Below are 62,575 nucleotides of genomic sequence, written 5' to 3'. Positions count from 1 at the left end.
ACTCTCAGCCTTTACCTCTCCCTCTGGGAGCCTCCCCGGGTCGGGGGTATCAGAGCCCCCACCCATCTTGGCAACCCAGAGGCCCAGGCCTTGGTGATAAGAGAGGAGGAGCCCTGGGGGCAGCAGCTGCTGGGGTTTTGTCCAAGAGGACACCCAGGCTTTGAAGCTGCTGTTTCCAGGGACAACTCCCCAGCAAATAGTGAGTTCCGAGAGATCGGGAGGAGGGCACGCATGGGTCAGGCCAGCACCCTGGAAGGAACAGACTCCATCTCAGAAAAGCCACATTCAGAAAAGTCCCTGTGTGTGACTTAGACCCCCATCTCCCATCCCAGGCAGGTTCTGGGGTGATGGAGGGCACAGATCACCTAAAACCTGTTCATACAGTCCCTTTACAGGGCAAGAAAACCTCCCAGAAAACAAATAGTTCTCCAGGAAATGGAACCAGGAAACCGAGGCCTCCATCCTTCTTCATACACAACTCCAGCCCCCAGTTCCCACCATGCTCCCTGCCTGGACCACACCCGAGGATCCTGCCTCCCCCCTTCTGTCCTTGAGAGTTTACAGAGCCCTCTCTGGGGGATAAGTAAGCCCAATGAGGCTAGTTTTTTTTTTTACAGGATTTTATTGGGGAACAGTGTGTACTTCCAGGATTTTTTCCAAGTCAAGTTGTTGTCCTTTCAATTTTAGTTGTGGAGGGTGCCGTTCAGCTTCAAGTTGTTATCCTTTCAATCTTGGTTGTGGAGGGTTCAGCTCAGCTCCAGGTCCAGTTGCCGTTCCTAGTTGTAGGGGGCGCAGCCCACCATCCCTTGTGGGAGTTGAACCGGCAACCTTGTGGTTGAGAGCCCACTGGCCCATGTGGGAATCGAACCGGCAGCCTTCGGAGTTAGGAGCACAGAGCTCCAACCGCCTGAGCCACAGGGCCGGCCCAATGAGGCTAGTTTTCATGTTCCCAGTTCCCAGCCAAGGCCCCAGGAGGTCTTTTTGGGCTGAGAGTGGAGGTACTGTGCCTCACTCCAAAGGTCTGGGTCAGGTGCTCAGATACCTGCCCATCCCAAACACCTGACCCCCCAACCCCCGCACACCCAGTGGTGCCTGGAAACAGGAGGTAGTTAGTTGGCTGGGGACCAGGGATCAGCTTATAGGAACTGGGGAGCAGCCAGGACCCGGATACGGGTCTTTTGCTATTGTTCCTGGCAGGAGCCAAAGGAAGAAGCTGCAGCAGGTTCTGGTCAACAAACAAGATCAAATGTCATTTTCCACCTCATTCCCCGGCCCCCCTCATCTACCCCCCCCCCAGGGACCCAGGACCTCAGCACCCTGCTACCCAGCTGTTTCCCTCAGGGACACCACCCTTGCAGGACCAAAGTTGCCATCAGGCTCCCAGGGCACAGCCACCATCTGTTCTCACACCCCTCAAGACCCAGACATCCAGGCTTGCCCTCCACCCTTCACAAGCCTTCACGGTCCCCATTCCACCTGGCCCTGGGATCAGCAACCTCCTCCAGGAAGTTGGAACCATCGGCTTGGCAGATGGCCCAGGGTGTGTCCTGAGGAGCCAAGAAACTCCACTATATATTCCAGCCCAGGGGATAGCCCTATAGCTCCAGGGACCTGCAGGTAAGAGAGCCGGACTGGAGTCCCCTTTGGCAGTGGGACATCAGGTTTCCTACTCTTGCCCCTGTCCTGCCCTCCCCACCCCACGTCCAGACCCACTGGACATCCAACTCCCCTATATACAGATACACCCACATACTGGCCCTTGGATGCGGCCCACCTCAGTTTTCCTGGTGCCCAGGTGACCATTGTCCTGAGATTGGGCCCTTCTGCCCTCTCTAGGACAGTCTCCTATGATCCCCTCTCTTTCCTCACTCCAGACATGGGTTTCCTGTGGAGCTGGTGGACACTCTGGGCCGGAGCAACTCTCCTGGGGGGTAAGTGAAACCAAGATCCCATCTCTGTCCTTGTTCCAGTCTGAGGAACTCTGCCTGCCTGGGGCAGCACCCTCCATGTGTGCCCCCTCCGCAAACCATATCCCAACACCACCCCAGGCCAGCTGCAGTGGGAGAGAGGCACCTTAGGCTCTGCAGAGAAATGTGGTGGAATCCACCCATTCTCTCTCTGTTCTGGAGGGAAGCAGGTGAATACCTTAGTCCCCAAACTCAAGTGTGCAAGAAATACCACCTCCTTGATTTTCTGCAACTCAACTAAAGTTTTGACTCTGAGCCTCATTCTGATGAGGTGATGGAAAATTTCACTAAAGTCATTCTTGAAGGGCTTCGTATCCAATTCTCCAGGGCTGTGGCCAGGACTAGAGTTTTAGGTAAAGCCAAAGGCCTGGGGGAGAACAGGACCTCAGGACCTTCTAGTCACCAGTCAACATTTTATTAGGTTACTTTTGAAATGTTCATTGTCCCTGGTCTCTTGGCCCTGTGGGATCCTGGGATACCCTTCACGGCTCCATTATTCAGCAGACAGCCCTTCTATAACTCTCACACTCTTCCCAAGGTGCTGTAGATCTCTCTCTATTTCTCTCTCTCTCTCTCTCTCTCTCTCTCTCTCTCTCTCTCTCTGCCTCCCTCCCTCCCTCCTTCTCCCTCTCCCTCTCCTTCTCCCTTTCTCTCTCTCTTTCCCTTTTCCTCCTCCTCCTCCCTCTGCCTCCTCCCTTTCTCCATCTCTCTTGTCTTCTGGAGAATCTCTTCCCAGTTGGGGTGTTGAAAAGCACCCACTCTATTTCTAGGAGACATTTTGTCCACACTCCTATAATCTCCTTCTTTCCTTTACCCACTTCAAACCACCCCCCCACACACCACCCCTGTCCTAATAAGACAGAAATCACAAACTGGCACCTGAATCCAGCCACTTTGGACTCCATAGTGCTTAAAACGATTTTGGGTTGGAGATTTCACGTGGAAATTCAGATAGCCAGTTTCTCTTGAAAAATGGTAAGATCTGGCATAAGAAAGAAAAAAAGAGCCCATAAGCCGTCATCATAACAACAGGCTAAAGCTAATAGCAACAACCTCCTTTCGATGGTGTGTGAATTCTCCATTTGCACATTGACATGACTTCCCTGGCCCTGTCAGCATTTGAGTTGGAGATCCCTGTCTAAAGCATTCAGGCTTTTGGAAAACAAAAGCCAGAAAAGCTGGTGGGTGAATGCCATGTGAATAAGGAGAAAGGAAAGAGAAAAGGTGTGGGAGGAAGCCCAAGTTGTATTTCAACATGTTATCTAGGCACAGAGCATGGGGTGGGTTCTCTGATGGATAAGTGGACACACAACTGCGTTATCTTGCCCCAGGGTTGACCCAGAAGGCCTCAGGGTACGCCAGCAACACCGGAGGGGAGGAATTCCTCACGGCCTTCCTGCAGAACTACGAGGCCGGGTACGGCAAGTCCTTCCTCCACCTCCTACTCACCACCCTGTCCAACAGCCTCACCTCAGTTACCATCCTCAGCCAGGCAGATGGCACCTCGCAGGAAGTCACGGTGAAGCCTGGGCAGTCGGCCATGGTCAACATCAACATCAACATTGAGTTGACTGGCAGCAAAACCTCGCCGCATGTGGTGCTGGTCCGCTGTGACCACCCCATCTCTGTGCAAGCCATAAACGCTAAGCCCAACACAGGGGAGCTGACACTGCTGCGGCCTACCAGTGCCCTGGGCTCCGAGTATTTTGTGTTCACACCCCCCAGCATCTCGTCCGAGAATGTTAAGGAGTTTGCTGTGGTGGCTTGTGAGAAGGGTGCCTCAGTCAGTGTGCAGCTGAAGGGGGAAGTGACATTCGAGGGCAAGCTCTATCCCGCAGGCAGTGTCTTGAGTGTGACTCTGGAACCCTATCAGGTGGTCCAGCTGCAGAGTACGGATGATCTCTCAGGGTCAAAGATCACAGCCAATGGCCCTGTGGCGGTCTTCTCTGGCCACAGCTGTGCCCAGAAACACACAGAGTGCAACCACGTGATGGAGCAGCTGTTACCCACCTCCACCTGGGGCACCCAGTATGTGGTACCCGTTCTAGGCTGCCAGACCCGCTTCGATCTGGTCTATGTCGTGGCCAGCCAGACCACAAAGCTGACCTACAGACTTGGGGACGTCTCTGGCTCCAAGACTCTCGAGGAAGGTGATGTGTCTGAGTTTGAGGTCCGGAGTTCCCAGCCACTCTACTTGTCTGCAGATGTGGGCATCCAAGTCCTGCTGTTTGGCACAGGTGCCACAAAGGGCAGAATTACCTATGACCCCTACCTGGTCCTGATCCCAGACGTGGAGGCATACTGCCCTGCCTATGCGGTCGATAGCATGCCGAACTCTAGCATTGTGGCCGTCATGATGGCACAGACGAAGGCTGTTGATGGGGTCACCATGGACGGGAAAAGCCTGGGGGACAATGTCGCCTGGAAAGATGTACCAGGCAGTGAGTTCTCGTATGCCGAAATAGACATCAGCCCGGATAACACGGTCCACCAGTTCAAGGCCACTACCAACTTTGGACTGCTCATCTTCGGGCTGGTCCAGTCTGGAGGTTATGGGACAGCAGCTGCCTGCCTGGATAGTGAGTGATGGGAAACGACCCCTGGCCCTGTCCACCTGGTGACCCCTTTGCGGGCTCTCTTGTCTTTCCCCCTTTCCCATCCACCTGCTCCTCTATGGTTTCCTGGCTCAGCTGGGCTGTTCCCCCCTCACCTCAATCCTCCCTGCCATCCTTCCTTTTCTAAAGGCTTCCCAGGCCCTTCCTACTCCCCACCCCTCCAGGAACAATACTCTAAATATTTGGCAACCGGTATGATCCAGGGTCCCAAGCAGTCAGGAGAGATGCACTAACACTGCAGCAGAATCCTCTGGCATCAGACCTCTGTCTGTTGCTTTGTGGTGTGGTGCTGTTGGGGAAGGGATACTATGGGGGAACCAAGGTGCTGAGAAGGAGGGATCTTGGGCAAAGGGTGGGGAGGCAGGGTCAGGTCAGCAGCTTCTTACCAACTAGTCTGGAAATATTTTGATATTGTAGCAACTGATACACAACTAGACCAGTTGCTGACTGCCACTCCCCCACACCTTCTATGGGAACGTTTCTGCCCAAACTGAGAAGGTCTAAAAGTATAATAATAATGAGGCCTACCATGCTGGGAGTGTCACCCCTCAGTATACTGGGGACCATTCTAGGTACCTCGCACTTGTTAACATAGTTCCCCTCTAGGATCTGGCCCTTTGTGTCACCTCAGGCTCAGCACATTGAGAAGCATTTGTGCAGCATTTGAGGGCACAAATGTGACAGCCAAACTTCTCAGGTTCAAATCCTACTTCCGCTTGTGTGACCTGGAGCATGTGACTTCACCTCTGTGGGTCTCAGTTTTCACATCTGTAAAACGGGGATAATAACCACCCCCCCACACAGGATTGTTTAAGTGCGGGTGTAATAAGTTAACATTTGTGAAGCACATAGGGAGTAACCTGGCAAGTGAGTAGGACTACATAAGGGTAAGCTGCTATTATGAGCAGACAGAGGGCAAGAGCTTCCGAAGACAGGAAGAGCTGTTTCTTCTTATTTAGACCTCCCTCCCCTTCATGCTACGACCCCAGACGCTAAGGTTCCCAGCACTGGCAAAAATACCCCTACCCATTCTCCACGACATGGAAGCCACTCAACTTCAAAGGGCCACTTGGCCTTTAGTAGGACGGGGAAGGGGTAGGTAATGAATTATAACAGGTAACACTCAATTAACACTTAGGGCAGTTCCAAACCCTCCTTATGTTTTAGCTTATTTAAACCTGGCAGCACTTCCCTCCCCATATGTCCCTGCAAAGAAGGTATTAGTATCATCCGCATGTTACAAATATGGCAACTGAGGCACAGAGAGTTTAAAATTCCTTGTCCAGTGTCACACAGCTAATTGCTTGAGCCAAGATTCTAGCCTAGCGGCCTGACTCCACTGTCATTTCCGTTCTGTTGAACAGTTTCTGCCTTCCATCTTCTGTCCTTAAAAAATGTGCCTTAGCCTTTTGACCTGGATGGGAAAGTAGGGGAGAGGAGGAAGCAGGGAGAGAAAATTAACAAATTAACATTTCCATGATTGTTCCTGCTGTCTTTCTTCACTGCCTTCCAGTCCTTCGGGTCTGAGCTGAGGAAGCAGACAATCTGGGCTGGGGTCAGGCCTGCGGAGCTCTCTCCCTGTGAGATTCCAGACCTGTTTCCTCACTTGTAAAATGGGTAGTTGTGAGCGAACTGCCCAAACTCCTCACAATGGTAGATGGTATTGCGCCAGGATTCCCAACTGCGAGGACACTCCTGACTCCTTCTCTGTCGCCACCGCCCCCTTCCCTCCTCAGACCCGGTGTCCATGAATATGAAGAAGCACCCCTGCCAAGATATGCAGTGCCATCCCTCGCAATCCTGCCAAGTGGAGAACGGGCAGGCCAGATGCGTACCGGTCTCCACGGCTACCTGCCGCGCCCAGGGTGACTCCCATTACACCACCTTTGATGGCCATCGCTACGACATGATGGGCACGTGCTCCTACACGATGGCGGAACTGAACAGCCAGGACCAGACTCTGCCCGCGTTCAGCGTGGAGGTCAAAAACGAGCACCGGAGCAGCCACCGCGTCTCTTGCGTGGGCTTCGTCGCCGTGCGCGCCTATAGCCACTCCGTGTCACTGTTCCGCGGGGAAGTTGGCTTCGCCCGGGTAAGTATCCAGAATCTTCAGGGTTTAATGCCCATCAGTCAGAAGGAGGAGGCAAGGCCTGGGTGTCAGGCCCCCAACCTGAGCCCTTTGCCGGGGGAGGAGGGTACAAGGAGTGGGCCCAGGGAGTGGGGGCTGGGCAGGTGGGATTTGAAAACCCGTGGCAGAACCTTAAATCCCTTTTGTCCAGCAATTGTACTTATAAAAAAAATTTAAGGATGCTCAGAGATATGGTTAGGGAAAAAAGTTTATGCCAATATGGTTTATAATAGCAAAAAAATAAAGAAGGAGAGAGAGAGCCCAAGGAAGGAGGAGGAGGAGGAGAGAAGGAAGGGAGGAAGGGAGGGAGAGAGGGAGGAAGGACGGAAGGAAGGAAACGGGGAAGAAAAGGAAAATGTCCAACAATGGGAAATTTCTTAAGTGATCAAACACTAAATTTAGTGAGCACCTACTATGTGCCAGACTTGTTTCTTGGCACTTTCCAGGTATTAATGCATTTAATTTTCACAGCAATCTGTGGGATAGGCTTTATTATCAACACTTTTAGATGAGGAAACTGAGGTCCAGAGAGATGAGTGGCAGGGACTTAGAGCTGTAAGAGATAGAGCTGGGAACAGGGGCAGGCCAGCTTCTGAGTCCCTATTCTTAACCTCTAGGCCAGGGGTGTCCAAACTTTTTTCAACGTTTTTCACCAAGGGCCATATGCGGTAAAATACACAAATAGCCGGGCCACTCACTCGAGGTGAAGTATGTATTGCCTCACCTGGTTTATTTAAGTAAACTAAATATATTTTTGGAATTTGCTGCGGGCCAATTAACAATGGATCGTGGGCAGCAGTTGGCCCGTGGGCCGCAGTTTGGACACTCCTGCTCTAGGCCCTTCTGCCCCTGGGAAACTCAGCCAATATAGATAACAGCCTAGAGCAATTATGTCCCTTTTTTCCACCATGTTATTATGAAAATGTTCAAACATCCTGAAAAGTTGAAATCACTGTGCAGTGAACACTCATGGGCCAGCCACCTAGATTCTAAACATTTTACTCTTTTTGATTTAGCATACATCTATCATCTGTCCACCCCTCTGTCCAGTCAACAATCCATCTTATTTTTTGTATACTTAAAAGTAAGTTCCAGACATCAGTACATTTCACCCCTAAAGACTTCAAATTCCATATCATTAACTGGAATACAATATTTTTACACTTCTTACTGCTCACCTTTGAGATAAAATTTATACCTAATACAATCCACAAATCTTCAGCGTACAATTCACTGTTTTTACAAATGAGCAACCCAAACCTTCATTGAGATATAGGATATTTTCATCACTCTGGAAAATTCCCCCATGTCCCTTCCCAAACAATCCCCAGCTCCCCTCACCCCAAAGGCAATCAGAGTTCTGATTTTTTTTCCACCATAGATTTGTCTGTTCAAGAACTTCATATTAAGGGGCTCATCCAGTGTAAGAAGCCTCTTGTGTAAGTCTTTGTTTGCTCAGCATAATACTATGGAAATTCTTCCATGTTGCTGAGATTTTTCTTTGTTTTGATAGGTAGAGCCTTCACATAGTTCAAAACAAAAAGGGCATTTTGTGAGAGGTCTTGCTGTCACTCCTGTCTTCATCTGCTCTTCCCCCACTCCCCACAGCTGATGACTTTTACTGATTTCTTGAGTATTCATCTAGGGTTTCTTGATGCCAATACAAGCAACCATAAACATCCATTCTTACCTCTTCCCTTTCTTCCCAAAGTGTACTGTACTGTATGCTCTGCTCTGCTCTGTACTTTGCTTTTTGCGCTGAACCGTATATTCTGGAGTTGTTTCCGTATTCGTGGATAGGGAGCCTCCCCTTCTTTCTTACAGCTGCGTCCTTCTCCATCGCATGGGTGCATGATAGCTCATTTAACTCAGTCATCTGTGAATGGACACTTTGTTCTTGATGGCAAACAGTACTGCAGTGAATATTCTGGTACCTCCCTCATTTTGTGAGTGTTCAGGTGGACCTGTGAGATTAATCGCCAAGTGGATTAAAGTCGGTGTTCTGAGACCTAGAGGGATTGAGCACAGGCTCAGGGGGACTTCAAATCCCTTGAAAGTATGTGCAGAATTTTGCACAGACCATGCAGTTTTTCAGGCAGAGGGTCCATTGCTTTTGTCAGATCCTTACTGAGATCAGTGAGTCGACAAAGGTTTAGAGCTCCTGGTAGAATCATGGTAGGCTGTCCACAAGACATTGTTGGGAGAAAAGAGGAGTTCGTGACATGGTAACTTCAGCACGGTCTCATTATTTTTTAAAAAAATATAAATGTATTTAAAGGTGGAAAAAATCTGGCAGGATTTATAAAGTGCGTGTGTGTTTCTACAGCAATATGAGTGATTTCTCTTTTCTCATTTTTGCTCATGCACATTTTATGTTTTCTGTAATGAACAAATGTGACTGTGTCATTTAAAAGTGGAGATCACGGATCTTAGGGGAGAGACGGCTTTGAACAGTGGTCCCTGAACAGAGCCTGTGAGTGTGGGGCCCTGAGCTGCCTCGGCACCTGCTGTGTGTGCACCACTGCCTGCTAGGCCTGGACACACAGGAGGACGCACACAGGCCTTCCTTCCTTCCTGACTGACTGACCTATCTTACCTTCAGACCATCGCTCGTCCTGTTCCCTCTGCCTGTTGCTCCATTTTCATACCCCATCCTCTTGGCTAAGACGAGAATGTGTGGGGTAAGAATGAGAAGATAATCAGGAAGGGGAAATGGGTCCAGGGGACAGAGAGGCACTCTCCTTATCTCCTGGCCAGACTCTCTCTCCACTTAGGACGTTTGCGAAGCAATACCCTTCCCCATCCTTGTTTTTGTAGCTATCCCTCACTGATCCTTTACAGCTCAGCTGAGCTGTCCCTTCCTCCAGGAAGCCTCGTCTGATATGCAAGTTTGGATCTGGCCCCTGTTCTAGGCTCCCACAGCGTCCTGTGCCTCCATTACCCCAGCCCTGTCCATTCTGATCTGTCACTGTCTAGTGACACTTCTGTCTCTCCCATTGCACTGGGAGCCCCATGAGAGCAGGGTCAAGGGCTTTCTCGGTCATCACTAGATCTCCATGATCTCCCAGCCCAGGCCGGCCACAGAGTGGGTGCCCAGTGAGTGTTTGTTTAACACAGCAGTGCCTTCGTTCACTCATTGAGTGCCCGCCGTTCTACCAGGCACTGTTCTAGGTACCGGAGATGAAACAGGGATCAAAGCAGACAAAAATCCCTGCCTTTGTGAAGCTGACAGTCTATGGAGCTAGACAGCTGATACATGCAAATTATATTCTAGAAGGTTAGAAGGTATAGGAACAAGTAGAACAGGAAACAGGAGAAGGGAATAGGGAGGGGTTGCCATATAAAGCAGGGTAGTGGGGCTGGCCTCACTGGGATGGTACCATTTGAGCAAAGCTTCTGTAAGAGGTGCGGAAGTAGTCACGTGTGCATCTAGGGGCAGAGCCTTTCAGGCCATGAGGAGCAAGGACAAAGATCCTGAGGCTTGGTTGGTGGCAGTAGCAGGAGGGAAGAATCCCACCGCAGCTAGCGCAGGGGAAGGCCTGGGAGGACATGAGGAGCTGAAGGCCAGACCACAGGGCATCTGACCACTCCCTTCCCTTCTCACCCCCGCTGCAGATTGACAACCAGCGCTCGAGGCTGCCTGTCTCCCTGGGCAAGGGTTGCCTCCGCGTGTACCACAGTGGGACACGGGCCATTGTGGAACTGGACTTCGGGCTGGTGGTCACCTATGACTGGAATTCCCAGCTGGCAGTGAGCCTGCCTGCGCGCTTCAGCGGCCAGGTGTACGGATTGTGTGGCAACTATAATGGCAACCCTGCTGATGACTTCCTCACCCCCAACGGGGAGCAGGCTCCTAGCATTGTGGAGTTTGCCAATAGCTGGAAGCTGGATGATGGAGACTCCCTGTGTGAGGACGGCTGCGAGAACGACTGTCCCTCCTGCACCAAAGACCAGGCTCAGCATTATGCGAGCAGCAATCTCTGCGGCACGCTGACCGAGACCAATGGCCCCTTTGCCGCCTGCCACAAGGATCTGGACCCCCAGCCCTTCCTGGAGGAGTGTGTATATGACCTATGCGTGGCCAAGGGGGACCGGTTCAGCCTGTGCCGGGGCCTCAGCTCCTATGCCCAAGCCTGTCTGGAGTATGGCATCTCTGTCAAGGACTGGAGGTCACCAGCCAACTGCCGTGAGTGAGGCCCTGGTGGAGGCTGGGAGCACATGGTGGGAGGCAGGGATCCCTGACATCTGCTCAATATCTGAGCTCTTATTGTGGTTCAGCCCAGAGCTGGGCCAGGCCAGAGACACGGAGATGGACAAGACAGCCAGGCTTTGCGACAGGGAGCCTCAGGTTCGGGCGGACGTATCACTAGATAGTGACAGCCCAGAGTAGTCATGGCCAGGTTGGAGGAGGCACAGGCAGAGTGGTCAGGGCTGGGTGGGCGAAGGCCCAGAAGGCAATGGGAGACCAAAGAAGCTTCCTAACTCAGCCTGGGTTGGGGGAAAGGAGGGTCAAGGAGATTTTCCTAGAGAAAAGGAGGCCCAATTAGCAACCTGTAGGAGGGCTTGGAACTAGACAGGAGAAAGGGAGCAGAAAGTGGGTTCCAGGCTGTAGGAAGAGCATGTGCAAAGCTTGGCATGAGAGGTTGTCTTCAGAGTCCCAAAGCAGAAATATCTCTTCCTTTACATCTCTGCCTTTACATCCCTTCCATGACTCCCCAATGACCTTTGCATAAAGGACAAACTCCTTAGCCAAGCGTCCATACATTTACTCATTCATTCCCTCATTTATTTATTCATTCAATAAGCATTCCTGGAACCACTGTCTGGCCCCTTCCCTGTGCTGGTGATGAACAGCCACCTGATGTCCCTCTCCTGTGAGACTCCCAGAGAAATGCTCTGGAGGCAGAGAGGCTAGAGGGAAGGAGAAAGAGGCATCCAGCCCAGGGCTTGCGACAGGGACTGCGGAGGGGGAGTAAGTCTGGGTGAGACACTGAGGCCATTTGAGGTTTGTCTTGGTCACTGCTGTGTCCTTACTGCCCAGTAAACACCCTCCTCCCCAGAGTCCCCAATGCCTGGTGCAGAAGAGGAAACAGTGAGTTTGTTCATCCACTCACTCATTTCCACAGTATTTGCTGATCATTTCCTACGGGCCAGGCCCTGTCCTTGGTGCTGATTCAGCTGTGTTTGAGGCAGACAAGGTCCCCACTCTCGCAGAACTTATATCCTGTCAGGAAGACAGAGTAGCAGTAAACTGGAGCATCTTCAGAGAACAGAAAGAAATGAAGTTCATGTAATGAGAGCAAATGGGAGACTCATGGAGAGGATGCTCAGGGAACACCTTTCTGAGCAGATGACATTGAGAGATGACAGAGATCAGGATAAGGCAACAGAGTCAGCGAAGTACAGTGGTACCTCGGTTTTCGAACGTCTCCGTTGACGAACATTTTGGTTTATGAACGCCGTCAATTTTATGGATCTATGGTATCATTGGATAGTAAAATTCACACTAAATTTGCAGTTTTAGGGGTTGATTTTAAAGGTCTGGAACGGATTAATCCATTTTGCATTACTTTCTGTGGGGAAACCGTGCCTCGGTTTTCGAACGTTTCAGAACTCGAACGGTCTTCCGGAACGAATTACATTAGAAAACCGAGGTAGCACTGTAATAACAGTGATGTCCATTGGGTGTCTCCACACAGATGAACTCATTTACTCCTCACAGCAAGCCTGTGAGGGCAGCACTGGTATTATCCCGTTTTACTAATGAGGCGTAGGGTGGTTGGAATCATTTGCTCATCATCACACAGCTAAGATGGGGAGAGCGGGGATTGGAACCCAGGACATCTGGGCTCTGGTAGCCTTGTCTTAGCCACATGCTGCACTGCCTTCTGAGGGAACAGCTAGAGCCAAGGCCCTGAGCTGGGAGTGTGAGGACCCATGAGGAGGCCACAGTGGCTGGGGCAGAGTGAGCCAGAAGGAGAGTGAGAGGAGACAGGGCTGAGAGGTGATGGGGCCCACTCGTGTGGGGCCTCAATGGCCACAGAGGTGGGGGAGACTCTGGCTTTTCCTTTGAGCAAGACCGAGCCACCAGAGGGCTCTGAGCAGAGAGAGACATCGTCTGACTCAGATGTTCACAGGGTCCCTCTGGCTTCCTGTGAGGAAGACTGTGGGGGCGCGGGGGGGGGGGGGGGTGGTACGGAGGGAGGCAGGATGGGGCCAAAGGTGATCAGGCAGGAGGCTACTGGGGTAGACAGCATCAGGGTGGGGACGGTGGTGAGAGGAGAAAGGGGTAGATTTTGAATATGGAGCTCACAGGATTTACTGACAGATTGGTTGTCCAGTGAATGAAGGGGGGAGGGTCGACTATGTCTCTGAAGTTTGGGGCCTGAGTGCCTTGAAGGATGGAAGTGCCATGAACTAGATGGGGAGCTCTGAGGGAGGAGCAGGATTCCGGGAGGGAAGTCCTGGCACGTTCCCAGCTGGGCGTCCCTCGAGGGTGCAGCGCTGGCCTGACTCGCGTCCCTGTGTCCCTGCAGCCCTGTCCTGCCCAGCCAACAGCCGCTATGATTCCTGCAGTCCCGCCTGCCCTGCCTCCTGCAACCCCGACGCACTGCCAGCCGACTGCTCCGAGCGCCGGTGCGTGGAGGGCTGCACATGCCTCCCGGACTTCGTGGCCAGCGGCGGTGCGTGCGTGCCGGCCTCGTCTTGCGGCTGCATCTATGAAGGCCGCCCGCTGGCGCCGGGCCAGCAGGTGTGGGCCGATGACCAGTGCCGGCGGTGCTGTACCTGCGACGGCGCTACCAGGAAGGTGCATTGCAAGGACACGCAGGGCTGCCCGGCCGGCGAGCGCTGCCTCGTGAAGAACAACCTCCTGGGTTGCCACTCTGAGCGCTTCGGGACCTGCCAGGCGTCCGGGGACCCGCACTATGTGAGCTTTGACGGCCGGCGATTCGACTTCATGGGCACCTGCACTTACCTGCTGTCTGGCTCGAGCGGCCAGAACACGATGCTGCCCGCCTTCCGGGTGCTGGTGGAAAACGAGCATCGGGGCAGCCAGACCGTGAGCTACACGCGCGCCGTGCGCGTGGAGGCCCTCGGAGTGAAGGTGGAGGTGCGCCGGCAGTATCCTGGACGAGTGCTGGTGAGCAACGCGGCACCCAGGGCCGGGTGGAAGGGCAGGACGTCCTTCCGGAGAGTGAGTGGGGCTGGGCATCTCTTAGCAGACCTGTGGTCAGTGGTTAAGGCCCTGGCCCCTGAGCCGGGGGTGCTGTCTCCCCTGGCCATGTGACTGTGTCTCTCTGGGCCTTCGTTTTGTCCTCTGTCAAAAGAGATAGTAACAGGGTGCCTCCAAGTAGAAGGTGCTTTTCAAGGTGGTTGTGGGAACTTGACTAGTTAATATTTGTAGGATGTTTGAAAGAGGCCTTGGCACCAAGCACATTTTCAGTAAATGTTGACTTAATATTTTATTGATATGTATCCTGCCAAGTTATACTTTTGTGCATTCCTCTGGAGGGTGATTGATTTTCAGAGAGTAAGGTGACCTATAAAAGGTCAGTAACTAGGGATCGTGGCTGGGGGAAAGGGACCAAACAGTGGTCCAGAAAGGGACCAAGTTTCTGGGCAGAGGGTTCTCGGAGGGTCCACCACCCGGCAGAAGTTAAGAACCCCTGATTTACTCTTTTAAAAAATAAAAGATAAAAATCGAGAGGTGAGGTAGTTGTAAGAGTCACAATAGCTAATAATTATTATTGAGCGGTTTGGGGCAGTGGCCCATGCTTTTGGGAGGAGGCTGATGGGAAATGGAAAACCGAGAGAACTTTCCACGTGCCAGGCACTATGCTAAACTCTTTACAGGCCTTAATTCTTAACCCTCAGCACGACCTTGGAGTAAAGGAAATTCTGCCCATAAAGCCTGGTTTGGCATAGAGAAGCTTCTAGACAAACAGAGAACCTAATTATGAGTATTTATTAATGTCACCTCTCTGAGATGACATTTAAACTGAAGCTTGAATAATAATAGCCAACATATATTAAATTACTTCTACGTGTTAAATGATTGACATATAGTAACTCATTTAATCTCTACAATCCTGTGAAATACTTAATCTTGTTAGATGAGAAAACTGAGGTACAGAAAGGTTAATTCACCTATTCAAGGACACACAGGTAATGAGTAGCAGAGCCAGGATTTGAAACCATGCTATCTGGCTCCAGGATCCATACTCTCAACCATTACCTTATATTGCTTCTCCTGAAGAAAGAGATGGAACAAGCAGAGAGAGAAATGCCTGGAAGGGTGTTCCAGACAGAGGGAACGGCAAGTACAAAGGCTCTGAGGCAGGAACAAACTGGGGCTAGGAATAGAGCACTACTAGAGAATTCAATTGGAGAGTAGTGGGCTTATTCCAATCTGGGACCTCTTAGGCCATTGTGAGGGATTCGGATCAAAGCTGACACCTAAAAGATGAAGTAGAAGTGGCCAAGTGCAGAGTGCTGGGTGGTATTCCAGGAAGCGAACACAGCAAGTGCAAAGGCCCTGAGGTGACAGTGCACTGATATGTTCAGGTGGACAGCAAGGAGGCTGGGTGAGTGATGTGGCAGGGGATGTAGGCACAAAGGTGGACGGAGCCAAAGTTAAGCAGTACCTTCTAGGGAAGGGGCTTGGATTTAAGCCAAGTCCTGAAGGATGAAGGGGAAACAGCCAGGAGAAAAGTGGTCGGTGGTGTTCTTAGCCAAGTGAAAAGGCCCTGAAGTGAGACTAAACTGGGGGAATTAGAGGAGTGTCAAGAAAGCCAGTGGCTGGAGCAGAATGAGTGAGGAGGAGGGTGAGAGGAGGTGAGGTCAGGGAGGTAATGGGGAGACAAGGCTTTGAAGGTCATGGGTTAGAAATTTGGATTTAATCTGATACTTTAAGGACAAAGAGAAGTGGGTGGTGGTCCAGGCAGAGGTAATAGCAAGTGCGAAGGCCCTGAGGTGGGACCAAACATAATGTGCTCAAGAGAACAGCAAAGAGCCCAGAATAGCTGGAGCTGAATGAAAGAGGGTTGGGCCACAGAGCCATGAACACCCTGACCCTCCTGCATCTCTCCTCAGGTGGACGACATCATTCGGTACCTGCCCTTCCAGGCAGCAGAGGGGCAGGTGCAAGTGTTCCGCCAGGGCCAATATGCTGTCGTGCGCACAGACTTTGGCCTGACCGTATCCTACAACTGGGATGCCCACGTGACAGTCAAGGTGCCCGGCAGCTATGCTGACGCCCTGCATGGGCTCTGTGGTAACTTCAACGGGGACCCAGGTGATGACCTGGCTCTGCGCAGTGAAGGCCAAGCTGCCAATGCACTGGCTTTCGGGATTAGCTGGCAGGAGGAGACCAGGCCCGGCTGTGGAGCCGCCGAGCCAGGTGACTGTCCCACGCTGGACTCCCTGATAGCCGAGCAGCTGCAGAGCAAGAACGAGTGTGGGATCCTCGCCGACCCTAAGGGCCCCTTCCGAGAGTGCCACGACACGCTGGATCCAAAGGGTGCTGTGCGCGACTGTGTTTACGACCGCTACATGCTCCCAGGCCAGTCTGGGCCACTGTGTGATGCATTGGCCAGCTATGCTAAGGCATGCCAGGCTGCGGAGGCCACTGTGTACCCCTGGAGGAGTGAGGAGCTTTGCCGTGAGTACCAATAGTAACAACTGGGGGGCTCAGCCTTGTGTATATTCATTAACGTATAAATATCATTAATTCACTTAATTCTTATAACAACCCATGAGATAGGGACTATGGTTTTACCCATTTAACAGATGAGGAAACTGAGGCTCAGAAAGGTTCGGTTACATGCTCAGGATCATGACAGCTAGGAAATCATAGATGCAGTAAATATCTGTAAGACAACCAAATACATCTGGTGGCCCAGGGTCTGATTCCCATATGGCACCTGTCATTCAGAAACAAGCAGTAATATTGTCTTTAAAAGAAGCTTCATTCCTTCTCCAGTTCTTGGTCCCCATCTGTCCTACTTCATTCATTTACAACAGCTGCCTGGCCCCTTGGGCAGTCAGTTTGAGACCCTTGCCTCAGATATGGGTGCAGGAATGGTCTTCAAATGTTTTGGCTTGCTATCAAAGAAGTTTGAAAGCCACGTACCCCTTCACTGGATCTTTACATTTTTTAATTTATTGTTGAAATACAATACACATGTTCAAAAATATGTACATATAATAAGTAAGCAACTTGACATTTTTTCAGCAAGAGAACAAATCTGCATAACCTGTCCCAAGAATCCTGAAAAAGAACATACGAGGCTTCTCACCCCTTCAGAAGTCCTTTCACACCCCATTCTCAGCACTGTGCCCCAAGAGATAACCACTATTCTGACTTCTAAAGTTTCTGAACTTAATAGAAGTTCAACCATACCTCTCCAGTTTTAATCCTAAATTTAAATAATTGCACAGCCCACAGAATCATGAGAAATAATAAATACCTGTGGTTTTAATTCTCTAAGCTTTGGGGATGTTTGTTACCCAGCAAAAACTGATGATGCAGTGATCAAAAAAGAGACTTCCACGTTGGAATTAAAAAGCATTCCAATGTCACTAATTCCTTAACATTATCTAAAACCCGATCTGGGTTCCAGTTTCCCTAGTTGTCTAAAAAATATGTTTTTTCAGTTTTTTGAATCTGGATCCAGACCAAATCCACACACATTGCGTTGAGTTGATTTTTCTTAAATCACGTTTTTCCTTTAATAGTTCCCTGTTTCCCCCAAACATATTATTATGAAATTCTTCAAATATACAGAAACGCTGAAAGAATTTACAGTGAATACTCAGATACTCACCATCTAGATTCTACAGTCCATATTTTATTACACTTGCTTTATCACATATCCACTTCTCTATCTACCCCTCCCTTTTGTTCATGCCATTTATTTATTGGGAAAAAAAACACGTCATTTGTCCTGCAGGATTGCCTACTTTCTGATTTTAGCTAGTTGCTTCTTTATAGTGTTATTTAACTTGTCCCACCAGATTCTCTCGTAAACTGGATATTACACCTAGAACAGTGCTGTCCAATAGAATCTCAGTGACAATGCAAATGTTCTATATCTGAGCTGTCCCGTCTGGTCACTAGTCACATGTGGTTCCTGAGCACTTGAAATGGGTCTAGTGTGACCAAGAAACTAAATCTTCGATTTTATTTATTAATTCAATTATATGTAAATAGCCACAAGTGACTAACAGATAGGACTACACAGATAGAGGCTTGATTAGGTTCAGTTTTCGTTTCGTTTTTTGTTGTTGTTTTTTGAGGAAACTGCCTGTCCTATAATCTGGAGTGAGTGGGGTTTGATGAGAGAAACAAGGATTCTTTTTTCTTTTCTTTACAACGTGGCCAAATATTTTAATATACTGTAGAATTACTCCTACTACTACAGAGTGAAGAAGCTAAGAATACTGCATTCGCAAATATACTGCATAGATTACACAGACACGCACACACACTATACATGTCTCCGAATGTTTAAAATACACACCACAGATCCACAACTTGTTACCAACTTGAATAAGTTCACGGAAGACATAGGTAACCCAAATCACGCTTAAAGAGGAAAAGAAACCTAATTTTCAGGATCAGATTAGCTGCGATGTAATCTGTTCCCCACTCAACAGAAGGGATGCTTGTAGCTGGACTGCTTATGTGTGAGGGTGTGTGAGCATGTGTGTGCACACGCGTGTGTGTCGGGGTCAGCTGTGTCACCGGGGAGCAGGGACTCTCCATCCTGATAGCCACTCTCCCTGCAGCGCTGAGCTGCCCGCCCCACAGTCACTACGAGGCCTGTTCCCACGGCTGCCCGCTGTCCTGTGGAGACCTTTCAGTGCCTGGGGGCTGCGGCCTTGACTGCCACGAGGGCTGCGTATGCGACGAGGGCTATGTACTCAGCGGTGACTCCTGCGTGTCCCTGCCCTCCTGCGGCTGCGTGTACCAGGGCGCCTACCACCCGCCAGGCCAGACCTTCTATCCTGGACCGGGCTGCGATTCCATTTGTTACTGCCATGAAGGTGGCAGGATAAGCTGTAAGGCCTCCTCCTGTGGCCCACACGAGGTCTGCCGGCCGTCCGGTGGCGCACTGCGCTGTGTGGCTGTAGGCTCTGCCACCTGCCAGGCATCGGGAGACCCCCATTACACCACCTTTGATGGCCGCCACCTTGACTTCATGGGCACCTGTGTGTACGTGCTGGCTCGCAGCTCCGGGACCCAGCCAGGCCTGGAGCAGTTCACCGTCCTGCAGGAGAATGTGCAGTGGAACAATAGGAATGTCAGTGCGACCAAAGTGATCACTGTCCAGGTGAAGAACTTCAATCTGCGGCTGGAGCAGATGCACTGGAAGGTCACGGTGAGCGCAGGGATGGAACCTGCAGGGGAGGAGACCTGTGGGTGGGATACAGATGGCACTCAGCCCAGGGGCAGGGGGCACAGGGCTCAGAGTGAATGTGGGAGGCGTGGGGTCACCAGGAGAGGGGTTGCCAGTCAGATCCCAGAGTGGGGAGCCAAGGAGGGCAGAGGCTTTGGGGACCTGAGACCTGCTGCCATGTGGCTCCGTCTCCCTCCCTCTATGCTCCTCAGTCTCTCCTCTCCCTGCCCCTGGACTGTCCCCTCTGAACAAGTGTCCCACCCCACGTCCCCTCCACTGCATCCTCGTCCCTGCCCCGGCCACCTCCCTGCTCTCAGGGCCAGCCGCAGAACATTATGCAAACAGAAGTCAGAAAAATTCAGGGATGGGAAAGGTTTAAGGACAGGGCCAATCATGTGGGTGACCCCACCACCCCTGAACAACCATAACAGCAATAACAGCAGCTATGGATTGTACACAGCTGACCCCAGACCTTCTTGCTGCTAAGCACTTCACATCCATAGGGTCATTTTATCCTCGCAGTAGTAGCGGGAAGTACCACGATCTGCTTTATTTTTTAGAGGGGGCGGTCCCATCACTGACCCCCAGTCCCTCAGCAAAGGTAGGACTTGAACCCACGACAGTGAACCAGGAGACAGCACGCTGGACACTGGGTGCTCCGTGGTGCTTTCCAGACCGAGAAGGATCTGGTCTCACATGGAAACTGGGATTTCACTTACACTGGAGGGGTTTCCCCTGAGGTCCCACTAAAGTGCAGGCACAGGGCCGCTGTATGAGAAGCAGTATTGACGACGAGGATGCTGATGAATAGCTGACTTTTTCAGGTGCTCACTGCACACTGGACCTGCACTCGACGTTTTAATAGAGTCCCTGATGTAGCCAAGCTTCTAGAATAGCATCTGACACACAGTTGGCTCGGAACACATATGAGTTGTTGGTGTTCTTGTTAGTTCATCTCACTGAATCCCCCAGCTTCTCTAGGAGCTGGAAACTATTACAGATGAAGAAACTGAGGCATGGGGTTAAGTCACTTGTCCTTAACCACTACTTGTCCCTGCTCGGGAAGTAGGGTGGTTGACTTTGTTTTCAGGGGACTCAGCCAGGAGCATGTTTTTCTCCTGTCTTCTCCTCCGATCCCTCACACTCCCTAGAGAATCGAATGCTCTTTGTATCTATATGGAGGAAGGCCGAGCGAGGTGTTACTCAGGGCTGGATTCACAAGGCTTTGTTGCTGCTCAGTAGCCATAACCTGAAACCGCTGGTTCTTGGCTCGTGGACTTGAAGTACATTTCCTCAGGAATTTCGCTTGACTTTCCACCCCCTGATGCTTAAGGCAAAAACCCGTAGCACCCATTTACTCTTCAAAATAAAAACTCCCAGTCATAGTTAATAATAGCAGTGAACGCTGCCAGAACACCCATTCTATGCCAGACACCTTTCTCAGCACGTTGCAGATATTAATGTATCGAATCCTGACAACAACCCTATGGGGTAGGTCCCTCATTCCCACTTAGTAGATAAGGAAACAGGAACAGAGAAGTTGTCAACTATAATTGAAAAATAAAAATATTATTAAAAAATAGAGAAGAAAAAGAAAGAAACAGAGAGGTGACTTACCTGCCCAAGGTCACAGAGAGAGGAAGGGGCAGAGCTGTGTTTGAACCCAGGCAGGTGGCTCTGGAGTCAGTCACTGCACTATTGATCACTGTAGTAAGTGGTGATTCAAGCATAGCTGCTAACGTTGTTATTGCATTGAGATCCTGATTAGTTTCCTGTGGCTGCCAGAACAAGTTACCACCAACTTGGTGGCTTAAAACAACAGAAATTTATTTTCTCACAGTTCGGAACGCCAGAAGTCTAAAATCAAAGTGTTGGCAAGGGCGGCGCCCCCTCCAAAAGTTCGAGGGGGGGGATCCTTCCTTGTCTCTTCCAGCTTCTGGTAGTTCCAGGTGTTCCTGGGCATGTGGCCGCATCACTTAAATCCCTGTCTTCCTCTTCACATGGCTTTCTCTTCTGTGTGTCTGTGTCTTCCCCTCTTCTGGCTCTTCCAAGGACACTCATCACTGGGCATAGGGTCCACCCTAATCCAGGATGGTCTCCTCTCGAGGTCATTACCCTAATTATATCTGCAAAGACCCTTATTTCAAACAAGGTCATATTCTGAGGTTCTGGGTGGACATATCTTTCGGAGAACACCGTTCAACCCCCTGTAAGACCCTAGTACTATACCCATTTTACAAATATGGAAACTGAGTTCACACGATCCTCAAGTCAGGTAGGGGCTTGACCTAGGAGCTGCCCTTTCCAAGTGTAGGCTCTGAAGCATGATATCTCCTGCCTCCCAGGTGAACGGTGTGGACATGAAGCCACCGGTGGTGCTGGCACAGGGCTGCGTCAGCGCCTTCCAGCATGGCTTGGACATGGTTATCGAGACTGGCTTTGGCCTGCGTGTGGCCTACGACCTCATGTACAATGTGCGGGTCACCATCCCAGGCAACTACTACCAGCACACGGGTGGCCTGTGCGGGTATTACAATGGTGACCCCGCGGACGACTTCCGGAAGCCCGACGGCTCGCAGGCAGGTGACACCAATGAGTTCGGCAACTCCTGGGAAGTGGCCGTGCCTGGCTCTCCCTGCCTGCCACCGCCCACATGCAAGCCCGGCGAGAACTGCAACCCGGAGTGCGCACCTGAGCTGCAGGAGAAGTACAAGCAGGAGGAGTTCTGTGGGTTCCTCAGCAGCCTCAAGGGGCCACTGGCCGCCTGCCAGATGGTGCTCGATCCCCAGGGCCTCTTGGAAGATTGTGTCTTTGATCTCTGCGTGGGTGGCGGGAGCCAGGACATTCTCTGCAGCAACATCCAGGCCTACGTGAGTGCTTGTCAGGCATCTGGAGTTCACGTGGAACCCTGGAGGACCGAATCTTTCTGTCGTGAGTGAGGGGCAGAGGGGTGGGGAGGGGGAGGCACAGAAGGGGCACATCCTGCTTCCCAGGGGCTTTGACCCACCCCTCCTCTTTGCAGCCATGAAGTGCCCCACCCATAGCCACTACGAGCTCTGCGTAGATACCTGCTCTCTCACCTGCTCTGCACTCAGTGACACCCCACCGTGCCGAGATAGGTGTGCTGAGGGCTGCCAGTGCGACGCTGGCTTCCTCAGTGACGGCGAAACCTGCGTGCCCATCGAGAAATGTGGCTGCTACCACCATGGGGTCTACTATGAGGTAGGAACCCGGTCATCCCAGGCAGAGCCGGGGCCCTCACCCTGGACCCCCTCCCGCTGCCCATCAGCCCCACAGCCTGTCCACTTGGCCTCCTGAGCGTCTCCCACCCACCCCTCTTTCACTCTCCACAGCCCCACTGGGGTCCAGTTTGTCCCCTCCCAGCCTTGCTTTAGGCTCTCTCTGGTAGCAGGAAAGACCTTTGTAAATAGGACCATGGCTCCTGCAACATTAAACCCTACCCTGGCTCCCCAGGTCGTTTTGGCTTTGTATCCCAGGTCTAGATTTTGCCTGTTACAGTAATGGCTAACTCCTTCTGCTTCCCTCTCCCACTCTCAGAGTTCCTCCTTTTCCTTCGTTTTGAGTGTGTTTGTCTAAAGTCTGTTTCCTCAAAGCACTGTGAGCTCTGTGAGGGCAGGGCCCTCTCTGTTGCTCTCCTCATACAAATAATAATAGTAATAACAGCAAATAGGCAGATGGTGTTTACTATGTGCCCGGTATTGCTTTAAGTGCGATGTGTATAGTAATAGTAATAGTATAGTGATGTAATTAAACTTTTCATTATGAACATTTTCAAACATGTGAAAGAAAACAGTATAATAAATCTCCATGTATGCATCACTCAGCTTCAAAAATAATCAATATTTCCCAATCTTGTTTCATCTCTACCCATTTCCTCTCCCTCTGGATGATTTAAAGGAAATCTCTTTTTCATTTCATCTGTACCTTATATGTATTAGTAACGCAGTTATGCTTCCATAGGTAGGCGCTATTGTTACTTGCCACTTACAGATGTAAAAACTGAGGCATAAAGAGGTTTAAGTAATTTGCACTGAGTGATACAATTTGAAAATAGCAGAAACAGGCTTCAGACCCAGGGAATCTGCTCCAGAGCCTTTGCTGTTAAGTACTATGTTACACCATTTCTCCTAGACAGCAGACACTTAGTGGGTATTGTGGAATAAACAGATGAGTGAGTCAATGAATGAATGAATGAAGGAATGAATGAATTGGACCCCAAAGCTATGCTGTGCCTTCGTTTCATAGACCAGGGACCACCCCTGCTGAGAGATGTCCCTTTCTTGTCCCCCGGGCCTCTCTGTGCCTGGAACATCAGAGATGCGGTCGTCAGCTCCTGCCCTGATGGCTGTGCCCTCTCCCCACAGCCGGCGCAGACAGTATTCATTGACGACTGCCAGCAGCAGTGCCTGTGCTACCCCGGGAAAGGCCTGGTGTGCCAGAACTACAGCTGTGAACCAGACGAGATGTGCAAGTCCTCGGCAGGCATCCTGAGCTGCGTCAAAGGTGCTGGGTTGGGACAGGGGCTGGCGTGGCTGGGGACAGAGGACAGCGACCGAGTGTGGTGTGACCTGGATCTTTATGGCGGGAGGCACAGAGGACTAAGGATTGAGGTCTCAGACCTGGGGACCCCTGGGCTACGATTTCCAGGGCCAGGCACAGAGACCTTACAGTCTGAAAGGCAGGGACCCTCATGGTGGAACCCAGTCTGTGGGGGCCCTCAGAGCTGGGTTTCCTGAGCAGATGTCAGGGACCCTCAGCACAAGGCAGGAACAGACAAACTTTTTCTCTAGAGGGCCAGAGGATAAATATTTAAACTTGCAGGCCATATGGTCTTAGTCACAACTACTCAACTCTGCCACTGTGTCATGAAATCAACTGTAGACCATGTAAGTGAGGGGGTGTAGCTCCAATAAAACGTTATTTAAAAAAACAGGCAGCTAGCAGTGGCACAGTTTGCTGACCACTGGTGTTTGAGATTAGGCTCAGGACTCCAGACACCATCCCTTGGGGATGGTAGGGGAGACGGGGGGACCCACCGGGTCACGGACAGAAAGGTGAGTCCTGAAGTCTCAGGTGGGGGTCTTCGATACAGGGTCCCCCTCGAGTGGAGGATTGGGGTTTATAGGGAAACAGTCTCAGAATGGGGAACCCCCAGATGAAGTCTAAGACACAAAGCTGCCCCCCAGGACTGGTTTCTTAGGGGGAAGGGCAGAGAATAACTTCCTTATTCCTGAGCATAAGGAAATTGGGACCTCCGCAACTGAGAACCTCCGGGCTGACGGACAGGATAACAGGGACCCCCAGGGACAGAGGTATATCCATCAGAGTCCAATCAGGAGACAGAAACCACACAGCAGCTCGAATAAGGAAAGTTGAATAAAATTCTTTACTTGTAATAGGGGATTGACTATTAGGGAGTAGAAAGAATACTGACAAACACAAGCACAGATATAGGGAGCACCCCTGCCCCTAAGGCTGAAGCAGAGCACCCAGGGAAGGGAAGAAGTGGGAAGAGGGCCCCCAGGACAAGGCTGAGGAGAGCAGATCTCATTGGGGGGTGTGGTTGTAGCCCACTGGATGGCAGAGAGGTTGTGCCGGCTGGAGTTGGCAAGCGGGAAAACTTCACTGGGGTGCTGGCGAAACTCACTGGGAAGCCACCTGATGGGGCACCTGAGTAACTCTCTGGGAAGCCAGCTGAGGCCAGTGGACCTCTCAGAGTGGGTGTCCCGCGTGCTCCTGGCCCCTCCTACAACAGCAGGAGCCAGGAGGGCAGAGCCTGGTGGAAGCCGGAAACGGGGCCCTTGCTCCTGTTGGGACCTTCCAGCGCCCTCTACTGGCAAAGCCTAACCATCTGTAGATGTGGAGCTGAGAGGTGTTACATTGAAAAGGGGCACTAGGAGAAAGGCGGAAGTTTTACCGCTGGGGTCTTGGGTATAGGGGTTTCAAAAACTGGGGTCGTAGATACAGTGATCTTATCGACCGAGTTTTCAATAAAGAGACCTTTGGAGGTAGCGCCTCAGAAATGAGATCCCCAAGGCCAGGGTCTCGGATGCAGGAACCCAGAGGAGAGTCTTGCACAGAGGGATCCCCAGGCCGTGAGACTAAGATGCGGGGACACTACAGTTAGGGTCTCAAATGTTGAGACCTCTGGGTTAGGCACTCAGCAGAAAGTTCCTTCAGTACCCTGCTCTTGGCACAGAGACCTCCAGGACGTGGGTCTCACATGTGGCGGCCCCCAGGAGGCTGGGAGCTCAGGCATGGGGGAGCCTGGGCCCTGGTGTTGCATACAGAGAACCTGGGGCTGCAGATGCCTTTGTGAACACCCTCAGGGCTGGCGTCACAGACACAGGGACCCCTGGGACTCTGGTCTCAGTCCTGGGTTCCCTGGGGCTCAGATCTCAAGCAAGGGAACCCCAGGGCCTGGATCTCAGATATAGAGACCCTAGAGCCTGGGTCTTGGCTGCAAGGACATTGGGGCCTGAGTCTCAGACAACAAACTGCAGGGCCTGGGTCTCAGATGTCAGGGTCTTAGGCACAGTCTACCATAGGGCCTGAGTTTCAGACATGGGGGCTCCCAGGGCCTGGTCTCAGAAACAGCAAACTGTAGGGTCTGCATCTCAGATGTGGGGACCCTGGAATCTGGTCTCACCGACAGTGGCCCTCAGAGCCAGTGTACTTGCACAGATGGGGTAGGTGCTGGGGCGCAGCTGGCCTCATGCTGGGCAGCCCCTCAAGGGCCCCTTTCTTCTCTCCTCAGACCAGTGCCAGAGTGTCAAGTGTCTGCCACAGGAGACATGCCAGGAGAAGGATGGCCAGTGCGTGTGCGTGCCCAAATATGAAGCCAGGTGTTGGCTATTGAGTGACCCCCACTACCATTCCTTCGACGGCTGGAACATTGACTTCCAGGGCACCTGCAAGTACGTGCTGGCAACAACCAACTGCCAAGGGGTCAACAACACGCAGGGCCTGACACCCTTCACCATCACCACCAAGAATGAGAACTGGGGCAGCCCCGCTGTGTCCTTTGTGAGGCTCGTCACTATCAGTACTCTCAACTTCAACATCTCCATCCACAAAGGTGAAGTTGGCAAAGTCCGGGTAAGTGCCACAGGATGGTCCCCTGAGTCCCTGGTAGGGGGGAGGGGTCCTGCTGGCTACAGTCAGGAGCTCAGCGTTCTCTCTCTTCACCTAGGCCTGAAACAAAATGGCAACAAAACAACAACAATTACGGCAAAAACGTCAGCCCTCTGTTGGGAATTACGAGCTCACCCCTTTGCAAAGGGCTTTAACGTAGGCCTTCAGCATTTGCCTTTTCAGAGACCTGGGTTAGAATCAGGCTCTCTGTATGAGCAGTGTGATGTTGGCCAAGTGACTTAGTCGGCCTCAGTTTCCTCATCTGAGAAATGGGGATCATAGCAGGCCCTGCCCCACAGTGAGGTGGTTATGTCAAGTGCTCGGCTGAGGGTCTGACCTGGGGAAGCCACCGTGAATGTGAGGGAACAAATGAAAGGCCCAGAGACCCCAATGTGGAGCAAGATTCAGGAAGCTAGAGAGAGAGGTGGGCTACCCTTTCTGCCAAGGGTAATGGAGATGCAGATTCATGACAGCTCACAGGGGGAAAGTGAGGGGTGGGGCCAGATAGGCACTCAGTGACAGTGAGTGAGTGGAAGAGATGCCCAGCCACACAGCGGTGAGAGGTGCCCAGGGAATGAGGAGGGAGGGAGCAAGTGGGGGAAAGACCCAGATAGAGACCCAGGGAGAGAATACACACACACACACACACACACACACGCACGCACACACGCACACGCACACACGCACACAGTCTCTAGGGAAAAAGAGAAAAAGAGAAATCCAGAAAGAGAGATAGATTTAGATGTAGAGGGAGAGTCAATAGGGAGATGGAGGGAGATGGAGATCAAGAGAGAGACTCAGAAAAAGCAGCCGTTAGGTTTTGTTCCCCAGGGCCTGGACTACAGTAGCTGTCCATGTTTGTCAAATGACTATATGACCATCAGTTATGAGGAAGGCTTTGGCAGTTCCCAGCCATGGCATGCCAAGTGAGGGAGGTACGGACCAGAGCTGGGCCTCCCCATCTCGAGTGACCTCTGTTTGCCTCCGACCCCCTCTTCTACCAGGTGAATGGTGTGCTGACAGCGTTGCCTGTCTCTGTGGCTGATGGGCGGCTTTTAGTGACACAGGGAGCATCAAAACTGGTGCTGGCAGCCGACTTCGGGCTGCGGGTCAGCTATCACTGGAACTGGCGAGTGGAGGTGACGCTGCCCAGTAGCTATTATGGTGCGGTGTGTGGGCTCTGCGGGAACATGGACGAAAACCCCAACAACGACCAAGTCTTCCCGAATGGCACCCTGGCTCCCTCCATACCCATCTGGGGCAGCAGCTGGCGAGCCCCAGGCTGGGACCCACTGTGCTGGGATGAATGTCAAGGGTCCTGCCCAACCTGTTCTGAGGATCGGCTGGAGGAGTACCAGGGCCCTGGCTTCTGTGGACCCCTGGCCGCTGGCATGGGAGGCCCCTTTGCTGACTGTCATGCCCATGTGCCACCTGATAGTTTCTTCAAGGGCTGCGTTCTGGATCTCTGCCTGGGCGATGGGGCCCAGGACATACTTTGCCAGTCTCTGGCTTCTTATGCTACTGCCTGTCAGGCCGCTAGCATTGTCATCAAGGACTGGAGGACACAGGCAGGCTGTGGTGAGTGTTGGGGGAGCAAGGCAGGACTTGGGGGCAGGGATCCTCTCTCTGCGGGGCTGATGTGGATTCACTCCAGTCCTTCTGGGTCTTTTTGTTTCTTTCTCTCTGTGTCTCTCTGTCTTTGTTTTTGTCTCTCGATGCTTATCTGTGTGTCTCCCTGTGATTGTCTTTCTCTCTCTATTTCTCATTCTCTCTCCATGTCTCTGTTTGGATCTTTGTTTTTCTCTCTGTGTCTCTTGCGCTGTCTCTCTCGGTTTCTGTCGGTTCCTCCTTGTTTCTGTCTCCTCTCATCCTATGCTCAGACCCCACCCTCTAACACCATTCTCTCTCTTTCTCTCCCTCCCACTCCTTCATCTACCTGCAGAGATCTCCTGCCCCCACAACAGCCACTATGAGCTCTGTGGCCCATCCTGCCCAGACTGCTGTCCACCCCCTGTTCCCCCTATGGCACCAGCCCCATGTGAGGGCCCCTGCGCTGAGGGCTGCCAGTGTGACGCAGGCTTCGTATGGAGCGCCAACCGCTGTGTTCCTCTGGATGGCGGCTGTGGCTGCTGGTCCAATGGCACCTATCATGAGGCAGGCAGCGAGTTTTGGGCTGATGCCACCTGCTCCCAGAGGTGCCACTGTGGGCCTGGGGGTGGCTCTCTGATCTGCAAACCTGCCAAGTGCGGGCTAGGAGAAGTATGCGCCCTGCTGTCGTCAGGCCAGTATGGCTGCCATCCTGTCAGCACAGCTCAGTGTCAGGCTTGGGGTGATCCCCATTACATCACCCTGGATGGGCACCGATTCGACTTCCACGGTACCTGCGAGTACCTGCTGAGTGCACCCTGCCGTGAACTACCGGCGGGGACCGAGAACTTCACTGTCACTATAGCCAATGAACACCGGGGCAGCCAGGCCGTCAGCTATACCCGCAGCGTCATCCTGCACATCTGCAAGCACAACCTGACCCTCAGTGCCCGCTGGCCCCGGCAGCTGCAGGTGAGGGGTCTGTGGGCCAGACAGGAGCACATGCCAGCCCTGGAGTTGCCTGGGAGTTAGTGGTCTGCCATTCCCCTGATTATCTTTCACAAGTTAGTGGGTGCATGGTGGAGTCCAGAGTACAGGTCTTGAAGCCAGAGGGTTTGGCGCAGTGGCTTCCCCATCTCTGATGTTTAGTTTATTCCTCTGTAAAAGGGGTCTAAGGAAAGTAGCTGCTTCAGAGGGTAATGTGAGGAGCCAGCGACATCGTGTCTATATTATTATTATTAAAAGGAGAGAGGTCACGTGCTCAGGGTTGCGCCCGCACACACACGATAGTGGAGTCAGGATTCGAACCTCTGTCCACGCCGTTTACTGCCCGCATCCTCATTCCGCCCCCGCAGGTGGATGGCAAGTTCGTGGCGCTACCCTTCCAGCGGGAACCCCTCCTGCAAGCTCACCTGAGCGGCACTGACGTGGTAGTGACCACAGCCAGCGGGCTTTCGCTGGCTTTCGACGGGAACTGCAACGTGCGCCTGCGCGTGCCGGCGGCGTACGCGGGCTCCCTTTGTGGCCTGTGCGGGAACTACAACCAGGACCCCGAGGACGACCTGAAGGCGGTGGGCGGGAACCCTAGCGGCTGGCAGGTGGGCGGCGACGCGGCCTGCGAACAGTGCGAATCCGGGCCGTGCCCCACGCCGTGCACGCGCGAGCAGCAGGAGGCCTTCGGAGGCCCGGAGGCCTGCGGCGTGATCTCTGACCCTGATGGCCCACTGGCACCCTGCCACAACCTCGTGCAGCCCGAGCAGTACTTCCAGGCCTGCTTGCAGGACGCCTGCCAGGCTCAGGGCCATCCGGGAGGCCTCTGCCCTGCCGTGGCCGCCTACGTGGTAGCCTGCCAGGTCGTTGGGGCCCAGCTTGGCGAGTGGAGGCGGCCAAACTTCTGTCGTGAGTACTCATCCATGCATGGGCCACATAGTAGGGATCTCCCTGCCTCCCCGCTTCACAGGGCTCTGAGAAGAGCCTTCTCCTTCTCCTTCGGGTTTAGACACACCACCCTGCCTCTCCTGAGCCAGATGTATCCTGTCAGACACCGCGGCATTCACATACTGAAATACACCAGGTCACGTACTGCAATAGGAGAGACTCAGACACACCTACTCAGAGAGACCTAGAGAGTTACACCTGGTCAGATGCCCCCGGACTGTTTCAGACACTGAAATACACAGGAATTGGTCCGATAGCCTCAGACAGGAACCCTTCTTAGAGATAACTGGGCAGCTTTTCACTGAAACACTGGGAGGATACACCCAGGTAGAATCATGACCCTGACATAGCGCAGGCAGATACCTACATATTCACTGTCAGATAGTCCTGGGCAGTTCTTCTGTCCTGTCAGCTTCACCCAATCAGATACACCTGTCAGAGACACACTGCCACACACCCGGTCAGAGACTCCGTCAGAGGCTCCAGGTCAGATATCCACAGCCAGGTACACGCAGGTAGATTCACACCCTGACATATGTCCAGCCCCACACCGTCAGATTCACACCTGAGATACCCACAGTCAGTTTGCATATCGTGGTCAGCTATATGTGCTCAAATTGATCAGGTTGACACACAACCTGGTCAGAGAGACCTGGTCCCCAGGACTCCCACGCTGGATCCCCAGTTAGATGTGCTGCATCCAACACCCTGCTCAGATCCCTGCACAGATTCACTCATGAAATATGCTCAGGCAGAACCTACAGATCCACCTGGGCCATTTCCCCTACTCTGCGCCTCCCCCCAGCTCATTCCCCTCTCGTCCCCACAGCCCTCCAGTGCCCTGCCCACAGCCACTACAAGCTCTGCGGTGACTCCTGCCCTGTGAGCTGCCCGAGCCTCTCCCCGCCCGAGGGCTGTGAACCAGCCTGCCACGAGGGCTGCGTCTGCGATGCCGGCTTCGTGCTCAGTGGCGACACCTGCGTGCCTGTGGGCCGGTGTGGCTGCCTCTATAAGGGCGAGTACTACCTGCTGGGTGAAGTCTTCTACCCAGGCCCTGAGTGCGGGCGGCGCTGCCAGTGTGAGCCAGGCGGCCATGTCAGCTGCCAGGAGGGCATAGCCTGCAGGCCTCATGAAAAGTGCCGGCTAGAGGATGGTGTCCATGCCTGTCATTCGACAGGCTGTGGCCGCTGCCTGGTCAATGGAGGCATCCACTACATCACCCTTGATGGACGTGTCTATGATATGCATGGCTCCTGCTCCTATGTCTTGGCCCAAGTCTGCCGCCGAGATCCTGGGGACGAGCGCTTTTCCATTGTACTTGAGAAGAATGCGGCTGGAGATTTTAAAAGCCTGCTAGTCAAAGTGGCTGGCCAGACTGTGAGACTGGCTCAGGGCCCACATGTAAGTGGGCATGGCCTTGCCCTGGGGGTTTGAAGGGGATGTGGCCCTGCCCGTGGGGGCTCTGAGGGAGACAGGGCCCACGCTGGAGGTTTTAAGGGAGATATAACCCTATCCTGAGGGGACTGAGGGACACAAATTTGTCATAGGGGTCTGAAGGGAAGATGGCCCCACTCTTGGGGGTGCCCGTGGGCCAGTGTGGGGGTCTGAAAGGGACACAGCCCTACCCTGGGGCTGTGAGAGGGGCACTACCCTACCAAAAAGGTACTGAGAGGGACACAACTCCATCCTGGGAGTCTGAGGGGATTGCCTTACCTGTGGTTCTTTGAGTGCCTTACCCACCTGACCCTTCCACCCAGGTCACTGTGGACGGCGAGGCTGTGGCCCTGCCTATGGCTGTGGGCTGTGTGCGGCTGACGGCTGAGGGCCGGAACGTGGTTCTGCAGACCACCAAGAAGCTGCGGGTTCTCTTTGATGGTGACGACCACATCATCATAACCATCCCCGGCTCCTTCCGGGACCGGCTCTGTGGTCTCTGTGGGAACTTCAATGGCAATTGGAGCGATGACTTTGTCCTGCCCAATGGCGCTGTGGCCCCTAGCGTGAATGCCTTTGGAGCCGTGTGGCGGGTGCCCAGCTCCTCCCAGAGCTGTGACGAGGGCTGCGGGCCCCAAGGCTGCCCTGTGTGCTCAGCAGAGGAGACAGCGCCATATGAGAGCAACCAGGCCTGCGGGCAGCTCCAGGACAGCCAGGGCCCCTTCGCGGCCTGCCATGAAGTACTGAGCCCCTCTGAGTACTTCCGCCAATGCGTGTATGACATGTGTGCTCAGAAGGGCAATAGCACCTCCCTCTGCCATAGCCTGGCCGCCTACACGTTGGCCTGCCAGGCAGCTGGCAAGACCGTGAAGCCCTGGAGGACAGAAAGCTTCTGCCGTGAGTATCTGTAGGCCCCTTAGAGGACTCCAGACCAGGCTCAGGGATGCCCCCTGACCTGCTGCTCCCTGTCCTACCTGCACCTCAGGAGCAGTCCCTTCTGTGTTAGGGCTCCCCCAGCTTCTCCCCCAGCATACCCTGCTGGCTTCTTTCTGCCCCGCTGACTTGACCACCTCAACCCCTTTCAGGGGCCCACTCTCCGAAACCTCAGACGCAGTTCTTCTTCAGGGTTCATCCATGGACCCTTTCTGTTGTGACCTGGGAGGTCGGGTCGGCAGATCTGAAGCTCATACAATAAAGCCTGAGTCTGTGGCTCACCCAGACCCCCCCAGGGCAGGAACATATTTCCTCAGCTCCCCCGGGACAAGGCTGCAGCCCCCTCAGCCACCCAGGACTGTCCCTCCCAGATCCCGCTGGTCATGGGGTTATCTGTTTCCTTCAGACACTCAGGACAGGGCCGTGTCCCCTTCATTCTCCTCAGGGCAGGACTTACATCCTGGGCCGTCATCCACCTCTACGGCCTCGTGCTGAGCCTGGACACTGTCTCCAGCCCTGACCTCTCCCTGGCTGCCACCCTCAGGGGCCCCGTGGCTCCCTGGACACCTTCCCCTGGGTGTCCTTAGCATCCCTCACACCCGCTGTGTTCCCGTATGACATCAGCATTTCACCCCAAACCTGATCCTCCTATTCCCTGGTCCTTAATTCGATGTGGCCACACCGTCCACCAGTTGCTCAGCCAGAGCCCAGGGCCCCACCCTGGATGCTTCCCCTGGGTCCTCAGCTCCCTGTCTTTGCCTCATCCCTGCCCTTTCACTCTTCTCGTGTTTCCCCAGCGCAACCCTGATGACACAGGCCTGGCACTATCTGTCCCACAGATATGAGCTGCATGGAGGAGGGCCTGGGGCTGTGTTCATGCCTTGTGTCCCCAGGGCTGGGTGTGCAGCAGCCGCATTCATTCCCTCTTCACTGCCTCAGAGCAGGTGTGACCCCAGCCTGCCTCCTCTCCCCACAGCGCTCCAGTGCCCTGCCCACAGCCACTACTCCATCTGCACTCACTCCTGCGAGGGCTCCTGCGCGGCCCTCTTTGGCCTCATGGGCTGCACCGACCGCTGCTTTGAGGGCTGTGAATGCGATGACCACTTCCTGCTCTCCCAGGGCTCCTGCGTCCCCGTCCAGTACTGCGGCTGCACCCATAACGGCCGATACTTGCCGGTGAGCAAGGGCTCGAGGTGGGCAGGGAAGGTGGAGGGGCTTGAGGGAGCCTGAGAGCTTCTGTGCCGACCCCCTCTAGGATGGAAACAGAGGAGCCACCAGCATTTCCCAGCTGTGTGACTCAGTGCTGGTGACGTCCCTGTATTAGTTTCCTGTGGCTGCTGTGACAAATGACCATAAACTTGGTGGCTTTAAACAAAAGAAATTTGTCCTCCCATAGTTCTGGAGGCCATAAATTAGAAATCATATCACTGGGTCAAAATCAAGGTGTCCTCAGGGCGGCACTCCCTTCAGAGGCTCTAGGGGAAACTCTTCTCCTTGCCTTTGCCTCTCCCAGCTTTTGGTGGCTTCAGGCATTCCTTGGCTTGTGGTCACATCACTGTAGTTTCTGCTTCTGTATCACATTACCCCTCCTCTTCTGTGTGTGACATAAAATTTCCCTCTGCCTCCCTCTTAGAAGGCCCAGTCAGATAATCCAGGATAATCTCTCCATCTCAAAATCGTTAATTTAATCACACATGCATATAAGTAATAGTCACTGGGTGAGGGCATTGGGACCCGATTTCTTTGGGGGGGCTGTTATTCAGCCTACTACAGTTCCCTCCCTGAGCCTCATATTTTCATCTGTAAAATGGGGCTTATCATCATCCTTGAGCCATAAGTCTGAGGAATGGGTGCAATTGCTCATGAAAGACACCCACTGAGCCCTCCTTGCTTCCACAGTCAGCACATTCAGTAAAAGAAACTTACAACGGCACAGTAGTAGCACAGCTAACAATAGTTTAATAATGTGATTGAAAGTTCATAGCTGACTTATTTTTGTTATGCATGTTTTTTGAGCTCTTACTATGCACCGAGTTTGTTACAGATGTTAATTCATTTAATCATCACAGCAATCCTATGACACAGGGGCCATCATTATTCTGTCCATTTTACAGATGAAACTGCAACAAAGAGAAGTCAGCCCAAGGCTACCCATTAGCAAGTGGTGATGCTGGGATGTACACCCCAGTAGCCGGGGCTCACCCTCTGAGCTACTAGGCATCCTATTTCTTCAATAGCGTATTTATCAAACAAAGGAAATTCATCCTAGTTTTATTAATGGCAGAGAGGTAGGCCAGAGGGTCTGGAAGTACAGGACTTCTGGGGAAGAAGATGCCAAACTTCTGCTTCTTCTGGTCTCACCACCTACAGGAAGCCCTCCAAAACCCCTAGGCTGGGTTAAGTACCTCTGGACTCCCACAGCTCCCTGCTCTTCCCAGCCCTGACCCCTCTGCCTGTGTTAGAAGGCACCTTGGATTTGTGTGTCTGGGCTGGAGATACAAATGTGGGGATTATCGGCATACAGACGGAATTCACTTGTTCTATCACATTCATTCATTTCTTTTAGTTTTCAAACTTTTATTTTTGAAGACTTCAAACTTAAGAAAAATTTCAAGACTAGTACAAAGAATTCTTGCATACCCTTCACTCGGGTTCTGCAACTGTTCACCTTTTGCCACGTGTGTTTTGTCATCCGCTCTGTATAAGTATATATACATAAGATTTTTTTCTGAACCACATGATAATATGACAGTGCCCCTTTACCTATACTTTAGCATGGATTTCCTAAGAATAAGGGAATTCATTTAATATGACCATAGTACAATTCAAAATCAGGAAATCAACACTGATTCAATATGATTACATAATCTGAAGATTTTATTTGAATTTTACCAGTTGTCCCACTAATGTCCTCTGTAACAATCCCCCAAACCCCTGGACTAGGGTCCAATTGAGGACCAGACATTGCTTTTAGTTTTCATGAGATTTGATGAGATCACCAGGTAGTAAAGAGAGACAGGGAAGAAAAGGGCTGAGGACTGAGCCCTAGGCAAGGTATCCTTAGGATTTGGAAAATCAGGAGGAACTTGAAAATGTGGTAAAGAAAGAACAGCGAGTCAGTAGGAAAAAACCAGGAGAATGTTGTTGCCTGGAATTGGGTTTTCAGGGCGCTAGATTACCAGGATTCTGGAATGTCTCCTGCCCACCCCTACCTGTATCAGTTTGCTTTTGCTGGGTTACAAACTACCCCAGAACATAGTGGCTTAAGACAACTATTTGTTTAGTTCACAATTCTGCGACCCTGCAGTTTGGGCTGGGCTCACCTGGGTGGTTCTACTGTTGTCCCCTACACTCACTCATATGGTATCTCTAGTCCCCCAGTGGGTCAGCTAGGGGCTGGCTGGTTTAGAGTGGCACCAGCTGAGATTGCTGTCTCTCTTGCACAGCAGGGTCTTGCCTCTGCCAGGCCCTTGCTTGTTCTCCTGGTGGCGGGGCAAGGAGAGAGAGAGAGAGAGAAGCTGTAAGGTCTCTTGAGGTCTAGGCTTGAACCTGGTGTAGCATTGCTTCTGCTGCATTTTGATAACCAAAGCATAGTCTTAAGGCTGCCCCAGATTAGTGGGGAAGGGGAAATAAACTCCACTCGTTAATGGGAGTTGTGGCAAAGTCATCTGCATGGATCCAGGGGGTTGAAGGATTGTGGCCATTGTTGCAAACCAGCACACCACTGAAACCTGGCCCCTTTCTGTGCGCAGGTGAACTCCTCCCTGATGAACTCAGACTGCAGCGAGCGCTGTTCCTGTTCCTTAAGAACCGGTGTGACATGCCAGGCAACCGGCTGCCCTGTAGGCCACGCATGCAAGGTCGAGGCCGGGACCCGGGACTGCTGGGTCCCCGCTGGTCTCTGTTCCCTTTCTACGGGCACCAACATCACCACCTTCGATGGGGCCCACACTAGGATCAGCATCCCTGGCATCTACGGGCTCTCTTCCACCTGCCCAGGACTAGAGAAGACCATCCCCTGGTACCGTGTGCTCGCTAATGTCGACTCCTGCCATATTGATGACGAAAATGTGAGCCAGGCTCACATCTTCTTCCAGGGCGGCCTGGTGACCGTGACCACACGCAAGGGAGTCTGGGTAAGTGTGGGCACGGGGGCATGTCTCCCCTGGGCTTTTGTCTTCCTGTTGCAGTGTCCCTCCATTCCTGGCTGCCCATCTCTCTTCCTATCTGTTTTCTTTATCCAGATCTCTGCCGTTTGGCTGCTGGGTTTGTATTGGTCTCAATATTTCGAACTTAGTCCCTCTGTTCTGGCTGAGTTCTGGAGGAGCAAAAACACCCTCATGTAACTTACTAGTTTTGATGCTAGTGTTAATCAAGATTCTACTGGTTGCAAGTGACAGAAAACCAAATTCAAATTGCCTTGAGCAAAATGAATTAATTGGCTCACATAACCAGAAAATCCAGGGGTGGATTTTCAGGCATGGCTGGATCCAGGTGCTCTGGCAGTGTTCTCTCGATTTGTACTTCCGTCTTTTAGACTTGCTGCTTTCCAAATAAGCTTCATTTTCTGTGACTCCCTACAACATTCCCCACAAGACAGGGATTATTATCATCCCCATTTTACACAAAGGGTAAACTAGGGTCCAAGAAAGTGAACTCATTTACTCAAGTCACTCAGAGAGTGCCGGGGAGATCCAGGTTTGACCCACTGTCACCCATGCTCTTAACCACTTTGATGGGAACCAGGTGCTGGTTCCCGCATATTCCCCACTTACCCCCAGTAAAAGAACTTTTCTTTCAAACAAGGTTCTCTAGGAAGTCTAACTTTAGAAGGATTAACTCATCACCGAAAACAGACAACAGTTATTTAAAGGGAAAAACTCAAGGTTACCAAGGTTATGGAGTCCACAGCCTACTCGTGTGATAGAGAAACAGTCATTTTTTCACATGATTATTATACTTGCTAGTTCATTACTTGTCTTCAAACATCAGCCTTGAAAAAATAAAAGATGATGTTGCTTTCTTTAATAAAACGAGTAACTTACTGGGCATGCTCAAGGGTTCTTTTATTTTGAAAACTGGAACCAGACAGGATGACGCTGGGGATTATTGGTTTGTTTGTTTATCTGTCTGGAACACAGTGCTCCCCTGGCCTCCCTTGGAATGTTGCACGCATGCCTATGTATCCCCCTGATCCATCTCTCCGTCTATCCACTCTCTCTCCTTCTACCTCTCTGTCCAAATCTCCAGCTATCTTATGTATCCATCTCTCCATATCGTCAATCCTTCCAGGTCTTCATCTCTTTCGGCACCTGCCTCTCTGCTTTCGCCCCTTGAACTTGTTATCTTGCTTGGGCTCTCCATCCTGGTAACACCCCAGCTTTTCTGTGGCTCTTGCCTCACCTCTGTGTCCCCCCGCCACCACCAGGTGAATGGTGTCCGAGTGGCTCTCCCAGCTAAGGTGTTACCTTCTGTGTCCGTGAGGCGGAATCCTGACGGCTCCGTGCTAGTCCGCCAGAAGTCCGGGGTCCAGGTGCAGCTGGGCATCAGTGGGCAGCTGACTGTGATGGTCAGCAGTGACCATGCTGGGATGCTGTGTGGGGCGTGCGGAAACTTTGACGGGGAGCCGACCAATGATAAGTACCACTCCAGGGAGGATGATGCCACCGTGGAGCACTGGAGAGCACCGGACTTCTCGCCATGGTGAGGATGGAGCCTGGAGGGGCACCTGGGATCTCATGGGAAGGGGCAGTCAGGGGTGGGGGGGTTGCTCAGGCTGCAAGAAGAAGTGCTAAGTGTCTGTTTCTTGCAGTCACATCTGATCAGTCATCCACTGGGAGCGAGGACTTCAGGACCTGAACCCTGGAGATTGCAATAATGGAAGGACACGCTGTGTTACTGTGTGCCCCTTCCCTGCTCTCCCCTCTGCTGAGCCTCTGAGGCCGACTGTGAGAGCATTGAATAAATATCTTAAGCTAAGCTGCATGTCAATGTGTCTATCTTAAGCCTTCTTATCCCTGACTTTCCTTTCTGCACTGCAGGTGTCAGATGCCTGGGGAATATGGCACATGATGAGTATTTATTGGGGGTGAGTGGATGGATGCATGGATGGATGGATGCATGGATGGATGGATGCATGGATGGATGGATGCATAAATGGGTAGATTGGGAGAGGGGTGGGTGGGGAAATGGGAAGATAGGGAAATGGATGATTTGAAGAATGGGTAGATGAGAAGATGAATGATTGGCTAGAGGGAAGAAGTAGAAAACAGAAAGAAAGATCAATAGATTCTAGCTTTATCATTTATAACCCTAGCAAATTAATTCTCTGTCACTCAGGTTCCTCACTTACCTTTGTCCGTTCAGGCTGCTATAACAATATACCATAGAATGGATAGCTTATAAACAACAGAAATATATTTCTCACAGTTCTGGAGGCTGGGAAATCCAAGATCAAGGGGCCGCAGATTCAGTGTCTGGGGAGTGCCCTCTTCCTTATTCATAGATGGCTGTCTTCTCACGTGTCCTCCCATGGCGGAAGGGCGAGGGAGTCCGCTGGGGCCTCTTTCATATGGGCACTAATCCCCCCATGAAGGTTCCACCCTCATGGCCTAAATCATCTCCCAAAGGCCCCACTTCCTAATACCGGCACCTTGGGGATTAGGTTCCAGCGTGAATTTTGAGGGGACACAAACATTCAGTCAGTAGCATCCTATTTAAAGTAGGGTTAACGATAGTACCTACCTCATGGAGTTGGAGTGAAGATTTAATGTGTTCATCCAATCCACCATGACAAAAACAAAGTCCCTCTTCCCTGCTATACCTGCTCCCACCCTTCCCAAGATGGTGTTCCCCACCTCAGTGAACAGCACTACCAATACTCAGTCTGGCAGCCAGAAAACGGGAAATTATTCTTGATTTCTGTTCTCCCCTTTGCCCACCACTCAGTTCATCAACAAAATCTGCAGGATCGGATCAAAACATACCTAAAATCTGCCTGCCTCTCTTATCATGCCCGCTGTCACCAGCTGGTGCAGCCGCCGTCCTCACTCACATCGACAACCCCAATAGCCTGCTATCTTCTCGCCCCTCCTGTAATCCATCTTCTCAGAGCCACCCGAGGGCTCTTGTTAACGTAGAAAGAGGATCATTGGCTATAAATTTCTATTCTAATAAAAGGAAATTCTTTTACCTTGTCCTATGAGGCCGCTGCCAATCTCTTCTGACTCATCTCCTATTACTGTCCTGGCCACTTACGATGTGGGAACCTGATCTTTCAATGTATTGAACACGCCTAATTTTCCCACTTCACTCTTTTACAATATGCTGTTCCTCCACTCATCACATGACAAGATGCTTCTCATCCTTCAAACGTCAGCTTACGTGTTAGTACTTTAGAGAGACTTTCCACGACCACCTCACTTGAAGTGGATTCCCTCTGTTACTCCCTGCCCCAAACGCTTGATTACTTCACTCCTTCACTTTAAAATTGCTTTTATTTGACTTTCTTCCCAATTAGAAGTAACTCAAAGGCAGAGTCTGTATCTACCTCATTTGCCATTTTATTCCCAGGACCTAGCACATAGTAGGTCTCAGTACATATTTGTTGAATCAATAAATGACCCACAAGAAACTTGGAGGAAAGATGTGCAACATATGTAATAAAGGATTAATATCCACAATTCGCAAAGAGCTCCTTCAAATCAATAAGAAAAAGACAACAGCCCAATTAGGAAAATATGGTTGAAGTTGGAAACAGGCAATTGATAGGAAAAGAAATCTAAATATGTTGAATGCATTTATTATGTCAGGTTATTCATGTACAATATTTCTAATCTTCACAACAACCCTGCAAAATGAATATAGATATAAAGAAACAGGCTTAATGAAATTAAATAACTTGCCCCAGGGCTATCAGTTTCTAATGATAGAATCTAGATGTGAATCCAGGTATTATCGCCAAAGTCAGTCCTTTCCACTGACTCACCTATAGACTATAGACTATATATAGATTATAGAATCTCACCTAGGCTTAATTTCCTTTCAAGAAAAACAGTCAAGAGGTCCTAAACATAAAGAAGAAAAAGCAACAATCCAATAGAAAAACAGACAAAACATCTGAATAGGTCATAGAAAAAGAAATACAAATTGTTCTTAAAGATAAGAAATGCTTCATCTTGCCTATATTAAGAGAAATGCAAATTAAACTACCCTGAGACACGATTTCTCATCTATCAGATAGACAAAACTACAAAACTTCAACAATATCTTTACTGAGAAGGCTATGAGGACAAGAATATTTTCATATGTTACAGTAAGAATGCAAAATGTGTAAGTCCAATGCAGTGAAATTTGGCAGTATCTGTCAAAATTACAGGTGCATTTTTCTCTTGACCCAGTACTCTCACTGCTAGGAATCTGACCCAAAGATACAACGGCAATAAAAGGTTGCACGCCCACGGCTGTTCATTGCAGGGCTCTTTATAATGGAAAAAGATTGCAACAACTCAGATGTCCACAGGAGACTGGTCGAATAACCTATGCTTCATCTACATGATGGACAACTAGGCAGATTAATGAAAAATAGGAAAGCTCTCTGGACACTGTTCCGGAGTGATCTCCAGGATATACGGTGAGGTGTAGAAAGCAAGTTTAGAACAGTGTACATAATAAAAGAGACACAAGAGAAGGGGCACAGGGGGCCTTTGGGGCACCGATAATGTTCTAATTGTTGACCTGGGTGGTGGTTATGTGGGTTCTTTCCTTTGTGATAACTCATAAAGCAGCACAGCTACATGAACTTTTCTGTAAGCATATTGTATTTCAAAGAAAGAGTTTTAAAAATCAATAAATTATAATCTCTGAAAATTCTTGCCCAAAGAAATAGGTTTGGTCTCTCTCTCTCTCTCTCTCTCTCTCTCTCTCTCTCTCTCTCTCTCTCTCTCACTCTGTGTGTGTGTGTGTGTGTGTGTGTGTGTAGAGAGAGAGAACCAAATGAGGGGACCTTGCTTGCACCTGATTTGAACAAGCAGCAATTTTTAAAAGTCACATTTTTAGACCATTGAGGAAATATGAATATGGACATTTTACTAGATTACCAAAAGGACTTCTTGTTAATTTTGTTAAGTGTGATAATGTAAGAAAATGTTCTCTTTTAAAGAGATGCATACTTAAGAATATGGGGTGAAAGGGCATAATATTGGGTTTTACTTTAAAATACTCTAGCAAAAGAAGTAGGACAATAGGAAAGGCTGATGATACGTTGATAGTTGTTACAGCTGGGTGATAAGTACATGGGGTTTCTTATATTCTCTATTTTTGTGTAGGATTTAACATTTTGTTTTAAAACAATTTTTTTAATTAATTAAGTTGTGAAGGTCCCAGTCATAATGGCCTCTGAAGAATTCTGTATACTTGGTCCCAATTTAGTGTTTCAGTGAAACGTGTCTGTAACACTAGTCCTTAGGACTCCATTGTGGCCAATTCCTGCATTCAATAAATATGTTTATGCACTGACTCTGTGTTCAGTTTGAGTTGTCTGGCGTTAGGCTGAAAAATGCTCCAGAAAGACCAACCATGTAATTAGAGGACTGGAACTTTCAGCAGCCACCCTACCCACCCGGGGAAGGAGGAGGGGACTGGAGACTGACTTAGTCACCAACAGCTAATAGCTAACGACTTAATCAATCATGCCTAAGGAATGAAGCCTCTATAAAAATTTTAAACAACGGAGTTCTGAGAGCTGCTGTATTGGTGAACATATTGAAGCGCTCGGAGGATGGCACAAGCAGAGAAAGCATGGAAGCGCCATGCTGTTTCCTCCGTATCATGCCCTACGCAGTTCTGCCATTTGGCTGTTCCTGAGTTATATCCTTTATAATAAACCAGTAATAGTAAGTAAAACATTTTCCTGAGTCTTGTGAGCTGTTCTAGCAAATTATTGAACAGAGGAGCAGGTTGTGAAAACTGATTTACTGCCAGTCGGTCAGAAATATGGGTGGCCTTCACTTCCTATTGGTGTCTGAAGTGGACGCAGTCTTGAGGGACTGAGCCCTTAACCTGTGAGGTCTGATGCAAACGCTGGGTAGTTAGTGTCCGAATTGAACTAAATTGTAGGACAGCAGCTGGAATCTGCAGAGAATTGGGGACTTGCTTGGTGTGGAAAACTCATGCATTTGGTGTCAGAAGTTAAGTGTGCGAATCCAGAAACAGTTTTCTTTTACAGCATATGAGGTAACAGGCTCAATTGGCTGGTAGATAGGGAGACAGCAGGACACTGAAGTTCTCTTGTGATTGCTTCCACCTTCGCATTCAAATGGGAAGCAAGGTCATCAGCTAGGAGTAGGGTCAAAGGGGTCAAATATATGGTGACGGAAGATTTGACTTTGGGTGCTCAACACTCAATGCAATATATAGGTGACGTATTATAGAATTCTATACTTGAAACCTATATAATTTTATTAATCAATATCGCCCCAATAAATTTAATAAAAAAGAAAGCAGGAGAAGTTTTTGAGGTTTGACGAGAGAGGAGAAAGTGTAAAATAATCCTTCAACAAAATAGGTCCAACCACTTTGGAAAACTGTGTCCGTTTCTTTAAAAGTTAAACGTACTCTCACCATGAGATTCGGCCATTTGACTCCGAGGACTCTTCTCAAGAAAATTGAAAGCTTAGGTCCACACAAATATTTGTACGTGAATGTTCACGGCAGCATTATTCATAATAAGCCCAAACTGGAAACAACTTGAATGCCCATCAACAGGCAAATGGATAAACAAAATGCAGTATGCTCATAGTATGGAATCCTCACCGATAAAAAGGAAGGAACCACTGATAAACACAACCACGTGGAACCTGATGCCGAGTGACGAAAACCAGACACAGAAAACTACAGCTTGTAGGATTCCATTTGTACAAAATGGGATGACGGACGTGTTCTGACACTGGATTGTTAAGATGGTTGCACAATTTAGTATACACTTACTAAAATTCATCGAACTGTACATTTAAAAATAGGTGCATTGTCTGATATATAAGTTATGCCTTAATAAAGTGTATAAAAAATAACACATTACCAATACAACGAAGAGGGAAAAAAGTAAAATGGGAGGATTAGGGACATGGGATAGGATGGTGGAGAGGCATTGGGGCCCACTTGGGTTTGTGGTCATGAACACAAAGTGCGATCAGCCAGGGTGGAGGTGTGTTTTTCTCCATCCACACTTAGCTGCCAGGGTGCAGGTACAGAGGAGGTGGAAAGTCGATTCAATGGGGTGAAAAAGTACACAGTATGAGGGTGTGAGAAAAGGAGTGGTGATAACGTGGATGGGGAGTCAGGCTGGGCGGTGGGAATAGTAGTGAGGGGACAGGGAAAAGGCGGTCAGCTTAGTGAACTGTCAGGGCTGACAGATTGTTGCAGTAATAGCTTTCGAGGGAGTAAGCTGGAGAGACAGGAGGTGACGGGCACGCAGTGAGATGCATGGAACTGAGGTTCTGTAAGGGCGGCTGTTACGGGGCTGTCACTGTCTGGGGACAGGTCTTTCTTCCCCACTCAGCTGGGACCTCTGGGCTGCCACAGTCACCACTGTGTCCCGAACAAGGTCTAGGTGTGACTGTGGGAAGGAAGTGTTGGGTGGAGGAAAGATCGCTAAAGGAGCGGAGGTCAAGACATCGAGAGGCCATCACAGTCACCTACCTGAATTTGGAACTCACCATGAATTTTAATAGGAGCAGCTTGATTGGCAGTGAGCCTGGAGCTAAAATGATCACGTGAGCGGCAGTGACTTGGGGGTTGACAGAGCTGGCAGCAAGAATGGGAGTAGGTGCTACGGTAGAAACTTCAAACTTAGGGGATTAGGGAGGAGGCAGAGAGAATGGTTTAGAAGTGAAAATGAGGAGCAAAGAGGATCTTACCCAATATACAGGCCCAGTGGGCATGAGGGCTGAGGAGGTGGAAACAGCCCCCACTTGGAGGGGCTGCATGGAAAGGCATGTCTTCCGGAGCGCTAGGAAGGTAAAAAGAAGGTTCAGAGGGAGGTGAGGATATAGGGAGATGTTGGGAAAAGCCCTCAGTGCCTCTCCCATCCCAGCCTTAACCATTCTGCCTCTACCTTCCCTATTCTGGCCCTGACTGCTCTAGGCTGACACTGTCTGGGAACTGGTCTCTCTTCCCTACTGGACTAGCAGCTCCAGGAGGGCAGGCCCCGGCACTGTTTCAGCCACTATTGTGTCCCCAGCACAAGACCAGAAGGCACCCACTAATTATTCGCTGAGAGTGCCAATTTCAGGTCTGAGGAGCAAGCTGACAGGAAATAACTCAGAGCCAGGAGATGATGCCAAGATTCCCGAAAACAGGGCTAGCGATCTTAAATTTGCACTAACTCTTGAGTATTTTTGCCCTTTATGGGAAAAAATTTTTTTTAATTGGGAGACAAACAGTAAAATCCATAAGAAGTAGGTAACATTATCCTGAACTGGAGCTGTTTGAATTATTGCACAGCTCCTGGAAATCCAGAATAGGCTCAGCAGATTTTCCATCTTAATAGTTAAACAAATTTTCAGGAACGTTTCTGTGCCCTGGATCACCCTGCCCCGAGAACTCAAAACAGTCTCATTCACTCCTTCAACAAACATTTGTTGAGCACCCACTCTGTGCCAGGTCCTGTTCTAGGTATGGAGGGATACAACAATGAACTGAACAGACCAGTGGGTTCTCTTGGAGGTTGTTTGCAACGTCTCATAATAGCACTTGTTTTGCTTTGTGGAATGAATATAGGGATGAGTATTAATATTATAAAGCGACAAGGCACAAAATTCTCAACACTTACGCGGAATTGCTTACTCCTTACCCATTTCTCTCTGCCCACACCCTGACCTTGTCCATCCTTGTCTCCTACTCGATCCATTGCAGTAGGTCCCTCCATGGTCTTCCTGTTCCCACCCCTACTCCCACGCTGTTTTCTACATGCAGCCAGAGTGACCCCATGTCAGATCACATGCCTTCTCTGTTCAGGACCCTTCCACAGCTCCATCTCAGTCCGAGTAAAAGCCGAAGTTCTCACCACGGCCCACAAGGCCCCACACAATGTTCTTGTTACCTCTCTGCCTTCATCTCCTCCCACTCTCTCCTGCTCACTCTGCCCCAACCACTCCTCACTGTTTCTCCAGCCCTCCGTTCCTTTCCTGCCTCAGGGCCTTTCGACCTGCAATCCTCTTTGCCTGGAACTTTCTTCCCCCAGATAAGTGCATGCCTCGCTTCTCACCTCCGTTAGCTCTTCGCTCAAAAGTCACCAGATGCACCCCTTAACCACCTTATGAGAAATTTTACCCCTCCCCCAACAATCCCTATACCCTTCCCTGCCTTTTTTTTCCCCTCTAAAGCACTTACTGCCTTCTAACACTCAACGTTTTACTAACTTATTTGGTGTCTGTTTGCCCATTAGAAGATGAGCTCCGGGAGTGTGGGGATTTGTATGTCTTGTTCACTGCCGTATTCCCGTGCCGAGAAGTGTCTGGTACAGACAGGGGCACAGTCCGGGGTGGGTTCCTGTTCTGAGGGTGGAAATGGGTCAGGGAAAGCTTTTGGGGGTAGAGGAGACCTTAGGGAGTTAACTGGCACTAGAGAAGAGAGGCAGCGGGCACAGCCCGTGGAAGGCTTGGTGATGAGTCCTGATTCCTGGGGTGCTCGAACACGCGAAGGGGGAAGGAGGAAGCGTGTTTTGCGTAGAGACCGCCGCTCCGGTAAAAGAAGCGCCGGGAGCGAGCTGAGGGGGCGGTCCCCGGATCAGGGAAATCCCCGCCCAGAGCGCGCGCGCCGGGCTCTGGGCGGGACTGGGGCTCCGGGGGTAGGGCTGCGTGGTTGCGTCACACGCCGTACGTCCCCGCGCGCGTGCGCTCCTTTCCACGTGCGAAAGCTCCAGACTCGTGGGATCCCGGACGCCGCAGACTCCTGAGCCACGCACTTCAGCGGTCGCCATGAGGCCAGGTGCAGGCCGGGGTTGGGGTCGGAGGTCAGGGGCTGGGGTCGGGCGGGAACCGGGATGTCAGATGGGGATCGGAGGGGCGGAGCCATGGCCTGGGGCCGGGGTTCTGAGAGCCGGGTCCGGTTTTGTGTGGGGAGGGGGTCCTGGTTCCGGTCTCGTGTAGAAGAGTGTCTTGGTTCCGCCCTGTGAGCGATCGTGAGCCTGGGGTTCGGGTTCCTGGTCTGGAGGTTTGTGATTGGCTTCGGAGATCACGATGGTGAGTCGAGGGTCTTGGGCCTCGGATTGGGGGAGTTCTGAGCTGGGATTCGTCTCATTGAGGCTGTCGTTAGGAGTCTTGTGAATTGGGCCGTGGGCGGCACTCGGAGGTCCTGACCCAGAGTTTGGATCCAGGCATCTGGGGCGTGGGTTTGGGGGAATCTGTCTTGGTTCAAAGGTGGAAATTCTGGGAGTTGGGTCGCTTTCAGACCCCCATTTGCCTCCCTGTTGCCGCCGGCTACCGCCGTCCCCTTGGCCCCCAGCCTAGCTTTTCGGAGAGGGTCGGAGTGAATGAGGACTCCCACCCAGCTTGATAGTATGTGGCCCTCTCTGGCCCACTTTCGCGCTTTCTACACTCCCGAGGGGGCGGGTCCCTGAGGATGGAGTGGAGATCACGGGCCTAGTCATTCTCAACTCCCACGGTGAGATGAGATTTCAGAAGCCCAGGATAGGACCAGCGTGCGGTGTGGGAGGGAGGTAGTCACAGGGAAGAGTGGTTTTATTCATTCAATTTTCCTAGAGATTCTAATGAACCCACCCCACCTCCCTGTCACGAGAGCCCTGGCTTTGACAGCAGAAGGGCCTCAGTTCAAAGTTTCCACCCTGGCTCTGCTTCCTTACTGTGTGATCTTGGGCAAGTAGCTTTACCTCTCTGAGCCTCAGTTTTCTCATCTATAAAATGGCGCCCAGTTACAATTTAGTAAGATCATGTTAAGAAAAAATAGCACCTGGTAATCATTTTGCAATATGTAAGTGTATCAAATCAACAGGTTTTACACCTTAAACTTACAGAATGTTGTATGTCAATTATATTTCAATAAAGCTGGAAAAAATAGCACAGCGCTTAACATAATAGTATTGGCTCTAGTTGCTATCTTTATCTTCCTTGCGGGAACAAAATTAGGATCCTATTCCCTGGTGTCTCAGTTCTTCCTAAATTAGGCGGTTGCCCCTCTTCCCACCTTGCTCCACTGGAGTAGGGGAAATCTTCCACTGTGACAGAAAGGGTCTGTTTTCTAGTACAGGTTTTCTTTTTTTCCTTTTTTTTTTCTCTCAGCATGTAGAGAGATGGAGTCATCTGGTGGGGAGGGTCATTTGTGTACCCAAGTTCCCTTTCTCTTAAGTGTTTGGGGATCTAATGATGAAGTGGGGTGGGAGGTGCTAGGCTGTGTATCTCCAACTGAGACCTTGGCAGGCCTGCAGGCATCTGTAGCCTGATTCTCCCAGAAACAGAAAAGGTACCTTCCTCCCAAGCCTTCCCCCACTGTGTTACGGTAGGATATGAAGTTGAGGACGTTATCAGGAGTCAGCTCTTTAGTGGGATTTTAGTCTGATGGAGAAAGGAAGCCTTTGGATTTCTGAGCAGGGATGTGATGTCAGTCAGACTTGACTGACACTTTTAAAAGGATCCTCTTGCTTCTGTGTGTAAAAGACTTCAGGGAGCAAGAGTGGTAGCAGGGACATCAGTAGGAAATTTGTTACTGTAATCTACTAGGAGATAATGTGGCTTGGACCAGGGTTGTAGCAGTGGACCTGGCTAACAAATTGTCACGATTTGGGAATACATTTTGAAAATAGAGCCAACAGTTTGTATGTAGGTGTGAGAGAGGAGTTCAAGGATAACTAATGGTTTTGATGTGTGTGACGAGAAGGATGGAGTTGCTATTTTTGAGATGGGGAAGGCTATCGGAGAGCAGTTTTAAACCAGTCTGTGGATCCCCTCACACACATGCTTGTAGAAGTCTGTGTGAATGTGTTTTTCTGAAGAGTGGGTATTTTTAGTACGTTTTTCTTTCTTTTTTTTAACATATACCTATTTTTTCCTGCTTTATTAAGATATAATTGATAAAAAGTTGTGTAAGTTTAAGGTGTACGGTGTGCTGATTTATGTATATATTTTGAAATGGTTACCTTAGTACATTTTTCTTAGAGCGCCAGGACATGAAATGGATTAGGTATGTTTTGAGTATCTGGGACTGAAAGTTTACACTTGTGCCCACTGTACCCCATGCCGTACCCACACTTTTCAGGTCTCTGTTCTATCAGGCCTGGGGGTTGAAAGTCTCTTATGTCTAGTGGTTTGTCCCCTAAGTGGGAGGGAGGACTTTACCTCGAGTGTACCAGGCAGTGTATTGAGTGCTTTGTGTGGATTAAGTCATTTAATCTTTTCAACTCTGAGGTGAGCACTGTGTTACCTCCTTATCTCCACCTTACAGATGAAAGTCACAAGACTCCCATGAACCTTCCCTGTTCTCTAGGGTTGCAAATGGTGTGGCCATCTCCCTGTTTGGGAACTGCTTGAGGGTAGGGCCCAGGGCTCTGGTCACCACCTGATCCCCTACATCCTGAATGAACAGAGTGGGTGCTTTCTCCATGCAGCAGAACCCAGAGGTTTAACAGTGTATTTAATATTTTTTGAGCCCATACTTTGTGCCAGATGCAGTGGTGGTGTGCTGGAGATGCAGTGGTGACCGAAACAAATGACCCTGCCCCTTTGGAGCTTGATTCTAATGGGGGAGGCAAGCAGTAATAATATTTAAAGTGCCATGGGTGGTAATTGATGGAAGAAAAAGAAAGCAGGGTAAAGGTCAAGTAGCCAGAGAAGGCCCTAATGAGGAGGGATTGTTTAATCAGAGACCTGAGTGCGGAGAAGGAGTGGGTGAGCCCAGCCCACGTCCACAAGAGCCAGGCAGTGGGAACAGCATTTGTTAAAGGCTGAGAAACTGGAGAACGAATTTGTTGGGGGTGGGGTGGGGCATGGGACCCAGGATAGAGGCAGTGAGGTCAGAAAAGTCAGCAGAAGCCACAGCCCTATGATGGTGGGTCCCAATTTGGGCTGCACGTTAGGATCACCAGGGAAACTTTCCAAAGCCCCCACTCCCAGGCCCCCACCCCAAACAATTAAATCAGAATGTCTAGGTTCCAAGGATTAGCCAAAGGTGAGACCTGCTGCTTTAGAGCTTTGGAAGCCAGTGATTGATTTCCTTTGATTGTGATGGAAAACCATTGAAGGGATTTGGGCAGAGGAATGATGAGATCTGATACCCTATTTTAAAAAGGGTGATCACTAGCTGCCACTAGACAGTAGAATGTAGAGGGAGTGGAAGAGAAAAGGTAAATAACTCTTCGTTTCATGTGCGGGAGTTTTGAAACTGTTGTTAAAAATCAAATTAGGAATCATTGTAAGTTCCACATTTTCATCTTTAACACCATTAGGATGCGTGAAGCTTTCATGGCTGTGAATGTAACACACCTTTGCAAAAACTTCAGCGAGTTTGCCATTTAATAGTTTACATCAAGTCAGATCATTTTAAATCAGCACTAATTTTCACACTATTTTATAACTCGTGATTTTTCTGACTGTTACTGAAGAGCTTTTGAAACTGTCCAAAGTCAGATATTGAATCTGTTAGCACCAGGAGAATTCTATCTGCTTCAAACATTGTTTTGTGCTTGGTGAAGATCATTTGCGCTCTCCTGTAGTGACGAAAACAAAGTTTCTGCAACTTTTTTGCCTTAAACTTTCAATCTTGTCATAAGTCCTAAACTGCTTATGAACTGTTGCCCATCCATAAAGGACAGTTCGGTATTTTTCTTCTTTTTCCCCTGAGTTGGCAGAGACTTCTGCAGACTTGGAAGCAGGGAGATCAGTTAGCAGGAGAGACTTGACGCTGAACTCCCCTGTTGGTGGGTTGGCGCTTTTGTTTCAGACACAAGGTCAGGCGTGGGAGGGCAGAAGACGTTCCCAGGGTCTGCAGGATGCCAGGGCCACTGTGCATACCCACACAGTGTTTACTCTCCTGCAGACTAACGAATCTTGAACATAGAATAAATTCTGTGAGTCTGCCATCAACTAAGAAGAGCAGAATATTGACAGTAACCTACATCGACCTACCTATGTACCCCTCCCCTATCTGAACCCCGTAATTTCTCCCTCCTATTACCCAGTATCATGAGTTTTGTATTTATCATTCTCTTGCCTCTTTGGGGGTGGGACGTGGTTTACCATATATATCACCACAGCATAGCATTGTTTAATTTCAGTTGTTGCTGACCTTTATGAAAAGGGTATTATGTTGGATGTGGTTTCCTTGGACTTGATTTTGCACTTAACATTTTGATTCTAAGATTTATTTGTTGTATGTAACTGTAGGTACTTTACATTGTTGATTGTGAATATTCCCCATTTTATTTGTCTGTTCTCCCGGTGGACATTCGAGTTAGTCCTGATTTCCTGCTGCTGTGGACATTCGTGGACACATCTCTGGGTGCACGTTTCCGCAGTTTCTCTCCTGAAGGGAATTACGAAGTGCAGGAGGAACTTCTCAAGCTTCATTGCCCAATTCCTGTTTCTGTTTCCACCATAGGTTTCAGCCCCCGTGGGGGCGGCTTCGGTGGCCGAGGGGGCTTTGGTGACCGTGGCGGTCGAGGCGGAGGCCGAGGGGGCTTTGGCGGGGGCCGAGGTGGCTTTGGTGGGGGCCGAGGTCGTGGTGGAGGCTTCAGAGGCCGAGGACGAGGAGGAGGAGGAGGAGGCGGAGGAAGAGGTGAGTGAGGTTGGGAGATGTGATAGAGAAAGCTTTCCCTGGGCTTGGGGAGCGGAGAGGGAAAAGGCGTGGGGTGGCCCTCTCTCACTGTGTCTCTCCCTTGTAGGTGGCGGGTTCCAGTCTGGTGGCAACAGGGGTCGTGGTCGGGGAGCAAAAAGAGGAAACCAGTCAGGGAAGAATGTGATGGTAGAGCCACACCGGCATGAGGGTGAGTGAGGAAGGCAGGGAACCCACTGCGGTGGGGGTGGAGGTGGGGGGTCCAGAATCCTCACCCCTGCTCTGATTCCCTCACCCAGGTGTCTTCATTTGTCGAGGAAAGGAAGATGCACTGGTCACCAAGAATCTGGTCCCTGGAGAATCAGTTTATGGCGAGAAGAGAGTCTCGATTTCGGTGAGACCTGAGCCCCTGTCCGAGTCACTGGGTCCCAGTTGATGCTGTAACCAGCAGTCTTGTGTCCCTGCTTCCACCAGGTGTCCCACCCATGACAGCCAGGGGATCATCTTAATACACGAGTCAGATCATGCATCCCCCTCCCCAGATGCCTTCTGCGACTCCCCGTTACCTGCAGGTTAAAGTTCCAAGTCCTCAGTGTGGCCTCAAAGGCCCTGCACATTCTGGCTTCACCTCTTCCCACTGCCCCGGTGACGAGTGTCTTCCAGCCACACGGACCTCCTTGCTATTCCCTCTGCCTAGAATACTCCTCTCCCAGCGCTGTGTGGGGCTGGTTTCCTTTCATCACCAGCATCTCTGGTCAGGTGTCACCTTATTTTTTTCACGAGGCCACCTTGTACCACATGTCATCTTCATGGCCAGGCACACCTGCCACAGGGCCTTTCTGCTGCCTTTCCTGCCCCCTAGAATGAGCTTCCCCACAGGTGACTTGAATGGCCCCTCGCCTCCTTCAGATCTGCTTTACATGTCTCCTTGGCTTTTCCTGGACCCCCTTTTCTCATTATCACCTGTCTCTCACCTTGCTCCCACATTTCTCTTCTCCCTGGCTTGATCTTTTCTCCTCAGCACCTGTCACTGGCTACTGTGTTGTACATGGTGTGAATCAGTTCAGTGTATATATACTTACTCCTTGAGGGGAGGGATCTCTTGTCGCCGTCACTGTGTATCCCCAGTGCCTACCGTAGTGTCTGTACATAGTATGTGCTGACACCATAAATGTTTGTGGAATGAATGCATACATCTTGCCACTGTCTGGTACGATCTTACCTGTTTATTATCTGTCGCTGCCCCTTCTCCCTGAGTCAGTAACCTCCATGAGAGGGCAGGCACTGATATCTGTCCACATTTGTCTCTTGTACAGTGATTGCGCACCCATCCCTTTGAGGGCCCTAGAGTTAAGGGCAGTGGGGTCTCACAGGAGAGTCTGGCACTGAGTTCCATCCCCATCTCTTCCTGCCCAGGAGGGAGATGACAAAATCGAGTACCGCGCCTGGAACCCCTTCCGCTCTAAGCTGGCCGCCGCGATCCTGGGAGGCGTGGACCAGATTCACATCAAGCCAGGGGCCAAAGTGCTCTACCTTGGGGCTGCGTCGGGCACCACCGTCTCTCATGTCTCTGACATCGTAGGCCCAGTGAGTGAACAGGGGTGGAGGGTGAGGAAGGGCTGGTGGGAAGGTGGGAGGGAGAGAAAGGCCACCTCCTCTGCCAGCCAGAAGCCCTGCACGGCATGGCTTGGAGCAAGGCCCTCCTCAGAGTACCTGTTAGTAAAAGGTACTTGAACTGCCTGCTCTCCAAAGCCTCATTCAGCCTCATTCCTGAGTTCTTGGCCCGGAGGGAGGGGGGCGTGAGCATTGGAGTAACCTGTGTTAGAGGGACCCAGAGCTGAGTGTACAGATACCAGATTATTTGATTTGGTTGCTGTTTAAAACAAGTGATGCTCCCAAAGTCTGGTGGTCTGGTTTCTCTTGAAAGAACAGGAGATTTCAATTTCTGGGCCAGCATTTGCTATACAGGCTCCCTGTTTAGAGGGTACCTGTGCATCTCACTTCACGACACCTAGCTTATCTGTATAACTATAGGCTGTGTAATTTAGTGGTCAGAAACCCCAGGCTCTAGTGCAGGCATTTAACAGTAACATGGCTTTCAGCAAGTTACTTAACCTCTCTGAGCCTCAGTTTACCTCTCTGGGTAAATAGGTTTGTTGTGAAGATAATTGAGTTAATTCCTATAAAGTGCTTAGAGCAATACCTGGCCTGTTGCAAATATTCTTAGCTGTTATGACTTCATCTCTGTGCCCTAGCTTCCTGGTTTTAAGCCTGTATTGGGGGCATGAGCTTTCAGATCAGGCAAAGCAGGAGTGAATAACCCTGGGCCAAGGACTTCATGAAGTCTCTGCACCTCAGTTTATTCATCTGTAAAATGGACATGGCAACAATAGTTGTTAAAAGTAGCGTTTTGATTTGGGAGTTTGAGGAGATGCTTCGTGCATTTTATGGGCCCAAAGTAGGTGCTCCACACATGAGAACTAGTATCTTCGTTATTATTTATTTTAGGATGGTCTGGTCTATGCAGTTGAGTTCTCCCACCGCTCTGGCCGGGACCTCATTAACTTGGCCAAGAAAAGGACCAATATTATTCCTGTCATCGAAGATGCTCGGCACCCCCACAAATACCGCATGCTCATCGGTGAGGGGTCTGGGGTTTGGCCCAAGTGGGGTAGGACAGGTCACTCCAGGTTTCCTGGAAGAGGCTGCCAGAGCCCTGATTTGGATGGAATTGGAGTGGATGAGCAGGCCTCTTGAGTCTGCAGGAATGCAAAGGGTGGGGGGAGCCAGGTGAGGTTGTGAAGGTGGTGGTCCTGGTTCAGGGTCTCAGATGTCTGGCACCCTCAGAGGGCCAGCCTTCTCTCCTCTGATCTCTTGCCCCTCTCCCTAGCGCCCCCATACTTCCTACCTCCCTCTAAAAAATGGTGCTTTTACACTGCCCCTGGCCTTTGTGTAAAAGCCTCCCTCCAAAGTCCTCTTCTCATCATCTGGTGAGATTATAACCCAGAAAGCACAAACTGAGTGTGGCCTGGTTCGGAGCGGCCCATTGTGAATATTAATGACTGTTTTTTTGAAAAACTTCGGAAGCATATTGTAAAAATGGAATGCTTTATAAATCACCCCTAGGTAATTTATATGAACAGTTTGATGTCTGCTCTTCCCAATTTAAAAAGTCAGTTTCCTTACACCATCTTTTCATTTTTTTAAGTTTTTTTTTTTTAAGTCACACTGCCTTAAAAAATACTACTTTGCATTCTGCTGGTTTTTCTTTTGTTGAGTTTTTTTCCATGCACTCATACCACACCCTTTGTCCTGCAACTTGTTTTCATCTGACAATCCTGCAGACGCTCTTGCCTGTAAGTGCTCATCTTTACTTGCCTTTTTGATGACGTGTCTGTCTCCCCCCCAGACCCGGGAGCGTCTCGAGGGCAGGGTCCGGGTCTGACTCGTCTCTCTGTCCCCCACGCCCGGCCCGGGGCTGGCCACAGAGTAGGTGGCAACCATGGTTTATAAGAGGCGTGAATGAATGGTGTGATTGTGGGTTTTGGTTTATCTTGGGGGTACCGTGGAGGGAGGGGGGTCAGTGGGGGGAAGTGAGACTGGAGGCAGGAAAGACTTTACCAGGAACCTAGTGGTGACGGGGCACAGGCCCCATGGGAGGAGCTGGGAAGATCCAGTGGACCCAGCTTTTAACTTCCACTTTTTTCTCCCTAGCAATGGTAGATGTGATCTTTGCCGATGTGGCCCAGCCAGACCAGACCCGAATAGTAGCCCTGAATGCCCACACCTTCCTACGAAATGGAGGACACTTTGTGATTTCCATTAAGGTGCGGGGCTTCATATCTTTTCTATCAGTAATTGCCAAGCAGCCAGTCAAAGCAAGGGAGCCTCCATCCCTCCGAATCCAGTCTATTCCCAGCCTCTATCCCAACCCTTCTCCCTATAAGTCATCCTCTGCCCCCAAATAGCACATAATGAAAAATTTCTGCAAAACTAGCAGCTTTGGATTTAAAGAGGCAATAGAATGTAGTGGGGAAGTGCACGATCACCAAGTCTGACCATCTGAGTTGAAATTCCAGTTTGCTTTGTCACTTTGAATAAGTTACTTGTGTGCCTATTTCTAGACTTGTAAAATAGAAATATTAGTCCTATTTTTTAGTGTTGATGTAAGGATTAAATTTATCAACATGTGAAGTGTTTAGAACAGAGCCTGGTATAGAATACTAGATAAATACTAGGTGCATGTTAAAAAACATTTCATTTTGAAATACAGTGAACTTCCTTGTGTGCCCTTCCACCAGATTCACCATTTTGTTAAGATTTCTGCTACATTTGTTTTCATATTCTCAGCTTCATTATTACTTTTAGAGAAGAGGAAATAGAAGGGGAAAAAAAACCCGAGTAAAAAATTCAAACACTGACATTTAAATAAATAGGGCTCTGTTGAAGGTTTCCTTTTCCAAATCTAGACCAAACTGAAAATTTCCAAAACCTGAGTGAGTTTCACCATTTCCAGTAAAATAAATACTTCCGGTTTAAAGAGCACACACACACATAAAATAACCCAAAACCTCGCTGTAGACTTCAAATCCTCTTTCCTCTCTAGGCCAACTGCATTGACTCCACAGCCTCTGCGGAGGCAGTGTTTGCCTCTGAAGTGAAAAAGATGCAACAGGAGAACATGAAGCCCCAGGAGCAGTTAACCCTAGAGCCATACGAAAGAGACCACGCTGTGGTCGTGGGTGTGTACAGGTGAGCAGAAGACCCAGTATTCCGCCAGGACAGACATTTGTCCCCTACGCTCAGAGCCACGCGGGTCAGTACTTAGGAGTGCCTGCACAGTGGTGACAAGCTGTGACGCTCCTTATATTCTTCTTCTCGCAGGCCACCTCCCAAGGTGAAGAACTGAAGCCCAGAACCCATCTGGATTGTGAGAGATTGTGTTGCTACTGTTACACGTGTGTTTTTCTATTAAAAGACTCATCTGTCGCTCCTGTCTGGTCAGCTGATTGCTTGGCGACCTCTAGTGACAATAGGGCGCAGGCGCCCTTGGTCGACTTGCGCGGTGTGGGGGTGGACATTCTCATCCGGGTACACAGCGCATGCTACCTCTTGCACCGCTGTAACCCGGCTTCGGCGCTTGGGAGGGGTTGGTAGCTCACTGCGCTTATGTGCCGGTGAGCTCGGATGAGCGCAGGCGCGGAGTGTTGCCCTGGGTCACGTGAGAGGGAGCAGATGGGGCTGTGGGGGCGGAGCCTGGGGCGGGGGGGGGGCCGGTTTGTTGTGGTCGCCATTTTGCTGGTTGCATTACTGGGTAATCAGGGCCCTGGCTCGCCGCGTCCGCCAGATACCTTCAGCCACTTGGCAGGTCTGAGCTCGGGCTTCCCGAGCAGTTTGAGTCCCCTTGCCCGCGCTCTCAGGTAACGACGCGGCTACGGACCGCGCAGCTCGCGCTCGCGGTAGGGGGAGCAGTACGGGACCCGCCCTGCCCGCGTCGCTGCGAGAGTTAGCACGAGGCCGAGGGAGGAGAGGAGGGGAGCGGCGGGCTGGTGCAGGCCGTGCCTGGCTATTCATAGTCGGATTCCTGGAAGGGGCCGAGCCCTAGGGAGCTGTCCTTGGAGGGGGTAGCGGGGCCCCGCTCCCGCCCTTTGTTTGGGCTCAGCTCTGCCGGCCGCATCGCCGTTGCCTAGCAACAGCAGCCCTGGACTGTGATTGGTTGAGCTCTTCGCAGCAGCGACCAATGGCACGGTTGTTGCCATGGCAGGTGTGGACTGCCAAGTTCAGGCCGACCCCGCGGGCCGGGGCGGGCCGCTAGGGTGGGGGGCGGGCCGCCGGTGTCCCCGGGGGCGGGTGGCTGCGCGGGGCGGGGCCGGCGGGGCGAGGGTTAACCCACCCCTCCCCCGTCCACCTGCTTTTCCTTACCCCCGCGTGCCCCGGGCTGACCCTCGTCCCCTCCTTTTCCCTCCCCCAGCGGCGGCGGCGGCGGCTGCTGCTGTTGTCACCCACCGGGCCGCCTGTCCCGCTTGCCCTCCCCGCTGCGGGGCTTGCCGGGCCGGCCGGGCCGGGACAGGCGGCCGTCTCCTCACCGCCGCCATGCTGGCTGCTCGCCCACCCCACTGGGGGCCCCACCGCGCCCCAGCCCCTCGTGGGCCCCGCGCCAGCCCTGACCCGGGTACGGGGTGGGGACTGGGAGAGACGGTCCTGGTGTGGGAGGGCCCCGGGAAAGAGATTGTTTTGGGGGGGGGCCTCCAAGAGAGAGGAGGGGTCGTGGAGTGGCAAGGTTTGGCATAAAAGAAAAGGACTGACAGGAGGGAAGGCCTGTGGGAGGATTTTGGTGTGGCAGATACTCTGGGAGGAAAGAACTCTGATATTTGGGGAATTTGGCTGTGGGGGCCTTCGAGGAATGGGCACAGTTGTGGATCGACTGGAGTGGAGCAGACTGACTGGAGAAAGGCCCCTGGTAGGAATGCTGGATTGGGAGGAGGTGGGCAGGATCCAGTGTAGGGGAGAGAAGGACGATCACTAAACCGTGGGAAGAGGCGCTCGGCTTCCCCTTTGTGCCCATCAGGAGTGGGCCTTGACTGGGAGGGGGCCTTGGACTAATACCGGGGAGAGCTGCGTTGTGGCACGAGGGAACTGGAATATGGTGTGGAGAAACTAGATGGAGGGGTGGCCCCTGAGGTGGGAGGGAATAATATGGAGAAGAGGTCTTGGCATAGAAGGGTGTGCCCTTGTGGGTGAGAGGGCCATAGGGGTAGGAGTCTGATATGGAGGGGTTCTCAGATAACAGTGGTCAGGAAGTCCCCAAGGACCCTGATGTGGTTTTAGGGGCCTGCAGAGGACTTTGCTATGGTTTGGCAGGGGCACAGAGGACTCTCATGTGGTTTGGGGGATACCCTAGAGTTCTCTGGATTGGGAGGTCTTCTGGGAAGGCAGATCTTGAAGCAGAGGGACCTTGCTGTGATAAGAGATGACACCCTTACTTTCGAGGAAGACTGCAGGAGGGCAGGATCGTGTGTGAGGGGGCTCTGGGGAGGGCTGCAAGTGGAAATGGAGTGAACCCTGTTCCCTATACTGTCTGTGGTTTCTGTCTTTCTCCTCTCTTCCTGCCCCCAATTGTTGGTGTCTTTCTGTCCTTTCCTGTCATGACCCATATCCTGCCTGCGCCTAATCACTCCTTTTCACATGTCCCTCTTTGTGCTGCCTACCTCATTTATTTGGTAATCATTTGTTGAGGGACTCCACTGTGCTTTCCCTACCGTTCACCTGGCCACTTCTCTCTGTCCCCTCTCTGCATTGTCAACTGTTGCTCTGCTGCACCCCTTTCCTTCTCCCTTTGTGCCCTGCCCTCTAATGTTCACCTCTTTCCTGCCTGGCATTGTCCCACACATCCCCTGTTCCGTGTTGTTCCCCCGCCTCCCGCCTGCTCTCAGGTCTCAGCGGCGGTGGCAGCCGAGGTGCAGGATGCGAGAAGGCGCCCCCCGGCCGGGCTCCCGCTCCAGGCCTCGCTCCCCTGCGGCCCTCTGAGCCCACCATGGCCGTTCCACCGGGCCATGGTCCCTTCTCTGGCTTCCCTGGGCCCCAGGAGCACACGCAGGTACGCGTTCAGCTGGCTCCTCACCTGCCTGGGGTCGGGGGAGGCTGGGGATAGAAGGGTGCTGGGGCCAAAAGACAGTATGATTGCCCAGGACAGTTTCCCAGGGGCATGAAGGGCCCCATGGGAGTGGAAGATAATAGAAGAGCTGCTGGCAGAGTCAGGGTTTGGAGGGCCTGAGTTCAAATCCAGACTGGTGGTAAAATTACTTAGGTTCTCCATGCTTCAGTTTTCTGATCTGTAAAATGGGGGCAATAATGATACCTACCTCACAGGGTTGTTGTGAGGATTAAACGGGTTAATGAAATGCATGTAAAATGCTGAGGACAGTGCCTGGCACATAGTAAACAATAAATGTTCACTAAGAAAAAAAAAGTCTAGAATGAAAGATCTGAGGGGGTGAATGGGGAGGAAGGTTGAGCCTGAAGGGTCTCAGAGCCAGCAGGGCCTGCGGGTACAGGGTGAAGATCTTCAAGGGGAGAGAATGTTAAGGCTCGGAAATACAGTTTGGAGTGGGAGGTCCTGGGTGCTGGATCCAGAGCAAAAGACCCTTGAGGTGAAAGAACGGGGCAAAGAATGAGGTGTGAACATTGGGAAATCCCCAGGGGATGAGGGTAAAACCAGACGGGGGCCCTCAAGGTGGGATACCCAGAATGGATGGTGTCAGGCGAAAGATTGGGGAGCAGAGCCCAGGTTTTCTATGTGAGCTCTCACACTGAGTTTCAGAAAGAGTAAATGTGTGTGATGATTTACCCAGCCAATCTCTAGTGATCATCCACTACGTGCCAGGCTCTGCTCCCGGCCCCGGAGATACAGCAAGAACAGGACAAAGCCTCTGCCCCTGGGGACTTTCTCTGCTAGTGGGGTTGTCAGACAGTGACCACATAAATATGCGTGTGGTAACAATGAACCAGCTGCCCATATAGTTCTCCCCCTGAGGTTGGAGGTGAAGGTCTGTCCTCAGTGCCCACCGCTCACCCCGCCCAGCAGGTACTCCCTGATGTGCGGCTCTTGCCGCGGAGGCTCCCCCTGGCCTTCCGGGATTCGACCTCGGCCCCACTGCGCAAGCTCTCCGTGGACCTCATCAAGACCTACAAGCACATCAATGAGGTGGGCTGGGGTGGGGGGCCCAGGTTGGGTGCTGAGGGGTCCTGGCTGCTGGCACAGCTCACTTACCAGTCCTCATCTCCTGGCTGGCCGGCCGGGCAGGTCTACTATGCGAAGAAGAAACGGCGGGCCCAGCAGGCACCCCCTCAGGACTCAAGCACCAAGAAGGAGAAGAAGGTCCTGAACCACGGTTATGACGACGACAACCATGACTACATTGTGCGCAGTGGCGAGCGCTGGCTGGAGCGCTATGAAATTGACTCACTCATTGGCAAAGGTTCCTTTGGCCAGGTGCGGTGTGCCCCCCCATCCATGGTCTGGGGACATGGGCACCCACTGGTATTGATTCACACAGTTAGTGGTTCAGCGGCTTCAAGTTCTGTGCTAGGCCACTCACCCTTGCCCAGTCACTTGGTTTCCTGGTGCCTCAGTTTCCTTTTCTGTAAAAAAAAGTGCAAAGAACAGGACTCTCCACATAAGGTGGTTGTGTTATTTCATGTCCAATGTTTCTAGTAGTGCCTGACTATTGGTGAACACTCAATTCTGAATTACTATTAGTAATATTGATAGCGATATTGGTGGGTCTCCTTGGCTGGAGGGAAAAGAGTGGAAAAGAGTGGCCTGCCCCCCCATTCCCTCACTTTGTGACATGCCCTGCCCCTGCAGGTGGTGAAAGCCTACGATCATCAGACCCAGGAGCTGGTGGCCATCAAGATCATCAAGAACAAAAAGGCCTTCCTGAACCAGGCTCAGATTGAGCTACGGCTGCTGGAGCTGATGAACCAGCACGACACGGAGATGAAGTACTACATAGGTGAGGCCTGAGCCAGTGCCAGCTACTTAGGGATGGCTCAGCCCTGCTACTGGGTGGGGCTGGTGTCTTCAGGGGAGGGTTTGGTCTATAATTCCCTGACTTCAGTGATTCTGCCACTTTTCTTTTTCCCCCTTTCTTCCGCCTCCCCGCTCCCACTCCAGTTCCAGCCATTGTTTCTCAGTCTGGTTGTGTAGGACACAGCTCCCTGGCCCATGCTGGTATTGTGAGCCTTGTACTCCCCCTGGCTGAGGCAGTCGGTCGCTGGTCATCAGTTGGCCGCTCATGGCAGCTGTCGCCGGCTGCCGGCCGCTCATGCTGGCCACCGGCCACTCGTGGCGGCACACAGCAGCCCTCAGCAGCACACAGCAGCCCGCGGCAGCACTCAGCAACCCACAGCGGCTCACGCCAACCTCCGGCTGCTCACGGCAGCCCAGCTCCAAGAGAGCTGTTGTGCACAATCTTAACTGTACAGGGCACAGCTCCCTGGTTCATATGGGATTCAGACGGGTGACCTCGGCATTAGGAGCAGAGCGCTCCAACCACCTGAGCCACCAGGCTGGCCCACTTCTGCCACTTTTCATGATTTTTGCCCTATTCCCATGATATTGCTGGTCAGAGTTGACTGGATGCTCACTAATGGTGAGGCTCTGTTGTGAGCACTTCACATAAATTAACTCGTGTATGCCACAGCCCATGGAAGGGGTATCATTGCCCACAGCTTAGAGATGAAGAAACGGCTTTCAGGTGCTGTCGCTTGCAGAAGGTCACAGTTTCTACTCAGTAGAACTGTAATTTGACCAGGCAGTGGACTCCAGAGCCTTTACTCTTAACGTCTATGCCAATATTTTTTCTCTTGCCTATATGGTTCCTCTTAGGAAAAGGAAGATTTAAAGAGTATGTTTTTAAAAATATAAATCCTCATAGTAAATGGAACCGAGTATCCTTTGGTACAAAAATAAACAGAACTGAGACTAAAACAATGTCATAAAATTAAATGCAGCATTGTAGAATGGTGTTAAAGACCTGTCAGCACCACATGGAAACTTTCTCTTTGGTTTAATGTGACAGAGACTTCGAAAGAATTCACTTTTCTTAATTAAGAAAGTCAATATTTTTCTTGGTGTGGATCAGGTATAGGCCATATAAAAACGTCCTGACTAGCAGCTGGTACCCGTGGGCACACCACACTTTGGCCAGTGCTCAAGAAGCAGACACACAGATCTGCTTCCAGCCTCTCTCCTTGATTACAGTGTACCCCTAGGCCACCACTGGCCCTCTCTGAGCCTCAGTTTCTTCTTCATGAGCCCATTTCCATCCCCTTCCCTGCAGTGCATCTGAAGCGGCACTTCATGTTCCGGAACCACCTGTGCCTGGTGTTCGAACTGCTTTCCTACAACCTGTACGACCTCCTGCGCAACACGCATTTCCGCGGAGTCTCGCTGAACCTGACGCGGAAGCTGGCGCAGCAGCTCTGCACGGCGCTGCTTTTCCTGGCCACGCCAGAGCTCAGCATCATTCACTGCGACCTCAAGCCCGAGAACATCCTGCTCTGCAACCCCAAGCGGAGCGCCATCAAGATCGTGGACTTCGGCAGCTCCTGCCAGCTTGGCCAGCGGGTGCGGCCTAGCCCGGGAGTGGAACTAGTGGTGTGGGTGTGGCCAGGGGTGGGGCGGGGCCACCTGGTGGGAAGGGATCCAGGAGTGGTACTTGGCTGGGATGGGATTGTCGGGTACAGCTTGAAGTGGCTGATACGGGAGGGATAGTGCTTGGGATGGGGTGTTGCTGGGTGTGGAGGATGCCAGTGGGTGCAAAGGGTAAAGGAGAGGGCCATGGAGTATATATACTGCCCAGTGGGAAAGGAAAGAGGGAAGCCTGGGAGCAGGGCCAGATTTGAGGTGGCCAGATGTGGGCAAGGGAAATGGGGTGGGCTTTGAGCCTAGGTGGCACTTTGCTAAGTTTTGTTTATCCTGTGCTCTTACAGCTGGAGATGGAAATTGGATGGTGGGGGGGGGGCTTCAGCTTTGTAGCTTCCTGTAGGCAATCATTTGAGATGATGATGGTGGCTTAGTAAGGGTCTGGATTGTGAGGGTGGGAAGGGCCTGGGTTTGTAGACTGCCATCCT

The 62,575-nt window shown here is 51.2% G+C and overlaps 3 protein-coding genes across 13 annotated transcripts in view; all 3 read left to right on the top strand.

The window, feature by feature from the left end:
* The first annotated feature begins 1,854 nt into the window (after nt 1-1,854).
* On the top strand, nt 1,855-38,137 carry FCGBP (Fc gamma binding protein). Its single transcript, XM_033128849.1, has 20 exons — nt 1,855-1,931; nt 3,299-4,546; nt 6,319-6,674; nt 10,326-10,896; nt 13,247-13,851; nt 15,804-16,371; nt 18,501-19,093; nt 21,457-22,042; nt 22,134-22,333; nt 23,497-23,635; nt 25,890-26,230; nt 27,271-27,844; nt 28,209-28,825; nt 29,209-29,752; nt 30,621-31,192; nt 31,549-32,122; nt 33,135-33,334; nt 35,911-36,294; nt 37,587-37,861; nt 37,971-38,137. Exons 1-20 carry the CDS (start codon nt 1,877-1,879, stop codon nt 37,978-37,980), a joined length of 9,012 nt encoding a protein of 3,003 aa, XP_032984740.1. The 5' UTR covers nt 1,855-1,876; the 3' UTR covers nt 37,981-38,137.
* Nucleotides 38,138-46,044: 7,907 nt separating this feature from the next.
* FBL (fibrillarin) lies at nt 46,045-55,927 on the top strand. The gene is made up of 9 exons (XM_033127032.1): nt 46,045-46,144; nt 50,765-50,941; nt 51,048-51,149; nt 51,238-51,332; nt 52,355-52,525; nt 53,447-53,579; nt 54,653-54,765; nt 55,545-55,690; nt 55,823-55,927. The coding sequence occupies exons 1-9, from the start codon at nt 46,135-46,137 to the stop codon at nt 55,845-55,847; spliced, it is 972 nt and encodes a 323-aa protein (XP_032982923.1). The 5' UTR covers nt 46,045-46,134; the 3' UTR covers nt 55,848-55,927.
* Nucleotides 55,928-56,156: 229 nt separating this feature from the next.
* Nucleotides 56,157-62,575, top strand: part of DYRK1B (dual specificity tyrosine phosphorylation regulated kinase 1B) — an 8,960-nt gene continuing 2,541 nt past the window's right edge. For 2 of the 11 annotated variants that reach the window (XM_033127812.1, XM_033127817.1), the window contains exons 1-6: nt 56,828-57,110; nt 58,372-58,535; nt 59,520-59,642; nt 59,742-59,930; nt 60,306-60,453; nt 61,783-62,069. In XM_033127812.1, coding sequence (XP_032983703.1) covers nt 57,032-57,110; nt 58,372-58,535; nt 59,520-59,642; nt 59,742-59,930; nt 60,306-60,453; nt 61,783-62,069 — 990 coding nt within the window. In that variant the 5' untranslated portion in view covers nt 56,828-57,031. Of the gene's footprint in view, nt 56,359-56,827; nt 57,111-58,371; nt 58,536-59,519; nt 59,643-59,741; nt 59,931-60,305; nt 60,454-61,782; nt 62,070-62,575 lie in introns of those variants that run through there. The other 9 variants (XM_033127820.1, XM_033127819.1, XM_033127821.1 and 6 more) reach the window with 9 other exon arrangements.

Source organism: Rhinolophus ferrumequinum, chromosome 15, assembly GCF_004115265.2.
Source record: "Rhinolophus ferrumequinum isolate MPI-CBG mRhiFer1 chromosome 15, mRhiFer1_v1.p, whole genome shotgun sequence".
NCBI classification, from domain to species: Eukaryota; Metazoa; Chordata; class Mammalia; order Chiroptera; family Rhinolophidae; genus Rhinolophus; species Rhinolophus ferrumequinum.
Note: the sequence above shows the minus strand (reverse complement) of the source record. Positions and strands in the feature narration are given on the sequence as shown.

Bases quoted from the DNA above. Each gene is read 5' to 3' on its own strand.
- FCGBP (XM_033128849.1), top strand. From the start codon at position 1,877: ATGGGTTTCCTGTGGAGCTGGTGGACACTCTGGGCCGGAGCAACTCTC. The intron at 16,372-18,500 runs GTGAGTACCAAT...CTCTCCCTGCAG, and splicing joins GAGGAGTGAGGAGCTTTGCC to CGCTGAGCTGCCCGCCCCAC. The intron at 22,334-23,496 runs GTAGGAACCCGG...CTCTCCCCACAG, and splicing joins ACCATGGGGTCTACTATGAG to CCGGCGCAGACAGTATTCAT.
- FBL (XM_033127032.1), top strand. The intron at 51,333-52,354 runs GTGAGACCTGAG...CTTCCTGCCCAG, and splicing joins AGAAGAGAGTCTCGATTTCG to GAGGGAGATGACAAAATCGA. The intron at 52,526-53,446 runs GTGAGTGAACAG...TATTTATTTTAG, and splicing joins TCTCTGACATCGTAGGCCCA to GATGGTCTGGTCTATGCAGT.